Source organism: Sus scrofa, chromosome 9, assembly GCF_054392235.1.
Source record: "Sus scrofa isolate SSC_HxYL_T2T_F1_AM1 chromosome 9, Sscrofa_HxYL_maternal_Yorkshire_Landrace_v2.0, whole genome shotgun sequence".
Taxonomy (NCBI): Eukaryota; Metazoa; Chordata; class Mammalia; order Artiodactyla; family Suidae; genus Sus; species Sus scrofa.
In genome coordinates, this window is record NC_139391.1 from 138,877,583 (window position 1) to 138,949,671 (window position 72,089).

Sequence of the window (72,089 nt, forward strand, 5' to 3'; positions counted from 1 at the left end):
GGGGTCCTCCTAGCTGCGCAGTCTCCCCCTCAGAGATGCCATAGCTCAGGGCAGTGAATACTTGACAAGGCACAGCATCCGGACGTCTGTCTAGGAAACCCACTCAAGTTCCCTTGGCTGGAACAAATGCATCTCTTAGCATGGCCCATCATTTTGATATTTTTTTGACAATTTCTAAATGTGTATAGAAACAACCTGCCTCCCTTTATATTCATGTATTCCAGCACACAACGTCTGATTTTCTGCATGGCGGGAGCCAACCATGTGCCCACTCTCCATTCCCCAGTTCACCGCTTAATGCATTTCATGATTTTGTTGCTTTGGTGTGCATTTCAAAATGACACATTTGATCAGTTCTTTAGGTAATATTGATGTTTTGCCCTTTTAAATGTGTCATTTGATTTTCTGATGTTAGCCTCCATCTGCTTGGGTAACACTTTCATTTAGTCACGGCTTTTTATTGGGTCCCCAAAGGTTTATAAAAGGGAACCTGGCTTGAGGGTATTTCATTTTCTTTTGAAAGGGTTTTTCTCCCTTCTTTGCCCCTGTATGTCCCCAACCTCGCCTTTTCAACCGACTTCCTCTCCTCCCTTCCCTCCCCCCACCCCCTGCCCCGGCTCCCGCCACACCTCCTTATCCACCTTTCAAAACATCATGAATAAAGTCTCCTCTACCCGAGCCTCAGATGCTGGGCTTTCCTCAATCATATTTAAGGTTTTCATTAAGGCCCACTGCCTTGCCTCCGCTGTACCCTGCGGGTTCAATCAAAGAACAATTTTTAAAAGCAGATATGAGGAGAGGGTTGATGCTTTATGTTTCTGACATATTTTTATTGCCCTGTTGAAGACATTTCCAAATCATAATTCCAAATGTTTGGAGGCACCAACAGAACCCCAGTAAGGTCTGTTTTTTCGCATTGTTTGATTTTTTTTTTTTCTTTTACCAGTCCTGCCTGTGTTTTCCTTACATTCTTGGCAGGTTAATTTCCACATTTCTGATCTCTTAACCTCTTCTTCAAAATGCAGATGTTAGAGACACGCCACAGGGTTGGGAGACTGATTGAAAGTAAGCACGTGCCAATTTCTTCCTTGTGAAATATCCGAAGAGACCTGAAGAATGGGGTCACATAAATAATAAAAAATACTTTTGTTTTATTTTGCAATTGTCATCACAGTTTGTCTTATGGCTTAGATTCTGTACAGAGGGGTCATGCAACCTGTGAGTTCCCCTTCTTGAGTTAAAAAAATCCCCAACCAAAATGCATGAGCTCAAGAATTTTTCTCTGAAGAAAAGACATGGTATTATAAATAAGAACCATGAAGTAAGCTGTTATGAATAAGAACCACGATGTAAACTGATCTCATGAATCGTGTTTCCTTTACCGGGATGAGTTATAGATCTTTTAATTAGTTGGAGCAAGCGTAATGTCACAGGATTATGGAAATCATTGGCTCTTCCATGGCGGCAACATGGAAGGGAGGTGGGCGATTTCCTACAGGTCTCATCTTTGGAATAAAAGCGAATCGATCAAGTTTGTCTTTGGGCTCATTCCTTCCTTTCTGCATAATCAGGGTGTCTGAGGCGCCGCTAAGTTCCTGGTAAAGGAGTATAGTGTGATGGAGAGAGCATATATTTTGACATAAATATGACCAGTATTTTGATATGGGTTCTTGCACCATCAGATGGCATATCTAAATTCATGATTTTTTTCCATGTCTAGGAAAAATTAGATGAATGTTAACCTATTTCTTAGGTGGAGGTTGATGTCATATCCTGATATGATGGGACACGCCAAAAATGGAATCCAAGGAAGTGCTGCATGAGTAGTAGGAGTGTGCCTGGGAGCAGCAGCAGTTCTGTCCACAAGGAAGAGCATCGTGGGGAAGATGGGTTATAAGCTGAGGCAGGGCAGCCACAAGGACAGACCCCCCAGAGGGGAAGGAAGCAACTTGCAGGTCCTAATGGATAAAATTGTCTCTCACTTAAGGACGATGACCAGGTATAAAGACAGGAGAAGGAGAGACAGGAGCTGGATGGCTCACAAATTTCTCCAGGATGCACCTGGTTGGCTGCTCTTGCCTTTATATTTGGCCACTGCCTTTAAGTATAAACTCCTTTGGATCCATCTAGACTTCCAAGCTCCCCTTTCTTTTCCTTAAAGAAAATAAGATAGGAAATAAGACAGGATTGCTCACTGAATGTGCCCCCAACGATAAAGATCCCACTCTCAGCTTTACCATGCTCTCTAGCACTTATCCCCATCCGTCTCCCCTCTGGGAAGAGAAACGCCACAGATGCCCTGAAGCCTGGTCTCCTTTTTCACCGCCGCATCCCCAGCACTTAGAATAGAGGCTGATTCATGGTTCTCATTTGGGAAATATGTGCTGAATGAACAGATAATTTATTAGAGGTCGCTGAGGAATGTATCAGTAGCTTAAAGGAACAGGACTTGAGAACCTTCAGTGACAGCTTCTAGATATCAGTCTCTTGCGTGTCCTGTATATTAGATAAATATTTACAGCCACACCTGCAGCATATGAAATTTCCTGGCCAGGAGTCAAATTGGAGCGACAGCTGCAGGTCTACACCACGACCATGGCAACACCAGATCCAAGCTGCATCTGCCACCTATGCCACAGCTTACAGGATCCTTAACCCACTGAGCGAGGACAGGAATCAAACCTGCGTCCTCACAGAGGCAATATCCGGTCCTTAAACTGCTGAGCCACAATAGGAACTCTGTGTCCTATATTTTTTGAGCCTTCTTTTGTTCCAAGCACTGTTATATGTTGGAAACACATCAGCGATTAGGGCCAGGTTTTTGCTCTCAAGGGACATACACTCCAGCAGGGATACAGGTAAGTAGAATCCTGTTCTGCACTGCAGTAAAGACCAGCGCAAAAGCAAGCAAAAATCATCTCCTTCAGAACGTGCTTGAAAACGTCTTCCCATGGAGTTGCCATCATGGCTCAGTGCAAATGTATCTGGTATCCATGAGGACTCGGGTTCGATCCCTGGCCTTGATCAGTGGGTTAAGGATCCGGCTTTGCCGTGAGCTGTGGTGTAGGTCACAGACACGGCTCGGATCCTGCTTTGCTGTAGCTGTGGTGTAGGCCGGCAGCTGCATCTCCTATTCAACCCTTAGCCGGAGAACCTCCATACGTACCCATAGCCCTAAAAAGACAAAAAAAAAAAAAAAAATTTCCCATGATTCTTTAGCCTAGATTTATAGTGGACTCTGAAAACACATGATAATAATTGGTTCCTGGGAAAAAATAACCTGAGATATCAATTCTCTTCTGTGGTCCCAAAGAAGGGAGAAACATAAGCCCATTGTTGTCCGATGAATTTTTTTTTTTAAATGCATATCAGAAAGGCCCCTTCATGCAGCCTAGAGCAAACAGAGTCATCCAGGAAAAAAAAAAAAAAAAAAAAAAAGTATAAGTCAATTCAGTACAGAAATCTTTAACTCTGGAGTAATTTTTCTTAAAAAATATCCAATGGGAGTTCCCGTCGTGGTGCAGTGTTTAACGAATCCGACGAGGAACCATGAGGTTGTGGATTCGATCCCTGGCCTTGCTCATTGGGTTAAGGATCCGGCGTTGCTGTGAGCTGTGATGTAGTTTGCAGACGAGGCTCGGATCCCGCATTGCTGTGGCTCTGGTGTAGGCCGGTGACTACAGCTCCGATTCGAACCCTAGCCTGGAAACCTCCATCTGCTGAGGGAGCGGCTCTAGGAAAGGCAAAAAAAGACAAAAAAAAAAAAAAAAAATCCAATGATCATTGCATCTCTGTAGTGCGTCTACTAAATAGTTGAATGAATGGCATTCTTTCTCTAGTTGTGAGAGGCTTTTTCTTGTTAGGACTTACATTTCTTTAAGAATAAAGTGAAATATTTTTCTATATTATTTTATATTTGTATTTTTTTCCTGTTCAACCTTTTGCCATTCTCTCTTAGGTTATTTATATTTCGTAAACAGATAACTGTTCTCTTTGATGTGAACATTTTTCCTGATGAAAAAACCAGGGAAATGCCAGCTAGACATTTCATAATTGGGCCACTTGACTACTTTGCTATTTTAAGCACCAAAGATTTTGCTTTGAGCGAAGACTGTGTATAGCTCCACAAATGCCTTCTCACAAACTTGGGAATTAGAGGGGCACAGATTATGAGTATTTCCATTTTTTTAATGATGAAATTATCATCAGTTGATGGTTTTTTTTTTTTTTTGTCTTTTGTCTTTTGTCTTTTTTGGGCCACACCCTGGGCATGTGAAAATTCCCAGCCTGGGGCGGGCTGTAGCTGCCGGCCTGCGCCACACCCACAGGAACTCAGGATCTGAGTGGCGTCTTCAACCTACACCCCAACTCACAGCAAAGCCGGATGCTTAACCGACTGAGCAAGGCCAAGGATTGATCCCACATCCTCATGGATACTAGTCAGATTCCTTAATCACTGAGCCAGGACGGGAACTCCCCAGTAGAGGTTTTTTGTCTCAAGTGACAGAGCTGTTAGATTTACCATCCATTGTAGTAGCCCCAATGGAATATTAACCTAAGGATATTTTGTTTTTTATAACACAAGAAGAAGGCAAAAAATAAGCGTGCAGTTGTATTTGCAAACATAGACAAGCCCTTCTTTTGTGAGAAATCAGGTGCTTTTTTTCCTGCAGGTGCATTGGCGTTATTCTTTGATTAATCAATGCTGGACAGGCCTTTGGGCTAATCTCATTATCTAATAGTGCTTCTGGGTAATTAGCTTGATGTGTGCAATTATCCTCAGATTTTAGGGCTTTTTTCCCACTTTGATAGCATTGGTACATATTTAATGCTTTGTAATACCATGGCCCTTTGAGAGATCAAGGAAAATTCCTACGTCTTTTCATATCAAGGGAGCATAACAACCTACCTGGCAAGGGAAAATGCTCATCTATTGAGAATTTTCTTACTGCCAGCAATTTCTCAAGCATGCACTCATGGACACACACACACATCACTGGATTGTCTATGTGGTGTGTGTGGACAATATACAACATAGACAATCCAGCTGATGAAGTCTGGAAGTACTTCCAGAACTTTGCATTTTGGCTGAGGTCATGAATGTCCAGGTTTCATAATAAAAATCCGAACTAGAATTTAGCTAAATACCCCAAACTAGAATGAAAGTTCCACATAGCAGACAACTCAGACCTTCAGTTTAAGGTCCTTTAAAGTCTGTTCTCTTTCTGCAAATCACCGAGTTCTGGGTTGTCATCTCCATTCTGCCACCGTCTAGCCTTGACTTTGGGCAAGACAGCTAACATACTGAATTCACATATTTCTTTTTTTTAATAATGATTTTTATTTTTTCCATTATAGCCTGGTTTACAGGGTTCTGTCAATTTTCTACTGTACAGCAGGGTAACCCAGGCACACACATACATTCTTTTTTCTCACATTATCGTGCTCCATCACAAGGGACCAGACACAGTTCCCAGGGCTTTCCAGCAAGCTCCCATGGCTTATCCATTCCAAAGGCAATAGTTTGCTTCTATTAACCCCAAATTCCCCGTCCATCCCACCCACATATTTCCACAATAAGAAAGACCATTCAATCAGCCCGTGTGTTTTAAGCGCCTACAGTGAACTGGGCCTGTGTTAACAAAGAAACATCATGCATATGTACAAAAACTCAGCCCTTCAAGCTTGTGATGTAACCAGGTTGGATTAAATGATTTTCTATCATCCTTTCAAAAATACAACCTTATGATTCTACCAGGAATGACTCTACCATTTTCATTTTTCCCTTCTCAAATCCCCTGGGAAAAGTGAACATCTCAGGAAGCCGGGTGCACCAAAATGTTTGAATCGAGATAAAGTTTGATATTAACGCCTCCAGACGAAGAGGCATGTCATAACCATTTGTTTTGTCTTATTTTTTAACCTTCCCCAATGTCATCCTTAATCCCACTGTGAGCGTGGAAAAAAGAGATTAGGGAAGCCTGAGTTTATGCATTTTAAACCTTCAGTCTCTCCTAGTTCTAGGAGCCAGCCAGCTCTTTCACGCCTCCAGTGACAGTAGAGCACCTACCTGCCTTTAGACCTGGAACATACATCCCTGGCTGCAGAGTAATCACTCTTGGCTGCTTTGTCAAAGCCATTTTATATCAGGGCATTTTAGCAACTTTGCCTAAACCAGTGTTGTCCCCTAAATACCCGCTGTGGACACTAACTTTGAAATGAATTGTCCTATTATGAAACATCATTTTTTGTTATTGCCTAAATAATCGGGAGTTTGGTTTTCTCTTTCCTGGATATGGCTGCACACATACCAAAGAACACCTTAGTTACGTTCGCTCTCTTGCCTTGATGCCTTTCAAGGAGGGAACCATCAACCACGACTCAGAGGAAGTTTGCTGCCGAAATGCTCTGTTGTCCAGCCACTGATGGCCTATCCCTCAGGGGCCAGAGGTCTGGAACAGTGGTGTTGACTCTCTCATTGGAGCCAGAGCTGGTTTATATTGATGATCAATGCAACAGCAAATGCATTGGATTTTATTCTCCCTTTCAACCTATCTCAGTAATAATCTTAACGGGAAAAGAAACTCTCGTGGTATTTCTCAGAGGCCCTATGTCCCTGCCCCTTTCAAATAGTCTTTTTTTTTTTTCCCTCTGAGAGCTTGAGGAAAACAGAAACAGAAAACTCAGTGATTTTCTTTCTCTTATGTATTTAGGAGAAAGGAAGTATGAGAATGCCTGCGAAGTATGGAAGCGACGTAAGTCAACTCGTGTTTTTTCATTCCTCAGGTCTAGTCTAGAGAGCGATTCTTTTTTTCCCTAAACTTAGTAAATGAGCTACGTTGGATGGTTCTCTAAATAGCGAAGCTTTGGAGCATTTATACTGTTATTATTATTTTTATGCACGCTATTTTCCCTTAGCAGTAGAAAAGAAAATAAATAGTCTTTTCATTGCCAGTTCTATTTTTGTGGAGGGCTTAACTAGAAGATATATCTAATCATAATGAGCAGAGCATAAAGAATATTAAGATTAAAAGAACTTATATTTTCCTTTATCCTCTCAACAATCTCCAGATGGATTTCCTAGGGGTTGCCTTCTAAATCTTCTTACACGGTAAGCTGTAAATCCCGGACCCAGCAAGCTTCTGGTTTGGCTGAACATAGCCTTTCATGTACACTATGTACAGCCTGAATAATGGCAGAAAATTATTCAGAGGATAATTACAGCAATTGATCTTGAGATGTTCTGTAGCGTCCTTCATAGATCACTCTTCAAAGCCTTTTGGAGAAATGGTGTCTATGGAGTCTGCCAGAGGCAGAAAGCTTCTTGGGTCTAATGGAAAATAAATAGTCTACCAGAGTCACAGTCCGCCTGAAAAGGAAGTGCGGTAACCTGAGGGAAGCTCAGGCCAAAGGCTGGCTGGCGAGTCAGAGACTCATTGGAGGTTGATGCTTCCTGCCCGGAGGTGGCCTTGACCACCTCCTCCTACCACGGCCTCCAGCTCACAAATTCTAACACGCTTCAGCCTTTCATTGCCCTTGGCTCTGTAACTTCCGTGGCGCCTCTGAAGACACCTCTGCGATGTAGGACGGGTGCTGAGTCATTTGCTGACTTTAACAGAGGAGGGCATCATGAGGAGAGGTCAGCTAAGCTCTTGGGCACGTGGTGGCACGGCAGGAGGGCGGGCTCTCCTGACCCAAGGCCAGTGAATTTTGCTCCCTTAACAACCCTCAGAAAGGAAGCCAAGCTCACACTTGGCTTTCTTTGGAAGCCCCACATGCTGTACTTTGGATGAACAGCTCTCACCAGAAGAGAAGCATTCGAATCCCTATTCCTCCTTTTAACACTACTTATTTTTAAATGGGTATGTATTTATTTTATTTTATTTTTAAAATTTTTTGTTCTTTTTGTGGCCCCACCTGGGGCATGTGGAAGTTCCCAGGCCAGGGGTTCAAGTGGAGCTGCTGCTGAAGCCACAGCCACAGCCACAGCAACACCAGCTCCAAGCCGCATCTTAGACCTACACCGCAGTTTGTGGCCACGTGGGATACTTAACTCTCTGAGACACAACAGAAACTCCTCAACACGACTTCTGTCTACACATACCCCCGTGTACACACCTCCACACATACAGACATGTGCACACACTCACACACACACACACACACACACACACTTCTTTATTTTTCTTCGTGATCTTGCCTTAGGCAGAAAACAGATGGGCAGCTGAGCCAGCATACACATATGAGACGTAGAAATCAATAGAGACAGTTATTTCATAAACGGCTCCACTAGGCACAGAAATTCATGGCTTAGAGAGAGTGGACGGTTGGAGCAGGAGGGGTCTTGGAGGAGACAAGTGCTTCCTTTCTCTGTGACAGCTTATTCTCAGGGATACCTAAAACCTTCGCAATCAGCCATAGCTAAACAGTCCCAGCTCAGGCACTTAGACTGTGACATTTCAATTGTTATATCCCTGACATGATATTACGATGCCTAGCATTAGAACATATTGTATATAATTATGTAAACATTATAGCATATGTTATAATGTATATTTCTGAATTTTAGAAATGCTTTCTACTATGATTTAATTTTTATTTTTCAAAAACTATTAATTAAGCTGATCCAGGTATGATTTCTGAAGAAATTGAATGAGGCCTGGGTGACTAGTAATTATGACCTGAGAAAAAAAGACTTGTGGTTGAAACAAAGAGAAAGTACGAAAATCAAATAATGACTGTCTTCTGGGCAATTAATGGAAAACAGAGATGGACAGATTTTTTAATTATTAGCTGGTAATTAACCTTCCCCGCCTCCACTTTTTACCACAGCCCTTTTATTCTAGAGACTATGAAAAATAACACAATCATCATCTTGTTTTGTGATGTGTGTATCATCAACCTTAAATTATCACAGTTAAAATAATTATTTTTGTGTCATTCAACTGAGGTTTCTTTAAGTGAGGTTGGGCAAGATGTGTGTTTGTGTGGGCATACATATATATTTTTTTTATAGCCACACCTGTGGTATATGGAAATTCCTATGCCAGGGGTCGAATCAGAGCTGTAGCTGTGGCCTATGCCATAACCATGGCAACACTGGATCCAAGCTGTGTCTGGGATCTACATCACAGCTTGTGGTGACACCAGATCCTTCACTCACTGAGTGAGGCCAGGGATCAAACCAGCATCCTCAGAGAGACAACGCCACGTCCTTAACCCACTGAGCCACAACAGGAACTCCTGTGTGTGTACATTTTTAAGCTTTTAAGCGGTTATTTCTAAGAGCGATAATCAAAGCTTGTGCTCTCATGCAACTTCATCTAAAACTTAAAATCTAAAATTACTGTAGTTTCCTTCTCTATCAAAGTGAAAACAATGTTTCTTACTGGGAAGAGAAGGTTTGTGTGCCTGTGTGTGTGTGTGTGTGTGTGTGTGTGTGTGAGAGTGAGTGTTACAAATACAGTGATACAGGAAAAAAGGAATTTCTATATTCTAACAAATCCTTAAGCAAGGATCACAGTATTCCATTATCCATCAGTATCCCAAGGGAGTTGCTATGAAAACACAGTGTTATCATCCATGATTCCAGCCTCAAAGGAAAGACATCTGCTTTGCTCATAGCCTGATGTGGTTTTATCAGTAACGAATGTGCTGAAGTTCTCCTTCAACCCATTTCCAAGTTAGGGCCACGTACAGTCATATTTTAGGAACTTATTCTAACGGGCATTATCTGTTACAGTATAGTTTCTTTGAAAAGTTACACAACTTCCTATGATGCTGCTAATTCACAGTGTAGCTGGGAGAATGCTGGCTGCAGAGCCAGGCAATCAGGCTTCTAGGTGTGAGTCCACTGCTGCTTACACAGTGTGTCCTTTATCAAATCACTCCCCTGTCCTACTTTCGGTTTTCTCGTGTATAATGATGGCGACTGATGATCTCTCAAACCCCTGCTATCTCTAAAATGATATGATTCTAGAGCTTCTATGGCTCAAGCCTTTGTGGACTTATAGAAATTACCTTATGTCCCTTAAGACATCTTATTTTGAATTTCCTCAGTAGTTAAAAAAATTTTTTTTTTTCCATTGAAAACAAATTTGATTTGAAACAGCTAAAGATCGTTAAGAGCTGAGCCTAGGGATTCAAGTGCTTGATCAAGCTGGTTATGAGCCTTTTAGGTCAAAAATGAGCTGTGACCATAAACTAATAAGATTGGTTTTCCCCATGTGTCATGTAAATTGACTTTGAGAGCCTAGCCTAGAGATAAGTTCCAGAAACAATTCATGCACTGATGGCTTAAAAGGACTTCTTTGAAGGGAAAATAACTTTCATTTGGCCAAATATGTTGTCATATGTTGGGCCAGACTCAAAATAGTGTCATCACTTTTTAGGACTTTTTTAAAGCTGCTATAAGGGTATCTAGCCAGAAACACTTCTTATACTAAAGTTAAAAAGCATTTGCTGGAGTTCCCATTCTGGCTCAGCAGTGAAAAACCCTACAAGTATTCATGAGGAGGCAGGTTCCATCCCCAGTCCCACTCCGTGGGTTAAGGATCTGGTGTTACCATGAAGTGCGGTATAGGTCACAGACTCGGCTTGGATCTGGCATTGCTGTGGCTGTGAGTTAGGCCGGCAGCCGAAGTTCCAATTTGACCCCTAGCCTGGGAACCTCCATGTGCAGCAGTTGTGGCCCTAAAAAGATTAAAAAAAAAAAAAAGGGCATTTGCTGTGTTAAGCAGTACCATGCCATGTCTCATTACTATAATAGGTGCAGTAGATTTTGGAGAGGATGGGTCTTATCCATGTTCAATTTATTATTATTATTGATAATTATAGTGCTTAATAGATATGACTGCCCTATCTCGGGAAAGTACACTCCACACTTATCTCACATATTTTCCCAACTCCAGTAGATAAGAAGTAGATGAGGAAGCTGAAGTCTCAGGGACATGAAACAAAGTGTCCAGGCTCACAAAACTAGTCATTGTCTCAACAGTGCTGAAAAGTCTCTCTGACCACAAAGTATTGCATGGTATACTGTTCTTAGGAATTGAGAACTTCAATTAGTGGTGAAAAGCGACGGTTTCTCCTTAATCCCACTTTGCCCTTATCTTAGCCTGAGTTTCTCCAAGATGAAGAACCTGAGATGATAACTTGGGTGTAGGCTGTTTATTTAGGGGATAAGACGGAAGGGAATGGATGTGGGGAGAGGGGAGCATGAGGCAGGGAAGGAGGCTTATCTAGGTTGCTGCAGTTCCTGGCAACGAGGCTCAGTTCGGCGGTTCACCCCAGAAGCCCACAGAATGCCTCCTGCAAACGACCGCCCCACAGCGGGAAGCCTGAACCTCCGTTTTCCCATTGGCTGAGGGTTGCCCCTGGTGGTGGCACCTCTCTGAACGTCTGATATCCCTTTTCTCCCTGAGTTCCCCAATCCACAGGCTGATTGGGGTGCTCATGGGAAAAAATCCCGGAGCAGGATGTGAAGGTGAGTAAGCTCCTCCTGGGCACGGAAAGCACAGTGAAAGACAAGCCTTTGCTCTTACAGAACTGTTCAAGTCGGCTGCTCCTGGGGCCTCTGCTCCAGTGCCCATAGCGCTCATGGTATGGGGATGCCCTTCCTTCCACCTCGAATGTCCTCCCTCTCTTCTCTATTAAATTCCACTCATCCTTTAAGACGTTAACCAGGTATCAGGTCCTCTGACCCTGCCTCTTCCTCTCTGACTTCCCGCTACAGTTTGGGCACAAGGCCATTAGATGTCCCAGGAATACTTGCTTAAAGAATTGTCTCACGCACGAAATCAGAATTGCCTGAGTGCAGGATGGCACCTGTTCATTTCTATAACCCTAGCAGAGAGTCAACACTTTGGTAGATCTTTTACACATGTTTATTCATGAAACAAAGGAGTGAATGGATATCTGCTTTACATAGATTTATAGATTTTAATCCAGGCCTCTTTCCTGCCTCGGCCTTCCCGGCCTGAGAGACCAGAGTCCTCGCTAACACTTGCTGTCGTTTTGGTGTCCTTCCCTGGACCTTCTCCAGACTCTTTGATCTTGACAGGAGGCATCCAGAACTGCTGAGAGTGTCCAGGTGATGCTGCACCACAGCTGTACACATCAATGTGGGCCCGGCATCCATTCCTCTGCCTTTCACCCCAGCAGCAGCCACTTCCCCTTCATCACTGGTGATGGTTTTGATGCCCTGCATTACAGTGATTCATGGAGAGTCCTCTCTTCCCTGATGGACTGCAGACTCCCAAGGGGAAGGCAACGGTCAACTTTAGCTTCCTGTTCCCGCAAGGGAGAGACGGTGACATGCCGAATGGTCAAGGTCAGCCACTGTCCTATATGATGGTAACAATGATAAGGACAACTCAGAGGGACTATATCCCTGTGTCTCTGCTCACTCTCAATGACCATAAATGAGCTCATCTCACTTTCTCACTGCAACCTTGGAAATGGTCTTATCATTCTCCTCATTTCACAGGCAGGGCAGCTAAGGCTTAGCCAGATTAAGTCACTTACCTATGATTATGCATCTCGCAGGTGACAACTGACCTGAGCTAAAATCTGTGCAAGTATAAAACACTGTCTGGTCTGCTGAGGGTTCCCTCAAAAGATGAAAGAGAGCACAGACGTCAAGGACCACCCGGGAAGAAGCTTTTGTTCATTTGGTTTTTATTTGTTTAGATCAGTGGTTCTCAACCAAGGGTGATTTTGCCCTTGGGGAATATTTGGCAATGTCTAGAGATATTTTTGGCTGTCACAATTAAAAGAGAGTAGAGAGGTGCTGTTAGCACCGAGTGGGTAGAGGTCAGGGAGACTGCTAAACCTTCTATATTGTACAACCACTAATTATATGGTCCAAATTTTCCTTAGTGCCAGGTTGAGACATCGTGGTTTAAAGGAGGAAAGCGAGACAGAAGAAGGAGGAGGAATTAAGTCTGACACAGTAGCAGGGTTGGTTGAGCATTTAGGCCTTTGAATCCCGTTGCATTCCCTGCCTTTTTAATCCCGTTATATTTCCTGCCCTACCATGCTCATCAAGCATGCTGGCGTCTGCTGATGCTGGGAAGCCGCTGGGTGTGAAAATGCTTTGTAAACCACAAAGATTAGGTTCTTATCATCAGCTCCGTCTCCCTGCTGACCCCACCCAACTGACGTCTCGGAACCTTCCTCCCCTTGACCGCGTCTATTTGCCGTTTCAGGTTTCCCTTCCCCACGGAGCTCCGAGTCCCCTCTCTCCTCAGCCACCCCGACCCACAGCCCCCTGAGGTGATCACAGACAGTGTGTTTATTTCATCGTTTCTAACTTCCTTAGTAATTTTTTCACACGCAGTGGCCTTTTCTTGTTTTGGGGGGCCGCACCTGTAGGCATATGGAAGTTCCCCGGCTAGGGGCTGAATTGGATCTGCCAACTGCTGGCCGACACCACAGCCACAGCCACGCCAGATCCAAGGGGCATCTGGGACCTGCGCTGCAGCTCGTGGCAACACCAGACCCTTAACCCACTGAGGGAGGCCAGGGCGGGTACCCACATCCTCATGCACACTAACTATGTTGGGTCTTTAACTGGCGGAGCCACTTCCGGAACTCCTGGAGTGGCCTTTTCGGTCAGTGCGATACTCCAGGCTAAAGCCTACGGAAGGTTCTTGTCCCTCCGGCCCAGCACCTGGTTCAGTTCATTTGAAAGAAGTAGAATTGGTCTACTTAAGCCTTATTCACGATCTACTCAGAGAAAGCATTTATTTATGAATATCTTCTTTTTGGCTTCTTTCAAGTGATCCTGGGGTCTGAGAAGACCTCCCATCTCTGGAACTCCCCCAGGTCCTCCTCCGAGTACCTACTCAGACTGGGTACTTAGTGCTGGCATCTCCCATGGTTCTGACCCCTACTGACCTTTGCATCTTAACTTGAGTCTCATCACAAACACTGCTGTGTTCATTATTTCATTGCAGTAAAGGATACTCTCGGGGGACTCTCTTCTCCTTTAGACCCAATTTCCTTCCCAAGCCTCCTGCCCAACAAGGTAAGGAGATTGGATCTATCTCTGACCGTGAGGCTGTGGAAGGCCCTAACTGTCCAGTTTGCAATCAGCTTTCGAGGACCTTGCTCAAATATCCTGCCTTGCCTTGGTAATCTATCAGAGATGTTTCATCCATGAATTTCTCTGTACCTTTTTGAATTTCTAACTTTGTTCAGCCTGTAATGGATTACAATCAATCAAGTCAGAAAGCAAGGAATCAATAATCTAAACAAGTAAATAAATAAGACTTCTGCAGTTTACCACGGACCATGTCAAACAGCCGTGCCAAAATAAATGTCCTGAAGTTCCAACAAATGGGACTATCTCCAACTATGGCTTGGTTCTCAACGACAGATACAGAGGGAGCAAAAGGGTCTGTGTGCTACTCGGCAGATGGACGTCGGAGAGGCGGTGGTGTGATGAGGAGACAAAGGGCAGACTGTATACATTTCACTCGCTTCTCCCCCAGGTCTCCCGACAGAACATAGTGAAGTGCATGGGATAGAGTGTTCTGGCCTAAAAAAAAAAACCAGGCTGGCCTGGGGGAAGCCCAAGTTTGTAGCCTTCCATGCTGATACCATCACGCAAATCCACAGCATTGATGTCAGTACCAAGAACCGCTGCTCCAAGATCCCAAGCAGACTACAAACCACACAAAATTGTTAGTCCGGGTTTTCCAGTTCGCTGAATTCTTAGCCTGTCTTTTGTTTATCTCTGTCCAACATCACAGGAGGAAACACATTTCGAGCACCCGTGATGGCCTGACATTTGCAGATGGCCACCACGCCTATCAGAAAGGACCCGAGTTCTCAGCGGCAGAGACGCGGGTGTCCTCTTTCGAAGGCATCCGGGAAAGATCTGTCTGCGGCTTCTTGGCAAATGCTCACTGGAGTTCAGTTTGGAACTAGGACCAAAGATAAACCAGAGTCAACAGAAGCCTGACTTTATATTGAACTGCATTCCAAGTTTGATGCCAAATTCACCGTCTTCATATTCTTGTCACTAGATACTGCCAAAAAACTCAAGCCCCACTGGTCATTTACTCTTCTGTTCCAGGCTTCTCATTATGAAATCCGCATTCTTTTTCTTACCCACGCACGTGTCTTGCCTCTGCTGCCTTTTCTTCCAAGTGCCATCTGGAACCCCAGTTTCAAAGTTAACAAACTCTCCTACAGTTACGATGCCCCCACAGCCCATTTTCTCTCTCTGTGGCTTTGAGTGGACCTTGGCAATCAGTCAGGAACACTGCCGTCTAGTGCGGGTGCTAAGAGCTCTGGTTGTGTGTTCAAATCCCAGCCCTGTCACTCATCGAGGGTATTACGCTGGGCAAGGTGACGGCATTTTTTTAGCTCCAGTTTCTACATCAGTAAGTGAGAGAGAGAGAAAAAAAAGCCTCCCTTAGGATTACGGTAAAGATAAAATCAGTATATTATGAAGCATTTAGAGCAGTACCTAGCCTACATTCCATGCATTTCAGTATGTATTTTGCTGGAGATTTTCAAATCCTTTCAATGACGCGTCTCCTTCCTGAGGACGTGACCCCTCTGCACTTACGGAAGAAGTACCTCTTGCTGTAAAACTCATCCTTGAAAGATGCATCACTCTTTACCCTTCTCAACCACACCATAGCTGCACACTCCTCCAGAAATCCTGCATCTCCTCACATTACTTGAGTTTCAAGTCCCATCTTCACACCATGTGACATCTGTGACGAGACGACTTGTTCATTCACCGGAAAAACCACGTCTGTGTATTTCTTCATCTCCTCAGCATCAGCACCTCAACGTATCAGCTTCTGAACACTGCTGGAGGTAAGGACACACCTTGCTGCTACTCATTTGCTGTGAATCAGGATGAAATACCCCATTTTACAGCTGAGGAGACAAGTCTCAGGCAAAGAGGCTCAGACTTTTGCTAAAGAGCACACGACCCAGGTATCCTGACTTTATTCCAGATATTTTGTACAGCAGCAGAGCTGCCTTGCAAGAATTTCTAAAGCTTATGCACATTTGTTTGGCATTTTAGTACAGGGACAGGCATTTAATGTCATCTTCCTCTCTCCTGGAGATTATTTTTGTATACAGAGTTGTCTTTCAGCTATGGGGACTATATCTCTCTGAGTATATTTGGGGAATATATTTCTCTGAGCAAAAGGGTATATTTTATCATGGTAGCGTGAAGGGGAAAAGGAAATCTTCTAAGCCCTCAGCCCAACAGGTTCTCACCCTCTGGGGCTTAATAGCAGCTGATTGTCATTCAAGGTACATTAATTTGCTAAGGGAAACCATGAGATAGGGAATGAAAGACTCTCTGGGAAGGAGGTTGTGGCTGAGGGCTTGTTGCCGGTTGATGTAGCTTTTATTTATTTTCTTTTCGAATAGCTAATAAGGATGGCAGACAGATGGGCCAGCAGTCTTCCTGGACAGGAAGTAACCTGGAGTGTTTTCAGGAGAAAATCGAATATCCCCTCAGGCACAGCAAGTGAGAAGATGGTCTGGTGCCTGGCACAGAAGCTGGAACTTTATGAATAAATGTTCTTTGAAAGTGACGGTGACTGTATTTCAGTTTCACATCCTCTCCTGCAGAAAACCAGGCTAGAAGACAGACGACTTATTTTGAGAAGACATGAGGCTTTGGAAGTGAGGCTTCAAGGCAACTACTTTTGTACCCCAATTGAATAAATTTCTTTAATTACATTAATCATTAACTGAAGACGCACCATGTCCACGCACTTGAAAATGGTAAACTTAACAAAAATTCCTTTAAGGAGTTCACTATTTAATTTTTTTAATTTTTTTTTTGTAATTTCCCCAATACAATTTTTTTTTATACTGTACACCATGGTGACCCAGTTACACATACATGTACACATTCTATTTTCACACATGATCATGCTCCATCATAAGTGACTAGACATGGTTCTCAGTGCTACACAGCAGGATCTCATGGCTTATCCATTCCAAAGGCAATAGTTTGCATCTATTAACCCAAAGCTCCCCAACCATCCCACTCCCTCCCCGTCCCCCGTGCCAACCACAAGTCTATTCTCCAAGTCCATGATTTTCTTTTCTGTGGAAAGATTTGTGCCTTATATTAGATTCCAGATATAAGTGATATAACTTGGTATTTGTCTTTCTCTTTCTGACCTACTTCACTCAGTATGAGAGCATCTAGTTCCATCCATATTGCTGCAAATAGCACAATTTTGTTCTTTTTTACAGCTGAGTAGTATTCCATTGTGTGTATATACCACATCTTCCTAATGCAATCATCTGTTGATGGACATTTGGATTGTTTCCATGTCTTGGCTATTGTGAATAGAGCTGAAATGAACAGATCCTACATCATAACCAGATGGGATTCATCCCAGGTGCACAAGGATGGTTCAACATACACAAGTCAATCAACGTCATACACCACATTAACAAAAGAAAAGTCAAAAACCACATGATCATCGCAATAGATGCAGAGAAAGCATTTGACAATGTCCAACATCCATTCATGATCAAAACTCTTACCAACGTGGGTATAGAGGGAAGCCACCTTAACATAATCAAAGCCATTTATGACAAACCCATAGCAAATATAATACTCAATGGAGAAAAGCTGAAAGCCTTCCCATTAAAATCTGAATCAAGACAAGGATGTCCACTCTCACCACTGTTATTCAACATAGTACTAGAAGTCCTAGCCACAGCAATCAGACAAACAAAAGAAATAAAAGGCCTCCAAGTAGGAAGAGAACAGCTAAAACTGTCACTATATGCAGATGACATGATGCTATATACAGAAAACCCTAAGGACTCAACCCAAAAACTACTTGAACTGATCAACAAATTCAGCAAAGTAGCAGGATATAAGATTAACATTCAGAAATCAGATGCATTTCTGTATACTAACAACTAAATATTAGAAAAGGAATACAAAAATACAATACCTTTCAAAATTGCACCCCAAAAAATCAAATACCTGGGAATACACCTGACCAAGGAGGTAAGGGACTTATATGCTAAGAACTATAAAACATTAATCAAGGAAATTAAAGAAGATGTAAAGAAATGGAAAGATACTCCATGCTCTTGGGTTGGAAAAATTGATATTGTAAAAATGGCCATACTGCCCAAAGCAATCTACAGATTCAATGCAATCCCTATCAAATTACTCATGACATTTTTCACAGGACTAGAATAAACAATCCAAATATTTATATGGAACCACAAAAGATGCAGAATTGCCAAAGCAATTCAGATGAACAAAACCCAAGCAGGAGACACTATTTACTTTTAGTCAGAGAGAAAACAAAGCAGCAGACAACAAACATGTTTTCACTTAACCTTTGAATTAGTCCAGGGAATGTCTATATGTGATAAAATTTAAACCACCTTCCTATGGACCGTTTAATCTTAAGAATTTTTAGTTTAGAGATGAGAGTCCTTTGAGGGTATACGTTTGAATTTTCCCCTTTCTGTAAAATGATCAGTTCTGTTCTAGTTGACCTTTCAAGGCATACATCAGACTCATTTTAAATACTCTTATCATAACAAAAGAAAAGATAGAAGAATTAGTAGAAAAAATGTATGGTGAATATTTTTAAAAAATTATTTCTATGGATCACATAGGAGAACCCAGTAAGCACATGGGACATGGAGGAAGTTTCCATATGGGGGTTCATATCGTCAGACCAATAGGGGTCAATTGCAGAGAGGCAGTTTTATTCAAGAGTAAGAAGTTTTTTGTGGGTTCAATGTTGGCATCAGCTGGCTTTGGAGATGGTGAGTGGCTCATCTCTACCTGTACTCAAGAAGGAGCTGGAAAACGCCCTCAAGGATAATGACAATGAGACCTTTTTGGGGATAGGTTGATTATTTGCCTGTAAGTTACTTTCTACATCTTATAATCTCTGATTGCAGTGGAGGGTCCCAGAAGAGCAGTTCTTACTTAGCTTCCTAGCAGGTGATGTCCACCCATTTCTGCCTCTCCAATCACAGCTCTCAAACGCTTTGAGAGGTTTCCATCAGGAGCAGATGCAGAAGAGAGAGGAAAGGAACATTATTTTGCAGAAACCGGTGCTCCGTCAAAACAGAGGCCTTGTGAAATGACGGCAGACATCAGTAATTGCCAAAGCACTGGCCTTATTTATAGGTTTGAGTGAAAGATAAATACTGTGCATGCACATTCTGATTAAGGCTGAGACTTCCCAGCATGCATAGCTCTGCCTCCCACTCCCCTGACATTGCTGCACGGCTCTCACCGTTTCTGTGGTGTTCTTCCAGTTATGAGTAATGCTGTGCTGACTGAAATGAATGGAGTCCCAAGTTGGCTGCAGGGCACAAGGATTTGTTCTGCCACATGGCTGGAGCCTGGACTCGGAAACTCCATAGCTGCAATTTGCCCTTGTCTTCAGCGGCTGACTGGAGCATTAAGACCAGGAATGGTGATGTGGGATTTAGGATTATCTGTGAGGGGCTCCGGCTCCACCGTGGTGCAGTAGTGGATGGTCAAGAGTGAAGCTTTCCGTAGAAACGCTCGCTTCTCAATTCCTCTCCTGCCAATTAAGCATCTGTTGGGTTAGGAGGAGAGATATTGTCTGTTTCCATCAGGCACATTTCTAAGATAGATTTCTGAATGGCATAAAGCTACTGCCTTTTTAATAGTCTCCCCTACCTATTACATAATGAAAAACATTGAGCACGTGCCATGAACATATGACTAATGGCCCTTCGAGAAAGTCCAATCCTAGCTTTGGTCTTTGGAAGATGAGACATCATAATCTAATGTAGCTAATCATGTCAAAGGCACAATCAATAAGCGTACACTGATCTCACAGTGTAATTAAGTCTCCATAAGTTCATTTTTAGACCAAATCAATCAAAAGTGGTCAAACTGACCAGGCATTTATTCAGAAGTATCATTAATTTAAAAAAATCAAGATTTAGTTTCCAAAATATTAATATCTTATTATTAAGTTTGTCTATTCTTCGTTCCTTAGACTATCTTTACATAAATACACTGCAATAAGATTTGGGGTCTTTTCTCGGCAATATTACTTTTCGTCATTGCAGAAAAAACAATAAAAGTACTTTGTCCTCCTTATATCTTTCTGGAAGCCTCATCATTTTACTCTGGAGCTATATTTAGGTCATCCCTAGAACGTATACACACAGGAGGCAAAGAGTAGGCATCAATCTCAATTTTCGTTTGTAGCTTCCTTTGGCCAGGTTAAGAAACAAGAAAGAAAATAGAAGCAAAGACGGGAAAACACAGGGCGAAACTAGGCATGGACTATGATTTTCTTCGGAGGATCTTTTATTTGCGTCCCAGTGAAAATTTGTTTAAATTATTAGCTGATTTTTCTTCTGAATCTTTTGCTAATGTACCAACCAGGACCAAATGTATGCGTGTGTGTGTGTGTGTGTGTGTGTATGTGTGTGTGTGTTTGCATGTACATACAAGCTGTCTATCTTACTAAGGCAACTATTAATTTAGGAGTACATTTGTTCTCAATGGGTATAGCTAATCCGACAGGGCAAATCTCAACCTAACAGAGTGTGTTAGAATTTGTTGTGCACCATTTTTCACTCTCTAAGATACATTTTGGTAATTACAGAAGCTTGGCGCTGCATCTTGGGTAGAATCAGCATGGGGTGGGGTGGAGGGAGGAAATTAACGTTCATATTACTGCCATATAACTGACTATATTACTGACAAAGATAGAGACATTCCATACCTTTGGTATCTTGTTTTTTCGTAATGTGAATAATAATACCTATTTCTCAGCACAGCAATTTTTATTCATACTTTATAGATAAGGTAACTGATGCTCAAGAAACCAAGTAATTTATTCAATATTTCATGGTTAATAAGTGGTTATCAGAGAAGGGTTTGAACCTCTGGAAACCAGGAATGGGTGTCTGAGTTTATCAGAGAGAATTCATGGATAATTAATGCTGTAGATGCAAGAGCCCATGACCCACTCTTTAGCACAGGGTCTCATTAGCAGGTGGCCAAAAATACTGTTGAGTGAATGACTTGTGAGTCCAGAACAATCAGCCTAGTTATGACAGAGTGAGGGAACAGTGTGGTATCAGAGCTAAGTCTAGGAGAAGGAGTTCAACCCAAGTGGGGAGCAGAAGTCAGATAATAATAGTTTGGTTATAGAGACCAGATTGAAGTTATAAGAAATCAGTTAATGAAATATGAAAACAATTGAGCTCTGGATAAGTAAGATCCAGTTCAGCATACACTGACATTTATTGAGTAGCTGCTCTATGCTAGGTTCTTCTTCTTCTGTGGGGTTTTCAGATTATCTTGTTTCATTTTACAATAATCTTTTCTCATAGATGAGACTGAATTTCCTGAGGTGTGACTTTCCCAAATGAATATGTGGTGAAGTCTGTGTTTGAACCCAGGTCTCCTGACTCCCTTTGATGTCATTAACATGAGGAGCATAGTCCATCTTGAGTAGGTATCTTATTTGACCTGTCAACCACATCTAGCAGCACTTGGCTTCCAGGACAGCTCTTGCTCCTCTTTTCCTTTCATTGACACTAACAGCTCCATCTCGGTTTCCTCTGTCAGTTCCTTCCCATTCCACTGAGCTCTGAACAGCTGAGTGTTCATAGTTCAGTCTTTGTACCCTTTTCTCTCCTGTTTACATTCATTTTCTTGATCGGCTTTTCTAGCATCATGGCTTTCAGTGCTTTCGTGATACTCTAAAATTTACATATCTAGTCCAGAGCTCTCTTGTCTTAGGATGGGCTTTCTACAGCTCTCCACTGTCCAAAAGACAATCTCAAATGTCAACTTTTCAATACCGCACTCCTGATAGTCCCCCAAACTAGGTCGCCCTTGCTGTGTCTTCCATCTTAGTTAATGGCAACTCTACTCGTCCAGTTGCTCAGACCCTAAACCACAGGATCATTTTTAATGCGTTCTCTCTCACATAGTCCAGTTGGTCAGCAAATCCTATAGGCTATGTCTTCAGAAAATGACTGACTGCACCCCGTCACTTCTGCAGCTATCTTCTTAGCCCAATTCACTGTCAACAATTTTGGATCGTTGCAAGAGTTTTTTCTAGTCTGAATGTGTGCACCTTGAGTCTGGGCGCCACATGACAGGCAAAGTAACCTCATTAACGGTAAATCAAGTCATGTCACTCTTTAGTTCACAACCAATTTTCTTAGAGTAAAAGGCAGAGTCTTGTAATGGTCTACAAGGCTCTACATGATCTGGCCTCATTAAGTATATGGACTTCCACCTTCAAGGTAGACTTTCCCTGTGTCATTCCCTCTGCCTAGAACATAGCTCCCCAGGCATCTGACCATTTGCTCCTTCCTCTTTTTCAGTCATCTTTAGCTATTATCTAAAGTACACACTGTCTTCACACATGCAACTCCCTGTACCCCTCCTCTAGTTGTCTCCACAACACTTATCACTGTCTGGCATATTCTATGTTTAACTTACATGCCTTTTAAATTGTCTCCTCTATCATTAAGTATGAGCATCAAGATTAAAGAAGGAAAGGATTTTGTTATTTTGTTTGCCACTGCATCCCCAGCAAAGGGGATGGCACAAAGGAGAAGTGGAGAAATGCCTGGCACATAGGTAATGACATTACATATATATTCCACTCCTGATATATTCACTGAACAAGTGGGAAGGAGGGAGACATAAGAATTTAGCACATCTGGAAGGGCATGGGACATGACATAACCCCTGATAGATCAGAGGCATCCTAAGCAATTTCTGTGGTGTTGAGGAGAATGTGCACCACTCTGTAACCTAACATACTTAGGGTTTTTTTTTGTTTTTTGTTTTTTTTTTCTCAGAAAAAATCCCTCCTCTGCCCCACCATGATACTCCTATGCCTCAGGAGAAAATACATTAGCTCTCAGAAACCTGATAGATCTTGAACCAAGACAGGACTTGTTAAAAGCTATGTAAATAGAGAACAGGAGTCCTGATTCTATTTCTTTTGTGATGGTGCACAATTGCAAGCCAAAAATAGAAAGACTAAAAAAAAAAAAAAAAATAGCATTGAGTATCTTTTCATGGAACGCTCCATTACTGCCCTGTTATTGTGCCTTGCCTCCATCCAAACGACCTGCCCCATACAGGCGCTCTTTATTTTTATGCAGCACAAGGCAGTAAGTACAAAGAGCACGGGCACCAGAATCAGAGACTTGGCTTCACACTAACTCCATTCTACTAATGTGACAGAAGCGCGCACCTGTATCAGGAGCACGTCTCGGACTGCGTGCTGATCACAGAAACACGATCAGTGTTCTTGATCCTTTTGAGCCTCGATGCTTATTTGTAGGATTGGCAAGATAAAATGCATTTTATGAGGTAACGATGAGGATCAAATTACATATAATATTATGTACAAGTTATATATAATTTATATAATATAAAATGATACACAGTATGATTGATACTTAATGTTGTATATATCCTATATATCATATCAAATATACACATTTGATTGGCACTTCATGCATGCTCCAAAAAATTTGATTGGCATTAAGTGCTGTGAGAGAATGGAAAACATATATGTATTAGTCTCTGCCCACAGTTTCTGGCACAGAATTCCTAAAAACCTTATAATTCCCTAAGTGCTGTCTTATAACACCAGACATGCCTTTTGGTCTAACAGTCGGGCTTTGACCCCAGTTTCTGACACAGAATTCCAAAATCCTTTGGAGTTACCTGGGTGATAGCAGTGTCTTTGGGCTAATGAGAGAACTCTTGGGTTCTTGCATGGGGGCTGGGCATTAGAAAAATCATACCACAATTAGAAACTTGGAATTTTAACTCCACTCCACATTCCCCAGAGAGAGTAGACGGGCTGAAAAAGTAGGAAAAGATCAGTCGTGCCTACCTGATGATGTCTCTAAAAAATCTCCAAAGCAGGGGGTTTGGAGAGCTTCCGGGTTAGGGAGCAGGTGGAGGTGATGGGAGAGCAGCGCTGTGCAAGGGCGCATGGAAGCTCTGTACCCCCCACACACCTGGCCCTGGGCATCTCTTCCATCCACATATCCACCTTTATCCGTCATCGTATCCTGTGATAATGCACTGGCAAACAGTAAACGAACTCTTTTCCTAAATTCTGGGAGCTGCTCTGGCAAATCGATTGAACCTGAGGAGAGGAGTCATGGGCACCTCTGATGTATAGCTAGTAGGTTAGAAGCACAGATGACAACCCAGACTTGTGATTGGTATCTGAAGTGGGGGACAGTTATGTGGGATTGAGCCCCGAATCGGTGGGATGCTACCTCCAAGTAGACAGTATTGAGACTAGGTTAAATCGTAGGACACTCTTCATGTTTCAGAATTGCTTGGTGCAGAGAAAAAAAAAAAACCCACATGATTGCTCTCAGAAGCATTGTAAGTGTGGTAACTGCATGAGAGTAAAGGAGAAACACAGGAAGAAGAGACTGTAGGTTTTCTACACAAGTACCAATTATATACATGTATATATATGGAGAGAGACATGCTAGGCATTATATACATGATATAATATATAACATATAGAATACATGTTATATATTTTTTATTAACACTTAATACATGCGCTTTAAAAAGTTCAAGCTCTCTGTGTAAGAAGAGCAAATATTGATGGGAAGGCAGAGACTGACAGCTTAGTTTTGCAGCAGAAAGTAAGAGCTACAGCTTTGGACGCATCTCTTCCCCTATGTATTTAACTAACTGGGGTCCATGTCCCGAGGAAGCACATATACACAAGCAGGAACTGACTTAGAGTATGCTGGAAGGTCTAATACTTTGCCTTAAAAATTCCATATATTTCCTAATTGTCCGTCAGTTTTTGTTTCGTATCCTATGGAATCCAGTCAATTTCAATGATGGCTAAAAGAAGTTGGAATCAAGAACCTCTCCAGGTTTATTGACCTTGGCATGTGGTTCTGATACAAGCCCTAGTATATTCTTGGGCTGTTTGTCCAATCAGCCCTTGCAACCCTGTGCACAGAGGTCCTTTCTGGAGGAAATGAGTAGGAAAGAGTTCTCCTCAGCTGCTCCTGACCTCAACGTTATTACCGTCTCTGGGATCCCATCTGAGAACTCAGAGCCCTTCAGTAAAAGAACAAACAGAAGTTGGCCAACAGAATCTTAAGAAATTTAACTCAACTCACGATGTTCATGGTATCATAGGGGTAACAATGTGACCTGAAATCCAACTCAAAGGCGTAAAATTTGAAACCTGTTTATAAAAATAATGACTTTTTCATATCTCACCTTCTTTTCCTTATTATTTATTTACTTAATTTGATTGTTTAGGGCCACATCTGTAGCACATAGAAGTTCTTGGGCAAGAGGGGTCGAACTGGAGCTGCAGCTGCTAGCCTATGCCACAGCCACCAGCCTACGCCACAGCCACACCAACCGGAGAATTGAGCTACATCTGCAACCTATGCCACAGCTTGTGGCAATGCCAGATCCTTAACCTACTGAGTGAGGCCAGGGATCAAACCCGCATCTCTACAGAGACAGCGTCAGGTCCTTAACCTACTGAATCACAATGGGAACTCCTTTCATCTTCTTTTAAAATTTCTTCTCAATTTATATCTCTCCCAATACCCGAGAAGCCAGCATCTCTTAGTAGGCAGGGGATAAAAGTTGTGTTCTTAACTCACATGCATAATCTGCTCTATTTTTTTCCCAGTTCAGACTCTGTCCATTGTTCAACAACAAAATAGGTGGTGTGGCTTTATTAAGAAAGGAGGTGTAATGACCCTCTAGGGCGATAACCTTAACCCAATTTGAGGAAGTTTGTGCCCTGACATGTATGTGGTGTTTGGGTTCTCACCCAGCCGTCTGATGGGCCTGTCTTTCCAAATTTGACGGCACAGTGGAATCAGCTTAGAAGCGTCCCATGTGCCTGTGTTTTGCCCACCAGAGGATCAGGCGATTGATCTAAGATACAGTTTGGACTTCAAACTTCTTAAAAGATGATCAGGCGATGCTAATATGCAGACAAGTTTGTGAATCACTTCCATGGGCTCATGACATGAAAGTCCATCTGAAGGAAAGTGTTTCTAATTTCATGGATCCAGAGCTACTCCTCAGGCCATAAATATCTTTGCCAATGTCTAGGGGTGTTAAGGCCAAAATACCTAATTTTGAAAGGTGAAGATTTCTCTGTCTATCTAGCAGTACTCCAATGACAAATATATCTAAGTTATAAAAGGAAAAGCAATTTATTCTTTTTTTCTTTTTATTTATTTATTTATTTATTTATTTATTTTTTTGCTTTTTTAGGGCAGAATTTGTGGCATATGGAGGTTTCCAGGCTAGGGGTTGAACTGGAGCTGTAGCCACCAGCCTACGCTGCAGCCATAGCAACTCGGGATCTGAGCCATGTCTGTGACCTACAATACAGCTCACAGCAATGCCGGATCCCTGATCCACTGAGCGAGGGCAGGGATCGAACCTGCATCCTCATGCATGCTAGTCATAGTTGTTTCAGCTGAGCCACAATGGGAACTCCAAGGAAAAACAATTGAATTGTTTTAGTTACAAAGGTAAAAGGAAAATCTAAATAACACCATTAGAAGAGTGCTATCTAAAGGGAAATAAGAGGAGACAGAGAGCAGGCTTCAGCTGAGGGTAGAGAGATCTACGCAGGCTCAAGCTGAGGGCCTACAGAACCTATGTTTGAACGTATCTTTTTTTAGAAAAAGCTTATCCCAACCATCAGGAGTGGAGAAATTAGGAAATTCTAGACTTAAGTATGAGTCTAAACTTTCTGGAATTGGCCTAAACTCTTTCTAGTTTGGGATCTCCTCCCTGAGAATTTGAAGTGGGGAATCAAAAGCAATGCATTTCAAACTGTGACAGGGAGAGGACCGCCCTGCCTGGCACTAGGCTCTGGGGCAGGGCATCATTCCCTGGGTTTTAAGCACACAGGTACCAACAACGCATGGGAAAAGTAAAGCCTGACCAGAATTAAGTTTGATACTCAAGGGAGAGTTTGAGAGGCTAGGCATTCATATTACTTCCTTGTGAGCCCATAGTCAAGAAAAAAGGATGCATGGGACTATCCAAGGGACATATAATGTGATCCTCTTATGTGCTTTAAAATTGTCTAGTAGCCACAGTGAAAAAAGAAATAGGTGAAGTGAATGCTAGTGTGTCTTATGTTACCCAACACATATTATTATCTCAACATGTAATCAATATAAAAATAGAAAAAGCAATCTAATAAAATAGTTTATATTCTTTTTTTTTTTTTCCTTTGGGGGCCACACTTGCATCATATACAAGTCCCTGGGCCAGGGATCAAATCTGCATCACAGCTGTGACCTATGACACAGCTGTGGCCATGCTTGATCCTTAACCCACTGTGCCACAGTGGGAACTCCATAAAATATTTTATATTCTGTATTCTTACCAGGCCTTTGAAATCTGGTCTATCTTCTACACACGGATGGCACATCTCAGTTTGGACTAGCTGTCGTCAAGCACTGAATATCCACATGTGCCCACTGTCCGCTCTTCTGGACGCTGCAAGAGTAGAAGATCGCGAGGTCTGAGTGAAAAGACGTGTGTTCTAATCAGTCTTAAAAGGATGGATTGTACGGGGTGGTCTCCAGAGTCATATTTCACCCAAACATTCTCTGAATCAACAGCAAGTCAAGGATGTGGGTGCATCGAAAAACTGGCTGAGAATGGCCAAGCCTTTGCCGCTGGGACAATCCCCCAGGCGAGCCTGCCATTCCTACCTCAATTTAGAGAGATTAAAAAAGCATCTTCATCGCTCACCCAAACAGCAGGTTCTGAGCAGAGGCTAGGGTCATTGTCTCCTACAGCAAAGGGCTGCTCCGGGAGGTGACTCCAGGAAAATCTCTCGGAAGAGATTGCTTAATCGGGAATTAACTTTGCTGCTGATCCCAGGGGTCAGGCGATGAGCAACATGGCATAAATCAAACCCTTGACCTCCACACGAAAGCAGAGCCCTTACGATTACTTCTTTGCACAGCTTTATTAAAAAGAACACTGCACCCTCCCAAGACGTGTTTCCTTCCCAGGACCAGTGTAAGTCATACGTCCCCACCCCTGTCGCCGTTGGCTTTCAGAGCAGCAATATGCTCAGGCACAGCCGAGCTCTGTCTTGCCTCCTAGCCTGGGGTGGCCCCGGAGCTATGAAGAGTCTCTATTCATTGCCCCACTTTCAGATGAATTTGCTCAAATGGGGTCTATTTAGACCTCAGTCACGAAACTTCTGTTTTCACTGGTGCACTGCGGAAGGGGCTGTGCTGAAATGCTTGGACTCGAATGAGAGAAGCGCACGCTCAGCCCATCTGTTCTCCTAAGGCGCTGTGTGACCTTAGTCAGATGCCTTCCCGGGTCTCAACTTCAGTTCCTTCCCGGGGAAAAAGACTGCAGCTCTTTCCACTTTGAGGGGTGAGGATCCTGTTCAGGGAACCCGGGCACTTTTCACGAGATGCTTTAAGATCCATGCAAGATACCATGATGCATCCTGTCAACGGACCTCGGGGAAGACGTGGGCTGGTCAATAACCGTCAAATCTTGGTAAACAGTTCAGATGGACGAGGAGCACTGACACCTGGATGGGCAGGTCAAGGACAAGTGGGGGAGGGCTGGGAGGGGGAGGAGGGTGTGGAGGGTCTGGGGAATGCCCCCTGCTGGGCCACCCAGGCTGGGGATGGCAGAGTCGGAGAACCCTGCCTTTGTTCTGGGAGGATTTGACGAGTAAAAACTGATTAGCTGTAGAATATCATTTAAATCTCCTCTTAAAGCAAATCCAGGTCTTTAATCATTATCTCCCCAAACACCAAACAGCTCCAGACACACACCAGCCTCACTGAGAGACTTGTCAAGACTGAAACAGTAATTCACCAATTCACTAAAATTCCCTGCTCCACCGAGCAGTATGACAGCTCCAGCGACCGCGGTAACATTTCTATTCAAACTGGCTTTGGAGCCCAAGCTATAAATATCCTTGCAATATTTCCTGCTTCAGAACATAAAGACAGCTTTACAGCACTGATAAAATAGAAATTACTTTCTCTCTGAGGTCTTGCTGGAATTTTAATGTCTGTTTTGCAATAAAGCAGCTCCTACACAATTTGATTTGAGGGAAAGAAAACAAACGGTCTAATTTAGTTACAATAATGACTCTTCTTGTATTGTTTGCCCTACTTGCTTCTCTGGCTGCTGGGCTGTTAAAGTTTGTAGCAGCGAGCAGAGGGGATGATTTTATGAGAATATTAAAATGGTTTCTTTATTATTTAAAGATACATTGTCTTCAGCCCTCCTCACCACAGTGCAACCAAAAACAATTTTTTAAGGAGAAATAGAGAGAAGAAAATAAAGTTTACGGCCCTTAATAGCGCTTTGTGAAAATTGCTTGTTAGAACTGTAAAGCTGTTGACCAAAGATGACACGAATTTAAAAGGCTTTTGAAACGTAAAAGATCACAGCAGCTTTAATTATTCTGTACATGTAACCCTGTTCTAGTTAGTGCCTTCAAAGCTGAGCAAAATTGCTGCCTTTTCTAAAAATCCATATACACCCCTTGCCTTTGTAGATTACATGATATTGAAAGAGAAAGAAAAAAAGACAGAAATTTGTGTTTGCACATGGACTGTGTGCCGACGGCACAGGGAATTGGAATTGAGAACAGAGGCTAAGGACAGAGCAGGCTGTCTGGGGACAAGAGTTAAATGATTGAAGGGAGGTAGGGTTTGATCAGGTGCTCACTAGAAGTCTGATTAATCCAATCTCAGACTGCTCGCTGAAGGGTTAAAGTTCAAATTAGCCTTTGTTAGGTTTGGGGTTCCCAACTAATTTGTCTTTGTACCGAAAAATAATTTCTTCCTCTATGAAAAGCACCACGACCCCATAACAGCCTCTGACTGACTTATCTCTTCCAGTCACATGACCCCGGGGAAAACCAGGAAGCAGAAATGCTCCTCCACCTTCTGCCTCCTTTCTTCTCTTTGTCATCTTCGCTTCCTCAGTTGCTTCTGCTTGCTCCCTTATGTTTATAATAGATGGCATTGCCCTTTTCTCTTTTCTTTCTCAAAAGTTTCCATTTCTTTCCATCCAACTATTCCATCTAGCGGTTTCTACATCCCCAGTCCTGTTATGCCAATAATTCAACCCTTATTCTAAATCAGTGCTTTTGTGGGGTGTACTTGGCATCGTAGACTCATGAAGTATTTGGTCCAGAGGGGAACTGGGCTTGTGTCTCTCCTTTGGTTTGTGTAAACTGTGTTCCTAGGACCCTTCAGATTTCAAAGCTCAGCAACTTCCTGATAGGGAGGGGGCTGGATGCTACACTGCTAAGTCAATCATGGCACCTGCACTTTTATATATAAGGAGGGCTGATTTTTAGGTGCTCTGCTGCTTTAAAAGCGTTTGAAAGTCATTGTTCTTGTCCAAGCTTTCATTTTGCAGAAGAGAAAACTGAGGTCCAGAGAGGAAAAATGACCACCCGTCTTCTGGTAGCTGAATAATGGCAGAGTGGGAAGAACTCAAGTGGGCTTTACTGCTACAAGCGATAGGCAGCAATCTCTAACAAATTAAGGCACACCACAGCGAGAGCATGGCTGTGATTTATCCATGTGAGAGAGAATTAACTAAAATAAAAGTGTTAATAAGTGATTTTAATGTGTTTGCCAAGAAGGCATTTTAAGAACAGTGTAGGTCAGCAGTCCTTGAAATATGGTCTGAGGAGTCAGTGGAGAAAGAACTATCTTTCAGTGAATGATACCGGAAAACTGAATGTCCACGTGTAAAAAATAAAGTTGGATCCCTATATCCTCTCCAGAAATTAACTCAAAATGGATCAAGACCTAAACCTCTAAACCGTAAATACCTCAAAAGAAAACACAGGACAGGTGACTCACCACATCGGATTTGGCACTGATTTCTTGGGTAGGACACCAGAGGCACAGGTAACAACAACAGAAACATAGACAATCTGAACTTCATGAAAAAGTTTAAAAACTGCGCATCAAAGAAAATATAAACAGAATAAAGAGGCAAACCACAGAACAGAAGAAATATTTGCAAATTATACATATGATAAAGGCTTAATATTCAGAATTATAACACTATAGAGAGAACTCTGCAAACTCAACCGCAGAAAACAACCGGATTCAACAACGAGCAAAGACTCGAACAGTCTTTTCTCCAAAGTAGATAAACCCATGGCCAGTAAGCCTGTGAAAAGATGCCCTACAGCCCCACTCGTTGGAGAAGTGTACATCAAACAACAATCAGGGTTAGTAGATGCAAACTGTTTCATTTGGAAGGGATGGGCAATGGGAGCCTGCTGTACAGCACAGGGCACTCTCTGTGGTCACTTGTGATGGAACATGACAGAGGATAATGTGAAAAAGAGGATGTTTGTGGATGGATGACTGGGTCCCTTTGCTGTTCAGCAGAATTGACAGAACATTATATATCAACTACAATAAATTTTTTAAAATAGTAAAATAAAATAAAATAGAACTGCAATGAGATACCACCTCACACCCATTAAGATGGCCACTATCAAAAAAGAGAAAATAGCAAGTGTTGCAAAGGATGTGGAGAAACTGGAATCCTTTAGCACTGTTTGTAGGAATAAAAAATAGTACAGCTGTTGTGGAAAAAACAATATGACACTTAAAAATTAAAAATAGAATTAAAAATAAAAATTAAAAGTGGAATTACCATATGACCCAGCAATTTCACTTCTGGGTATATACCCCCCCAAAATTGAAAGCAGAGTCTTAAAGAGATATTTGCATAACTATGTTTATAACAGCAGTATTCATGGTATATAAAATGTAGAAGCAACCCAAGGATCAATCCATGGATGAATGGCTTAGATAAGTAAAATATGGTATATACATGTAGTGGAATATCATTAGTCTTAAAAAAGAAAAAAATGTGATATGTGCTACAATATAGATAAAACTTGAGGATATTATCTGACTTTAAGCCAGTTGCAAAAAGACAAATATTGTATGAACACACTTCTATTAGGTACTGAGAGTGTGGTGATTGCCAGGGGCCGAGCATAGGGAGGAAAGGAGTTTCAGTTTTGCAAGATGAATGGTAAACAGCTGTATGAATATATTCCACCATTGAACTGTACACTGAAACATAAGACGGTACATTGGTACATTTTATGTCATATGCATTTTATCATAATTTACCAAAAAAAAAAAAAAAAGGTCTGAGAAGACTCTGGCATCTCCGAGACCCTTTTAGAGGGTCCATAAGATCGAAACTATTTTCATAATGATAATAAAGCATTATTTTCACTGTCTTGTGATTTCCAATGATGGTGCAGAAACAGTGGTGGGCCCGATATTGGTGCCTTAGTATAAATCAAGGCAATGCCACCAGCCTGGACTCTCAATCATTGCCTTCCTCCCTCACCTCCCACCTCCAGGAGAAAGAGAGAAGGGAATGGAGGGAAGGCAGGGGAGAGAGAGGAAGGAAGAAACAAAGGAAGGAAAAGCAGAAGTGGGAAGGGAGGAAGGGAGGAGAAAAGCGAAGCAGTTTAACTTAAGAATGAAACAGTGAAAGTACGCATTAGTTAAAATTACTGAAAATACGAAAGCTCAACCCTGGACTACGCATTTTTAATGATAACTGTGATGAAATGGGAAGTACATATAAAGCATGTAAATACATCTTAAAGTATGGCAGTCGTCTCAAGGCAAAATGACTATGCAACTGTTTGAGCCATAAACGGATTTAGTTGTTCCTTTCATGTAGCATCGTTGGTGTTAGAGTGAACTACTGACCAGCAAGCAATGGTCTTTGAGACTTGGATATTGGAAAGACATGTCCTTGAAAATGGAAGAAGTAAGCCTGTTACCTCCGAGAACAAAACTGACAGTAATTGTTCCCAATGATATTTGTGGTTTCAAACAAAAATTAGAATTCTGGAAAACGTGTGTCTGCCACTGTATACTTGACAGCTTCCCAATACTTAAAGACTTTTTTGATGTGATTGGTAGTGATATTAATGAATGAGTTATTTTTGATACTGGATAATGAAATATGTCAACATTTGGAAGATCTGCATTATTCAGGGAACCAATATTTTCTAAATGACTGATACGTATTGTTACAAAATCATGTGTGGGTAAAAAAAAAAAAATCCATTGAAGGCGCAAAGCAGACCACTGTATTTTGATGGAGCAATACATGAAAAGTTCGTTGATGTGGTTTCAGACTCCACAGTGCAACAAATCTGTAAGAATCTACTTGTTGAGTTTCAGTGTCATTGGAAGATGAATGTCCACAATCACGTGAAAAGAGCAGTAAAACACTCCTCCCTTTTCCAAATACGTATCTGAACAAGGCCAATTTTTTTTTTTTTCACGTATTTCCCCCAGTCCCTTTACAAACCAAAGCTTAGCCATAGAGGAAAACTTGAACACTATTAAGCAGAGGCCTCTTAACTCTGGTAGCTTCTGAATCCAGGACCCATGCAACCTTCCTTTTCCTGCTCTGGTCAGTAGGATCCACTTGTCTTCCTGAATAAAATTCCTCAGTGTTCTGGGTGTGTTTGCGAGCCTACTCATTATTCTTCGTACAAGCCTACTCATACAAGCCTACTCATTATTCTTCGTATTGATGCATCCACCTAGATGTGGTTCTAAGGGGAAATTTTAAAGAATACAGAGGGATAGTCTTTCTTGGAAACTCTGTTTCTAAAAGAAATAAAACACAACCCAGAGGATTCAGCATAAGAAAGAAAATGCTTTGAATTAAAAAAGTATATATTTTTCATTGATGATTTCCTAAGGTGTTCTAGGTAGGGATGGTAAGAGAGGGCAGAGACAGGAGACAACGGCTCCCCTCCTGGATGTGAATTCAGGGCCACATCCCAAAGCATCTTGATTAAATCATCTCAGGAAATATGTTGTATGTTACTGTGAATAAGGCACAAGGCTGGATATTAAGAGATATTGATTTGAGTTCTTCTTTTATCACCTAAAACTTTGGGACTATTAATATATCATTTGCATAAGGTGGTAGATTTCTTGTGTAAGCACTGAGTGGTACATACAAAGACCACTGGACTAGGAGTATCAGGGAATACATATCAAGTGTTTGGTAATGTCCCTAACACACAGGAAACGTTCCATTTGCAGGATGTTAGTATTTATCTTTGCATTAATATTTGTATGGGGTGTGTGTTATTAGGAAAATTATTCATTGCTTTGAGGCCTCATTTCTTTATTTTTTAAAGAGGGAATTGCATATATATACACCATATCCTCTTAATCCAATCATCTGTCAATGGACATTTAGGTTGTTTACATGTCTTGGCTATTGTGAATAGTGCTGCCATGAATATGCGGCTGCATGTGTCTTTTTCAAGGAAAGTTTTGTCCAGATATATGCCCAAGAGTGGGATTGCTGGGTCATATGGTAGTTCTATGTATTAAGAAGATGTGGTATATATACACAATGGAATCCTACTCAGCCATAAAAAAGAACAAAATAGTGCCATTGGCAGCAACATGGATGGAACTAGAGATTCTCATACTAAATGAAGCAAGTCAGAAAGAGGCAGATAAATGCCATATGATATCACTTCTATCTGGAATCTAATATACAGCACAAACGAACCTTTCCACGGAAAAGAAAATCATGGACTTGGAGAATAGACTTGTGGTTGCCAGGGGGGAGGAGGAGGGAGTGGGATGGACTGGGAATTCAGGGTTAATAGATGCAAACGATTGCCTTTGGAATGGATTAGCAATGAGATCCTGCTGTGTAGCACTGGGAACTCTGTCTAGTTGCTTATGATGGAGCCTGATCATGTGAGAAAAAAGAACCTATACATGTATGTGTGACTGAGTCACCTTGTTGTACAGTAGAAAACTGACAGAACGCTGTAAACCAGCTATAATGGAAAAAATAAAAATCATTATGAAAGTAAAAAAAACAAAGAGGGAATTGCTGTGCTCCGAATGCACCCCCCAAAGTTGTGAGGTGCAGTGAAAAATGGGATAGGATTATAGGATCGTGGATTCATGGTGCCTGTGTTTCAGTCCCAGCAAATGTTGCTCTCAACACGTGACCTTGGGGGAGTCATTTCTCTGCTCAGTCCCTTAGTTTCCTCAACTGGATACCAAAGGAATTTGGTCAAATAATCTCTCAGGTTCTACCCAGCATTGACAGTCTTTGCCTACAGTCTCCTGTGATCACACAAGGGTTAAAACTCTTTCCTAGATTACTTATTATATTCAGAGTAACAGGAGGCCCAGCACCTTTAAGTACATACAAGGATTATTCTGTTTCAGGAGGTGTTCCAAGAGAACCCAAACACCTGAAAAACTCAATCCCAATGACTCATGGAACCAACATCAATCCCAAACATTGAAAATATAAGGTCTCTGTATACGTTTTGTTAAAGTCTTTTTTAGTTAAATGAGGAAGGGAGATACCATCTCCTGAGGACTAGCTGTCTGGCAAGATTTCAAATACTTCCTAGTTCCAATGGGTTGGAAATGCCACAACATTCGTCCTGATGTCATTTTCTTAGTTCCAGTCCCAGCAGCAATCAAGAAGTGCAGGGGAGTGTGGCAACAATGAAAACAAGAAATTAATCAATTTCTCTCCAACTGTACTGAATGGGGGAACTGAATAGAGACCAAAGCTAGGGCAAGATTATACGGAGAAACAAATAGAATATCTGCTCTAGGTTTATATCCATTTTATTAAAACAGTAATGGAAATTGAATTATCTAAAGAAATAAAAACATACATTTCCTTGGAGCTTAGATAGCTTTTAGTTTTCATCCAAATCACTTGAAACAAAATCCATGTCTACATTCATCTTCCATATGAACAATGAATCAATCATTTTTTATTGAAGGTTCTTTCCCCCTCTGCCATGGTAATGGCCAGTTTCTGCAGAGTTGATCAGATCAACCTGACTATTGATTTGATTTGCTCATTGAAATGGTCCCTGGATTAGGTGATTTCGGGTTTTTTCATCTTATAAATGAAAATCATACTCACTTAGTGTTTCTAAAAATATGGGCTATATTTTTTCTGCAACAAAATCATCAGCAGTGCTTATTGCATATGTAGATCCTAAGGCTGCCTCCCTAGTCCTTCTAAATCAGAAACCCTGAGGTGGGGTTCAAGAATCTCCCCCAGCATAAACAAGTTCTTCTAAAGGTCGCCAATGTCCTACCTGCCAGACCAGCACCATCCTTGCCGTCCTAATCCTACTGAAACTTACGGCAACATTGACCCCTGTGGACTACGTCTTCCTTCTTGAGATTTTCTCTTTCTGATTTTGAGGACACTGAAATACCCTCTTTCCAACTTCTCACGTGCCTTTCTTGATCACTCCTTCCCTTCCTCTGGTTCTCAAAATGTAGGATTCCTTGGAGGATAGTCCAAATGTGATTGTCCCTGAAAGGAAAAGGGTGGCTCCTTTCCTAGAAACAAGGTGTTGTGGAGAAAGAAAGGAGAATAAGTCCCGGGCTGGTAAAAAAAATAAAAGCTATATCCACTATGGTACATGCTGATGCTTTTTGAGATCCTTGCAATCAAAAACCATTTGTCATTGATACTTGAATCCTCAACCCTTACCCATGGTGCCCCCCACTTAGGAGGGTTTCATTCAATCCCTAGTGAATTAATGAATAAATCAAGTGCATAGATAAATATCACAATTCTAAGTTGGGGGTTCATGGGCATTAACTTTGCTATTGAAATAATTTCTTAGTCCTTGCTCTGTCTAATCTATCATCAGAAGCATCTTTGAAACACTAGATATTAATCAATTTAATCTTCCGTTTTATAAATATTGAATGGCTCCAGATATACATTCATGCCATTGGAATTCAACTACTTCCTTGCTATGCCCCCAGTCTATCTCTTTAGCCTCAGCTCCTAGCTCTTGCACACAACCCCTTCTACTACAGCCAAACCATGTCATTCTTCCTTCCATAAACGCTTTACACTGGAAAGAACGTTTCTATACGTTTGCTTAAGGAATCCCTTGAATATAAGCGATTTCTCCCAAGGTTGTCTTTGACAGAAAAACAATTCTACTCATCTTTCAAACTGTATTTTGGATGCTACATCTGTAATCGACAGCAATTTAGTAAGTTCCTTCTAAGGGGAGATCAGTGGGCCTGGTATTGCAGACAGAGACAAAGACTTGTCTTTCTCCGTGGCCTTAGCATTTAGTGATTGCTTTCTTAGGCAAACCACCCACTCCAGATTTTCAGCTCACCATGCTTTTCCTTTATGGTTAAGCTCAAGGCACCACAACCTGTATTTCCACCCAAACAAACAATTAGAACACATCTTTTTAATGATCCAGATCTCGTGCCCCATAGCCTTCAGGCTCTCAGAATGTTCATAGGAGTTTCTCAATAGATACTTGCGGCAAGACATTATCCCTTTATGAAGATTAGACATGAAGAGAGTGAAGTCCAGAGTGAGTAAAGGAACTACTCAAGGTCAAATAGCTAGTTTGCAGCAGAGCCAGAACTAAGATGCTGATTTCCTTCAGGCTCTTATTCAAGTTCCAAACTTAATACGGGAGAGGGGACCTACTTTTGAATTTCAATATTTGTCCCTTTCCCATTGCATGTTTATATGTTATAGTCTCATCACCTTCGTGTTTATAGACAAACTGTTATTTTAGTTTTTCCTCATGCTAATTCCTTTTCTTTCCCCTGATTTTTTTTTTGGAAATGTATATGATATATACCTGGACTTCCTTCAGCTCTGTCACACATATGTCTTGCTGAGTGCATTAAGGTTGCAAAGAGTATTCCAGTGGCAGCCAGATCACGATTTTGTACACAAAATAATGATATTGTCTGTGCATTCCCAGCATCCTTCCAGATTATGCCCAGGTAATTGTTGGTCTTTTGGCAGCAGCAGTAGCACACTGAACAGATATTTAAGGCAATAGATGCAAGGGTTCCAACAATCCTATTCTGGATTGTAGCTGGTCGTGAAGCCATCATCATACAAATATCATCTTTTTTTTTTCTAAATTCATTCCCTGCATAAGCCCATATTGAAACTCTAAGGCTGGATCTGCTCGGTCTCACAGCCTGTAATTTACTCACATTGGCTTGGTGTATTACGACATGGAAAGGTTTAGTTCCACCTGCCAACTTTATTGTGCACCATTTTCAAAATAATCCTTTTAAAAATAATGTACGGTACATTCCCGTTCCAGTATCCTGGAGGATTTTCTGCTGTTGCTGTAACATATAGAAAAAGCATCTCTTTTACTTCAGATTGGCTTCTTGTGTTTTGCCAGAACTTTGAACAAGATTCACAGGAACGTTTCCCTTGTTTTTTCCATGCTTAATAAGCTCTAAAAAATCCTTTAGAAAATTGACAAAAGATATCAGGAGTTTTTATAAAAATACGTCCACTGGCTTTCCTTGTTCACAATATTTACTAAGCTGTTCAAATAGCGCCAGTAAATACATGAGATATGGTTCCCTTTCCAGAACCACAGTAGGTAATATTTACTTCTATACTCAGTGAGCCTTCTTCCCTCTTAATACAGGGCCTTCCTGTTACCAAAGGTGAATGTTACAAAAGGCTCTAGAGTGCCCTAAAAAGTGCCTCCCACAGTGCCTCGGACATGGTGGTGCTAAGAGAGGTTAGTGGTCTTTTTTGTCCCCTCGGAGACGCAGGCTGTGATGAGTGACTTTGGTGCCTGAAAGGACAGGAAGACCCAAGGACTTGGGCCCTACTTGCAGTTCTCCACTTGTACGAAGAGGTCATTTCTTCTTTTGTCTCCATTTGCTCATCTGTAAAATCAGGTGTTTGCCTGACTCAAAGTTTGCTTCTTTTAGCGTCTTTTTTTCAGAGATTCTAAAACCTATATTGGCCCCACAGTTTCACATTTGCTCTTCATCTTTCAAAAACATTGCTAGTCTGAGATCTTTCTCTTGTCTGATTCATCAGTTAATGCTGCAATGTCTGGTACGTTTATTATAATTTCATTTGGTGTCTCTACTTCTCCACAGAAAAAAGGAAAATTGATGCATGACTTTTTTTTTTTTTTTGACTGTGCCTGCAGCCTGCAGAAGTTCCCAGGCCAGAGACTGAGCTCGTGTCACGGCTGCAAAGAGAGACCAGAGCAGTGGCAGCACCAGATCCCCAACACTCTGAGCCATGGGGAGATCCTCAAGGCTACTGTTTTTTTCTTTTTTTTTTTTTTTCTTTTTAGGGCCGCACCTGTGGCATATGGAAGTTCCCAGGCCAGGAATCAAATCACAACCACAGCAATGTGGGATGTGAGCCTCGTCTGCAACCTACACCACCGCTCACAGCAACGCCAGATCCTTAACCCACTGAGTGAGCCAGGGATCGAACCAGCGTCCTCATGGATCCTAGTCAGATTCTTTTCCGCTTTGCTACAAAGGGAACACCATGGATTTTTTGTTTGTTTGTTTGGTTTTTGGGTTTTTTTTTTTTTTTGCTTTTTAGGGCCACACTCGTGACATATGAAGATTCCCAGGCTAGGGGTCAAATCGGAGCTGTAGACACCAGCCTACGCCAGAGCCACAGCAATGCAGGATCTGAGCCGCATCTGCGACCTACACCACAGCTCACGGCCACGCCGGATCCTTAACCCACTGAGTGAAGCCAGAGAATGAACCCACAACCTCATCATTCCCAGTCGGATTCATTTCCGCTGTGCCACAACAGGAACTCCTATTTTTTTTTTTTTTTGAGCAAAAACTTTGGTGAACAAATACCTCTTCTCTGAATTCCTATATACATTTTTATGCTTTTTTTTTCTATTTTTTTTTCTTTTGTGCTTCTGTTCTCTCTCTCTTTCTCTCTCTCTGTCTAGGACCCCTGCATGGTGTCAAATAGCCTTTTCATGGCTTTCTTCTTTTTAGTTCTAGCCTCACAGATTTTTCAGAATTAGAAAGACATTTTATAAATGAATGTTATAGTAGAAAGAATATCGCTTTTTTTGAAATCCTGTATCTCAGATAGGGAGACTTTAGGAATAACCCTACCTTCTATGAGTCTCCATCTTTTAAAGGAAGGACATAATAAAAATATTAACTATTTTTCTAAAGACTACAGAAAAGCAATAGTAAAAAGCACACCGTGCATGTTCCTACCCAAATGTCGGTTGCCTTTAGTCTTATACTATAATCCTCTAATTTTCTCATTGGCTTGGCGGGCCTTTGGAAATCGGTGCTTGGATTCATTTCTGAATTCTAGTTTGCACCAGACGTTGCATTTTGAAAGCAATGGCCGGAGCGAGCTTTCCTATTTCTGCATGGGCTTTTCTTCATCTTTGAGGTACAATGCCTGTGCTTTGACAGAGGCCTCTTTCCTTATGATGGCCATTTGCTGGGGGTTTTGTCTGAGTGCCTGTTCAAGCAGAACGTGTGATTTACTGTTGGTTGTGAAGGTGAAAGAGATTTTGACAAGTGGAGAAATGGAGAAAGTCTGAGCTTTTAACATGCAATCTTCTTTGTATGTGTGTAGGGGGGTGGGAGACAAAGTAGGGAGGGTGCGACATGTGAGTCCTAAACTGGAAGCCTAATTTGGTTATGGAAACAGATCTGTGTCTGGCAGACACACATGGCACCCCCAGTCCTTGGCCATCAGCGTTTGGGAAGCCTGCTCCATTTAATTGGCAAATCATCTGTCTTGCATTGTCTTTCACCAGCCCTGTCTGTGAGGCAGCTGCCCACCTTGGCTAATTTAAATATGATTTAGCAGGAGAGCCTCCTGTCCCTCCTGCCAGGACATTCGTAATACCAAATTAACGCTGATTGGCATTCCCCACCCAGCCCGGAGTGATTCGCAGATAAGATTCTGTAACTGGTGGATGCCGGAGGAGTCTAGATGGGGATGTCTTTATTGCCTCCTTTTCAATGGAGAGGATCTGGCCCATTCCCCATTTGCTAATGTTCTTTATTTGTCTGCAAGATCCATTGTGTGACCAGCTGTCCTGGATGCAGGTGGGGGCTCCTCAAAGCCTTCGGGGCAAATTCTCACGCTTCCAGATGACTCTCCTAGTTTCTCTTTCTCCTAAAGGGCAGCTAACCCTCGCAGGGTCTGAGGAAATTATCTTTTCCCCTTTGTGAAGTCTGAGGGAAAGGTCACTGATTTGATTCAGTCAACGTGCTTCTTGGGACCACTTTTTCTGTGTGTGCCGTTGAGCCGGGTGCCCTGGGGGACAGACGTATGGGGATACACTTGACAAGCCAGGGTCTAGAAGTGCCCACCGGCAACCAGCTACCCTTGGAGATAACCAAGAGCTCGAGCAAGATTGTAGTGCCGTTTGTACTTGAACCCTCACCAACGTTTGTATCTTAGACCCTAAACCTGGATCCATTTGTCTTTTTTTCCTCTTTTTTTTTTTTTTTTTTTTTTGGTAATTCTCCTTAGAGGTTATTTTCATTTGTCTTCTCTCATTAGCTTTTTAAGTTATTCCTTCTAAAATTTAGAAAACTGCAGAAGATATTGTGCTTACCAGTCATGTGCTTACCACTGAAAGAAAATATTTTTTTCCCATTTGCTTAAGAAATTCATTTAAACACTGTTACCGATAAAGAGCCTTCCGGTCCTGACGGCCGCATTTTCTCTACCGAAGTTAACGTTATCATGAATGCAGGATGTAGGTATCATGTCCGTATTTTTTGACATGTACATTTACCTATACAATATAATATCATACCTATTTTTTATTTTGTAACAATTATATTGTAAAGTCCTTCTGCAGCTTGTTCTTCTCCGTCAGTGATATGATTGCCAGATCTGTATCATTACAGATCTGTATCATTACATTCTACTCTTTTAATTACTGTGTAACATGTCACATGCAGCTTTATTTCTCTTTTCTTCACCTAACGGACTTTATTTTTCTTACTTTTGTGTTTGGTGTTGTTTTTGTAATATACAGCCAACAACGCTTTACTGAATATCTTGGAAGATAATTGCACACGAGGGAGAATTTCTCTAGGGCATATATTTAGGAGTGGAATTGCCAGGGCATAGGTTACATACAAACACAATTTGACCAGATAATGCCCCACTGCTCTTCCAAATAGTTGTGCCAGTTTATGTTCCCACCAGCCATGTCCGCAAGAGTCCTCCCGACTCCTCCTCCTGTGAAAGGTTGGCGCCGTCTGACCTCAGGATCCTGGATGGGCTTAAAGAGTATCTCGTTGTTGTTATTTGCATTCTTCCAAAATGAAAACTGAGGTAGAACATTTTTCATATTGGTGGTCATTTTGAGTTTCATCTTCTGTGAATTGTCTTTTTGCATCTTTCATTCATTTTTCTATGTCTTTTCTAAATTGATTTTTAAGAATTCCTTTATAGTTTGGATATTAAAGTTTTGCCTGTTACCCTCGCTGTCAATCTCTTTCCCCTGTTTGCGGAATATGTTAGATTTGTTTATGGTGCCCTTTGTTCTACAGAAAGTTTACGTATTAAAGATGTCTGCTCTTGTTATAGTTTAAAAAACCGCTTTCCTACTTCTAGATTTTACTATTTTTGTCTACATTGTATTCGAACAGGATCTTTTTTTTTTTTTTTTTTCACATTTACGTCTTTAACCATTTGGACTTTGTTTTTGACTTTGGTGGGTGTGGGAACATAATTTTGTTTGCTTTTCCCCATGAAAAGATTGTCGTTTCAATGACATTTTGATCCCAACTGATTTTGGATCCCTCTCCAATCATATATCAAGGTCACCGGTATATGTACATCTCTTTCTGGTGTCCTAATTCTATTGCACTGTTTTTCCACCGCTATGCCTATACCATATAATCTTAATTTCTATATATTTATCAATTTTTGGATATCTTTTAGTATGTCTATAATTATAATTTTGGCTTATGGATGTCCTACTTTTTGTTTCAGTTTAACTTAAAAACGATGATAATGTTTGATTCTGTTTTATATCTCTGCTTTAGAATCTATGTCCTCAATGAGTCACTTAACTCAGACTCTTCCTTATCTCAATTGAATCCACTGCATTTTTGCTCACTTCCTTTTTATCCTTCAAAACAGCCTATACTGTCAAACTTTTTTTATCAGAACCTGAATCTGAATTTTAGCATCTTGGATTTTGATCATTGCAATTTCCTGGAAATGCAGTGGAGATCTCTGCAGGAAAAGGCTGCTGGATGGCCAAGATCAGGGCGGGAACTCATAACTGACCAACAGGAAGAGAGGCACTCGACTGGGATGAGGAAACTGTGGGTGAGAGAGTCTCAGTGTTGTGGGGGGAAGGAGGTATATTAAGAATTCCTAAAAAATACTCCATAGGAGAATCAGTAGGTATACATTTGCCAAGCCCGAAAAGCACCAATCCCATCTTTCTATAGTCCCAGTCTAGTAAAATTTTTCCTATTTCCCATTCTTCCCATTACCAGCCCTGCTCCTGGAGAGGTCATAAACCTTAGTGTCTTAGAAAGGAGAGACAGAAATACAAGGCAGAGAAAACAAAGATGAATATAAGTGGGTCAAATCTCTTTTGTCTTGAAGATGTCTCACTTGCAGTAGGTTCAAAACGCATATAGGATTCTTCCCGAGAGGAGTCTGAAATTAAAATTTTTCCCTCTCTAGTTTGTTTCCAGTGATGGTCTCATCCTGAGCAATGATTTTCGCTTTGTGATAGAACAGGGCCTTACCCACCTTTGCTGCCCTTTGGCTGGCCCTCCTTTTAATCTTATTACATCTGATCTGAGAGCTTGAGTCTTTAGACCTCACAACTTCCTCCCTGTCCTTTAGCCCTTTTTTGTATTTTCTTTTTTTTTTTTTTTTTCCGTTTTACAGCTGCACCTGCAGCATATGGAAGTTTCCAGGCCAGGGTTCGCATTGGAGCTGCGGCTGCCAGGCTACACCATAACCACGGCAACACTGGATCCAAGCCACCTCTGTGAACTATGCTGCAGCTTCTGGCAATGCTGAATCCTTAACCCACTGAGAGAGGCCAGGGATCAAACCCTCATCCTCACCAAGACAGCATCAGGCTCCTAACCCACTGATCCGCAAGAGAAACTCCCCCTTTTTGTATTTTCTTACTTTCTTACCTAGTTTAGATTCCATTGTTCGTTCTTCATTCAGTCCTCTTTTTTTAGAATATTATTTAGCATATATGTTATTCTCCATCATGGTCTATCCCAGGAGATTGGCTATAGCTCCCTGGGCTATACAGCAGAATTTATTGTCTGCCCATTCTGAACGTAGTAGCTTGCATCTAAAAACCCCGAACTCTCTCCCACTCTCTTCCCTCTCTCCCTTGGCAACCACCTCTGTCCTCTGTGTCTGCGAGTTTATTTTTTATTTGTAGATAGGTTCATTTGTGCTGTATTTTAGATTCCACATATAAGTGGAAGGACCACAATATTTGTCCTTCTCTTTCTGACTTCCTTGACTTAGTATGATAATCTCCAGCTGCATCCATATTGCTGAAAATGATATTATTTCATTCTTTTTTATGGCTGAGTAGTACTCCTTTGTGTGTATATACCACATCTTCTTAATCCCTTTATAACAAATGCTGGAGCAGTTGTGGAGAAAAGGGATCACGTTACACTGCTGGTGAGACTGTAAACTGGCACGACCACAATGGAAAACAGTGTGGAGATACCTCAGAAAACTAAATACAGAACTCCCACATGATCTAGCAACCCCACCCCTGGGTGTATATTCATTCAGTCTTTGGACAGGTCACTTCAGTGCCCACCAGCCACATATCACATGTGTGCTTTGGAGGATCGTGGGAAAATCATATCGTCATACAGATGTTGTCACTATAAGCTTACATCCTTCAGGGAGTCCCTTTTGTGTCTTAGCAGGTTACAGACCTGACTCATATCCATGAGGAAGAAGACCTCACTCAGGGGGTTAAGGATCTGGCGTTGCTGTGAGCTGTAGTGTAGCTTGCAGATGTGGCTTGAATCCACATTGCTGTGGCTTGGTGTAGGCTGGCACCTGCAGATGGGATTGGACCCCTAGTCTGGGAATTTCCATATGCCACAGGTGTAGCCTTAAAAGGCCAAAAAAAAAAGAGAGAAAAATTTTTTATACTCTTTATCACCCATGGGTCTGTCAGTGCTGCCCACCAGACCTCCTGTTTCCTTCGTCAGGATTTTTCTCTACAGTGCTCGAGTCTTTGACGGCTACGTCTCCTTTCGTTTAATCCTCAGCTACTCTTTTCCCAGCTACTCTCTCGTGCAGTACCAAAAGCTATCAGCGTTTAGGCCACGAAATGCACCACTTGCATCAGGATTGTTGCAATAACCTCCTGACTACTTCCAGTGTTACCACATTCTACTCCATTTCCCACCCTGCAGCTAATCTGACCATTTCACGTCCTTGTCTGAAATCCTTCAAACTCCTAGAACGAAGCACAAACCGCCAAACAGGATGGGTGCTCCCTTGCAAGACCGGCTTCTACTTCTATCATCCTCTTTTTCTCCCACTCCCATATTCAAAATTGATACGTCCACCATGCTCAGCTTTGGTTCCTGAGCTGCCTTCAGCGTAGCCCTCGCTGGCTGCCTGGCTTTCCTCCCATTTTCACATCTCCCTGGAACAGTTTCTCTCTCCTTCTTTACCTGCCAACTGTCACTTGTCCTTGGAGTCAGCCTCGGTACCATGTCCCCTCAAAACCTTTTCTGATCACCCGAACCTGTGTCTGGCACCCTTCTAACGCTCCTTTGCACTTTGCACGTCCCTATCGTAAGTAACACAGTGTGTGACCACTATCTTGCCTGTCCTTCCCGCTCTGAGGTCAGAAACCATGTCTCTTATTTGTACATTTATCCCTAGATCCAAGCAGAGTCCCTAGCACAGAGAAGTCATCCCATAAATGCTTCCTGCGTGCATAAAGGTGACTACTCACTCCAAAAATTCTTTTGTCATTTTGGAGGAAAACAAAAGCATAACGGCCAACTTTACGAAATGGCTACATTTAGGGAAACGTGGCTATGGATTCCTCCCGAGAAACCAAGTTACTTAGAAACATACCAGCAGGAGTTCCCGTCGTGGCTCAGTGGTTCACAAATCCAACTAGGAACCATGGGGTTGTGGGTTCGATCCCTGGCCTTGCTCAGTGGGTTAAGGATCCAGCATTGCCGTGAGCTGTGGTGTAGGTTGCAGACGCAGCTCGGATGCTGCGTTGCTGTGGCTCTGGTGTAGGCTGGCGGCTGCAGCTCCAATTAGACCCCTAGCCTGGGAACCTCCATATGCCGTGGGTGCGGCCCAAGAAATGACAACAAAACAAAACAAAACAAAGAAACATACCAGCATAATTTGAACACTCTACGGGCATTTATACATGTAATGAAAGTTGTGCACTGAGACTAAAACTGCTGAGCGGATAAGCATGCACCAAATCAGCAGATCATTTTGCACCTTACACCATAAAGAGACCTACCACCGCAGGTGGCTGACATTCATAATTAATATCTTGTAATAACCCAAATGCCTTTATTTCCATCTGAATCTCTATGATAAAACTGCTAATAAGCCCTTTTCTCAACATGAATAACAATTACATCTCCTCTGGTAAAAGACATGCGAGTGTATTTCCCTTCATAAATGAGAGTTAGAGTCAATGAAAGCAACAACTCTTTTTATCTCCGCGACTCTGTTGCAGTAAAATGGTCATATAGAATTCCAGCAGAATGCTACACATTATTTCCTTCTTAAAAATTAGCATCTTTAGTGCCCCAATGAATACTAATTTATAGACTTCTTAAATATCCTCTTATAATATTTTTTTAACATAAGATAGCTAACACATCTGAGTTAAAACATATTAAAGTAACATTACCCAAAGCAGCCACTGTAGAACCGTAGCTTCCTGGCTGAAAGATGCCTTTTCCTGCTGGGCTGAGAGTGAGTGCCACATTAGGAAAGCCTTGCTTTTGACTTTTATTAAGTGGCAACTACCACCAAACAGGGCTAATTGAGTGGGGGAACTGTCCGATCAATCATTTTAATCCCGAGCATCTTCATGTACTGTGAAGACAGCTCGTTGGTTGGTTTAGGGTTTTCCTTTAAATGAATTCCAGATTACGTTCGTTTGTGATATTAGCTTTAATAGCCAAAGAGGAAAATAGTTCTCCCGAGAGTGAGTTACGCTTCAGAGGGCTGGGGATGGGAACCCTACGGGTTCTGCCATATCCCTGGGGCCAGAAAACTCCTGCAGCGTTGACGAGTGAGCTGAAGGCTGCCGGATCCAAACAAGGAAACAGAAGGAGGAGAGTCCTCTTAGATACCAGGCTCTCATCTCCTCGTGATGCCTGGTGCCGGAAGAGACAAAGAAAAACCGGAATCCGTTACCCAACTCTGAGCAGGTTATACACCAGTGAGGTCCCAGCTGTCTGTTCAATAAAACCACACCAACAACAGCACCTCAAGGAAACGCTTGCAAATAGCCCGAAACTGTTTTCTAAGCACTGCCTGGGGCATTCTTTAATCTGGGCTCTGTAATATTATCCGTAATATCATTTCTTCCCACTTCATATTTTACAAGAAAGCAAGCCAGGCCCTATTTTTGCTTCTTTACAGATGGGAAACTGAGGCTAACCCGAGCGTAATGGCTTGCCCAAGGCGACATAATTAGTTAATGGTGAAGTTAATACTGGAATTCAAATATTTGACTCCTGGTTCAATTCCGACTGTAAACACTGCATCAGCTGTAATATACTCCGTGTGAATGTATTACAACGTCTCGCAATTTTGATTGTACCTTCTCCCTATTGTTGAACGATAATACTTTGATCTGAAGAAGTTGAAACCTGCATCAATCTTCTCCTATTCTCATGGGGGGAAAAAAAATGAGAACTGATACCCATCATACAGGAAAGCTTCGTTTATTTCTCTCTAGAATAAATGACCATATTTAGCAAATGTTTCCTGGTAAAGGACAGGCTAAAATGATAGCAAAGCAGAGGATACGATTAATAATGGGGACGCTGAAAGAGAACGGGACATTGTGAATCAAAATCTGAGAGGGCAAAAAGCACAGAGAGGAGCTTTGGTGACACCAGGTCTGTTTTCAGTCATGAAAGGAACAATAAGAAGCCCATTAAATGCATTTATCCTGACAAGTGTTTGGAGATACAAGGGCCCCTCAGGGTAGGAACCTGTTTCCCAATAAGAGCTGAATATCTTCCTAGCTAGAACGTTCTGCAGGCTGTCTTCATCTCAGTCTTCCTTGAATGTGGCTTTAGGTGGAAGGGGACCTAGGCTTGCTAGGGCACGGATGGAAAGCTGTTGCAAGCAGGAAACAGGGATAGGAAAGGTTGGTCTTCCACTTCTACCCAAAGGTTCTCTTTCCTAAATTCACTGGGTGCTACGACTCGGCTGCACGCACGGAAATGGAATTGAAGTCTACCGTGAGGGAGGTGGGTAGAAGGAGAGAATGAAAATGATAGTGTGTAGGGCTCAGCAAATAGATGCTGGCATCACCAGCGCAAAGGGGGCCAGACGAAAAGGAAAAACAGGATCAGTGACTGAAAACTTCAAGGCCTGTGGAATGACAAAACCAAGGAAGGGCGGCCGGCAGTGAAGACTGATGACCTGAAATTCAGCGGAGGAAGAAAGATGCATTTTTGGGACGTACTGGAGAACAAAGAACATGCCTGTCCCTGCTCCATACACGGAGTGCGAGGGAAGAGATAGCCCTTGAGAGGGAGAGTGGATGTTTGTTTACGTGGCAAGGTGAAGAAACCCATGAAGAGGTTAAGAATATAGAACATACAACCCATGAGAGGCCATGGGTTTCACAAGGCCATTGGCAATGTTGGCAGGGCGGGAAGAGATAGGAGATGGATCACATTACAGGATGGACAGAGTGGTATGGCTTGTGGTTTGGGATGATGAGAGATGGATTAACCCAGGAGGCTTCGGTGATGTGTAATTTGGTGGATGCCTCATAGCAGCAATAGGCATTGCTGGCTATACCTATGAAACCCCTGTGGAGTTTTCCAAAATCACCAGTGTATGGGATCTATCCTGACCACTTACTTTTAAATTTGGGGGGTGCAGTGAACAGCAGTATTTCTTAAAAGCCTTTTAGATAATACCCAGGAAACTTGAGAATGAATATTGGAGAGGAAGACAGGTGAGCATCTGGCAGTGTGGACACTGGTCAGGATACGCATTTAAGCTTGGTCTCTTGGAAGTTCCCTTTGTGGTTCAGCAGTTAACTAATCCTACAAGGATCCATGAGGACGTGGGTTCAATCCTTGGCCTCACTCAGTGGGTTAAGGATCCAGTGTTGCCATGAGCTGTGGTGTAGGTCCCTGACGCCACTTGGATGCTGCATTGCTGTGGCTGTGGCATGGGCCAGGGCTGCAGCTCCGACACAACTCCTAGCCTGGGAACTTTCATATGCTGCAAGTGTAGCCCTAAAAAAAGCAAAATACATAAACAAAGTTTTTTTAAAAAGCCACTGGATTAACTAATGTAATCCATTCCCACTTTAGGAGTCCCCGTCGTGGTACAGTAGAAACGAATCGGACTAGGAACCATGAGGTTTTGGGTTCGATCCCTCGCCTCACTCAGTAGGTTAAAGATCCAGTGTTGCTGTGAGCTGTGGTGTAGGTCGCAGACACGGCTCAGATCTGGTGTTGCTGTGGCTGTGGTGTAGATCGGCAGCTGTAGCTCCAATTTGACCCCTAGCCTGGGAAAAACTTTGGTCTGTTGGAGTAGCCTGGACATGAGTTTGAAAAACCATTAAAAATCCTTGACATCTGTTTATCCAGTGGTCTGCAGGAGGGTGGGAAGGAAAGGAGACAGAGAGTGAGAAGCTCCCAATGAGAAGGGGCCCAGGCACTCGAGTAAGCGGGTGAATGTTCTGTTCACTGTTTGCTGTAAAGAAGAGACTAACAGAGACACTCTTCAAGGAATTCATCAAGGGTGGCATTGCTTATTCTTATTTTAGTTTTTTTAACTTCTAATTTTGAAATAATTTTATTCTTTACAAATGTTTCGAATACAAGGAATTTTTGTCCATTCTTTACCCAGATTTTACTGCAGGTGCTTTATCATCCCGTGGGTGATATTAATTTTACTGTTAATATTTTACTACAATTGCGTCACCACCCTGTGCATGTGAGTTTCCTATGTATGTATGTGTATTTCTGTGTACATGTATCTATTACTAGCTTTTTCTGCTGAGAGGGCCTCAAAGTGCCAAGGAACACATCTAGCACCCAAACCTTGACGTCTAAATACTCTTCTCCAGGGAAAGGAAATAGGGCTACTTGGAGGAAAGGGTGGATTCCGGGGAAGAGGCAGGGAAAATATAAACCCAGAACTCTTTCTCGTGTCCAAAAGCAAGTAGTGCTCAAAGACTACGTGGTGGCTAATTCTATCTGTCACCTTAGCTAGGCCACCGCTCAGATACTTGGTCAAATGTGATCCTCGATATTTTGGGGAAGATAATTTTTTTTCAGGTGAGTGTCACCCTCAAACTATCAGACTTTGAGTAAAAGGGAAATTACCCTCCGTAATGTGGAGAGACAGGCCTCAGCCAGCCAGGTGAGGTCTTAACAGAAATAGACTGACCCCTCTGAAAGAAGGAATTCTGCCAGGGGATGGCTTTTGGGCTTGAACTGCAGCATCAGCTCCTCTGAGCCTCCAGCCTGCCAGCCTCCCATGCAGATGTTGGACTTACCAGAATCCATAATGGTATAAGCCATTTTAAGGAATTCCTTAAAATAAATCCCGGCTGTCACTGGTGTGTGCACTTGTACATTTGCTCCGTACACACACACATACATACAAATACATACATGCATATATACATTAATACATAGTATGCAGCACACACACACATATAAATACACACACACACATACACACATGCTATTGGTCTATTTCTCAGGAGAACCCTGACTAGTACAGAATGATGATGGGGACATGTCAAAAGAAGCAGGCAGCTTGAAGGGACTCTCACTGGCCAACAAAATAAAAAAAGATGGTGATGGATTATATTTCATAGGATAAAATGTGAATCTAAGAGTTCATACAACAAATGGAAGGAAAGAGGAAAGCCAATCCCCTCCTCACAGTAAAGTCCAACTAATGAATATAGGAGAAACTATAAAAGAACAAAAATGATAAAGATGATTTGTCAGCTGCCACAATAAAATATGTTTTAGGCAAGAGTCTTAATAGACGCTAAAATTCAAAGGCAAAAGTATGACACTGTAGGAAATTTACATAGTCTCAGTATATCTCTCCACATGATACTTGTTAACTACAAGCAGGAAAATAATGAAAGTAGAGAAATCTGGTTGTCGTCGCCTTACCTTAACCAGGTAACTAGAGTTAGCATTACAAGTAATACGGGCTGTTTTTTGTTTTTGTTTTTGTTTTTTTTAGGGCCGCACCTGCAACATATGAAAGTTCCCAGGCTAGGGGCTGAATTGGAGGTCCAGCTGCCAGTCTACACCACAGCCACGGCCACGCGGGAACCAAGCCACATCTCCTACCTCCAGCACAGCTCACAGCAGTCCCACTGGGTGAGGCCTGGGATCAGACCCATTGGCTTTGTTTCCGCTGCACCACAACAGGCACTCCCAGTAATAATGTGGTTTTTTCACACTGAGATATAATTCACCTATAATAAATTTCACTTCATTCAGTGCGTCTTCACTTTCGTAATTTCTAGTATTCTTCACTTCTTTGTGTAGATCGGAGTTTCTTTCGGATGTTACATTCTTTCTGTCTGAAACAATTCATCTAACATTTCCTACAATACAGGTCTACTGGTAATTTCTTTTCTTTTTTTTTTTTTTTTTTGCCTAAAAAAACCTTTCTCTTTCAGTTTTGAAAGATATTGTTATTGACTGCAGAGTCCTGTGTTGACTGTGCCCTCCTACCGCCAGCATTTCAAAGATGTCACTTAAATACTTCCTAATGAGAAGTCTGCTGTAATTCTTATCCTCGTTTCTTTGTATGTAATATTTCTCCCTCTACCTCACTCTAAAGGATCTATGGCTTGATGTCTGCCATTATTTTTGGAAAATTCTCAGTCTTTTATCTGTTGAAATTTCTTCTCTCTTATGTTATCCTCTGCCTCTCTCTCTTCCTTCTGCAAGCCAAATTATATGAAAATTAGATGGCTGGATACTACTTCACAGCTCTTGGGTGCTTCTCTCTGTCTTTCCCTCTTTATGTTTCAGTTTGGGTAATTTTTATTGAACTACCTTCAGGCTGATATTCCTCCCCACCTGTGCCAAGAGTGTTAATAAGCCTGCAGGAGTTGTTCTTCATCTATCCCCATGTTTTTACTATTACTATTTTCAGCATTTTTACTTGATTTTTCCTATGGTTTTCATATATCTGCTGACATTCTCCCATCTTTTATATATATATTGTCCCCATTTCCACTAGATCCATTCACATATCAATCAGAATTATTTTGGAGTTCCCATCATGGCACAGTGGAAACGAATCCGACTGGGAACCATGAGGTTGTGGGTTCAATCTCTGCCCTTGCTCAGTGGGTTAAGGATCCGATGTTGCCATGAGCTGTGGTGTAGGTGGCAGATGCAGCTCGGATCTGGCATTGCTGTGGCTGTGGCATAGCTATAGCTCTGATTAGACTCCTAGCCTGGGAACCTCCATATGCCGTGGGTGCAGCCCTAAAAAGATAAAAGACAAAAAAAAAAAGAATTATTTTGTCTTTTTTTCTGATATTTCATTCATCTAGGGCATATTTGAATGTGGTTTTGTTGATTGTTGTGCTTCTTGATATATTGGCTTTGTGTGTGTGTGTGCCTTTTGTGTTTCTTGTAATTTGAAGTTAAAAGCCAGATATTGAGTGCAAGATATTTGAGATTTGAGTAAATGGTATTTATGCCTAAAAATGGGCATACTCTTCTAAATTTTAGAGTGGGTAGAGTCAAGATAGTCAAGTGTTGAGCTAGTCTAGTCAAGCTTTGGTTTTGCTGTAAAACTTACCCTCATTAGAACACTGGGTTCAAGTTCATCTTATGTTACCTTTTGCTTAAGGTAGGGTCTTGGTTTCTGATGGATTTTTTTTTCAATTTTTCTTTATAATTTTCAGCTGTGTGTTTTCCCTGTGAATCTGTACGTCAGAATTTTTTTTCCTTTATAGTCTTGGCCCCAAGCAGTAAACAGCAGTTTCTAGGTAGGGGCCAGAGTGACTTTCTCTATAGTTCTGGTTCAGCTTCAGTTTTGTGCAAATCCAGAGTTCCTGGGTCTCATAGGTGGGCTTCCTAAGTTATCATCTCCCCCTATTGTGGTGTTAGAAGATCTATAATGGTCTGGATCTAGAATCTTTCCTGGCTTTACATAGAGGGAGAGAGCTTTTTCTATCCTCTTCCCTTAGGTAAAATGAGTATTCACCTACGCTCTAGAGAAGAAAGGGTTTGCCACCTTTTCTTGATATCGAGGATTTTCTTCTGTAGGAGAGAAGGACCTGGACAGGGCTCTGAGCCTCAGCTGCAGCAATAGATACTCCTCTCTCCCAAGGGTGCAGCACAAGGGTTCTCTTCAGAGTTCTTTTCTGATAACTGCTCTCTTCAATCTTTCTAAAATAGTTAATGAATAAGAAGCTCGAAATGGCTTCAAACCCCCCCTTGTGACTGTGGCTCTATACTCTCACTTTTTTTTTCAGCAGTTTGCTAAAAATTTTAGCTGAAATTTCTTTGCTTGAGTGGTAGTACCAATTTACTTCCATGCTCCATCCAAGTTAGCCAATGCTTATGTCTTTTATCTGCTGAAAGATATCTTTTCTTTCCTTATACTTCAGATTAGTTGGTTGTCCCGCAACCTCAACTATTATTTGCGTGTAAGAAAAGTTGTGATTTTTGTACATTATATGTATTTTTCTTGTTGATAAGTTGGGAGCAACATTCTCTCCCGCTTTCTACATCCTAAGTGGAAGCACGTTATTCTGATATATTGTATTTAACAAAGCTGCACCCATATCTCAAACTTCTAAAACCACTGAGGATGCATATCACAAAGGGCATAAAAATAGGATGGTATATGTTCATTGAATTTTGGCATACTATTAGTAGATATGACTTTACTTGAGTAGTTTGGTTATGGGGACTGAAAAGAGAAGCAATAAATGCTAGAAATTTTGATAATTGTCCTTTAGAATTTATGAGCACATTTTTAACAGTAGCACATGATCAACTTTGGTAAATGTCGCATGGACACTTGGAAAGACGTGTTAGTTTTTAGGGTCTGGTTTATCGTCATTAAAGTCCCTATTTTTAAAAAAAATAATTGTATTATTAAAAATTGTATCTATTCTCAAAGTTTTAAATTGCCAAAATTTTTGTCACTTTTATCCTTACTGTCTTCCAAAATTATCACTCATCTTAATGAGTTATTGACCAAGAAAACATTCATCTTAATATTAAAAAAAAAGAATTCAGTATGATTTTGTTTCCTTCAGTTTTACTAACACAAATGCCTAACATAAAGTTATAAAACCAGGTGTTATTTTTTTTTATACTCTACTCTCTCTAGATAGTTTTTACTTTGGCACTTGCGTTTATCACAGTCATTAAATAAATATTTCAGCCAACTTCATTGCGTTTGCAGGTCTTTTATCCTCTAACTTCCTTCTTAGGTCTCCACACTTGATTCACCTATTTGTCAGCTGGATTATGTCTTAGAATAACTTTTTCAGGGAGGATACATGGGTGGAATATTTCTTGAGTCTTCTATACACGAGAACATATTTTGGCTCCCACAACCCAAAAATTCCTCTTTCACCTCCAGCCCTTTTGCACTGCTAGAAGTTGGAGAATTCCAAATAATTTCAGAAATACAATAAGTACTGTTGAGAGAGAGGGTTTCGATGGAGGCAGTATCATTATGCATTTCAGAAGTCAGTTCTCCTATAGCAGGAGAGAGACTCTCAGACTATTTGGTTGCAGCTTGGACTCCATATCTTGAATGTAGGGGTTAAATGCATGAATAGCTCGAAACCTATTCTCATTTGCTTTAGATGGGTTGCTTTTGTCATGTATCTGGATGGTTTTTCTATAGTGCCCAGATATGCCAGAGTCAGGAATATTTCCTCCAAGAAATTCACATTAGTCTGAATAGTATCATTGAATTGTTCTGGTATTCTGCTTGTTTTCTGACTTTTCAAATGTATTTCAGTAGAAGGTTGGAAGGGACTAAATCAGGTATGGGCATCTGATCTCTTTTATAACCATTGGCATTATTTATTCACTAAGCAAACATGTATGGTGTAAGTTACTAAAGTTTAAATTATATTTCAAAAAGTTTATCTCACCATATTTGGATATTTTTATCAACACCTTGTCAATAGTAAATAGTTACCTATTAAGAAACAATGTGTTAGGTAGATTCTTACATGTGAAATTTCTAGGCCAAAGGGTTTGGTCGTGTTGATGCCTCTTAATATATAATGCTCAATTACTTTCCTAAAAGAAAATCCCACTGATAGGTAGTTATGGATGACTCTCTTCTTGCTGGAGTATCAAAGATCATTCCATCAATCATGGATCTGCCTACCAGGGAGGAGCTGATATCAAAGAACTGATTAAGCAAAGCCCCCTGTTCTGTGGACAATGTGACAGAACCAGGGAGAGGCTGGAATACAGCCCCTGGTCAGAAGCATCAAAAGGAAACTCAAAGACAATCAGATGAAATGGCAATGAACCAGAGAAGCAAAGGATGAGTTAAACTTCTAGGAAGAGAAGATGGGCTAAAGGGGGAAGGGGCGTGGAGAGTGCAAATCAGACAATGAAATCATAGGGACAAAGTATAGATAAAGCCAGCACAAGGTTCAAATGTGCAAAAAATATGAAAATAGGTCAGCGTGGCCAGAGGCACAGATGCCTTCAGGAAACTTTGGAGAAATTCATTATCCTACTCTTAAAAATGCCTGATTATGGAATTTCTGTCGTGGCACAGCAGAAACGAATCCAACAAGGAACCATGAGGTTGAGTTAAGGATAGGGTGTTGCTGTGAGCTGGGGTGTAGTTTGCTGATGTGGCTCGGATCTGGCGTTGCTGTGGCTGTGGTGTAGGCCGGCAGCTATAGCTCCAGTTAGACCCCTAGCCTGGGACAAATTAGACCCTTCCATATGCCATGGGTGCAGCCCTAAAAAAAACACAAAAGAAAAAAAATCCCAATTACATCTTATAACAAAAACCACAGCCCCTTCTTGGGTATCCTCTCTAACTCAACACAGTGCGGGGATGAAAGCAAGTATTCACTAAACACTTCCTATATGCTCATGTAATCCAGTCCCTCTGTTTGAGAATTCAGTTATTCCACACTCAATGCAGAGGGGGAGAGTCTTATTAAAACTGATGCCAGCTAAGGCCACCGCTTTTCACCTGCTGAGCTGTAAGGGCCAAAGGAAAAGGAAGGGAGTTCAAAATTAACTATGGACAAAGGCCAGATGGCTGGGTGTCCAAGCCCTTGAAGAAAGAAAAGCTCAGAATATAAAGGAGAGTTCTGGGGCTGGGTTAGAAGCTGAGCTTTTATTTTAAAATATGATTAGATGCCGAGGAGACGGATGGTCTTTAAAATATTCTTGACTTCAGCATCTGGAGTAGCTCTGTTATTTGCTGGCTTAATTTGCCGCAGGCAAGTTGAACAGTGAGTATTTTTCGATAGCAGTGGCTGAACTAACATTTGCCAAAAAAAAATTTTTTTTAAGCCCGCAGAAGAGTAACTGAAGAGCTCATTATTTCATTTGAAAAGGCTAGACTCTGCAGGTTGTCCCTACCTTTGCTAGTCCCTCTGTGGTGCCAGCCTCACACAGTTCAGTCCTAAATGCTTGGGTTGCTTTGGAAGTCAAAAATCTCTGAATTTCTCCATCTCTTCTTGTAAAGCACTCAAAACTGCTCCGAACTCTGTCAGGAATTTCCAGGGAAGTCTGATAATGCTATAGTAACAGTATCTTAATATTGCATTCCACTATCCTATTCTCCAAAAATATCACATGTACAATCTATTTTAAAATGTAAAATTAACATTGTTCTGTAAAGAAGACAGTCCCATTTTACAGATGAAACCATGAGCTGTAGGGAGGTGGGTGATCTGCTCAAAATAACAAACTAGCTTGGAGAAAAACTGGGAATAGGAAAGCAGAACTGACTAAGAATTTCCTCTGTGATTTCACCTCTTTGATTCGCTGAGGATGGGAAGAAATTTAATTAAAAGAAGATGCAAGCCATGGAAGGGAGGTGGAAACTCCAAAGCCTTATACCAAATGTAAGAAACGCAACATTCAGGAGTTCCCGTTGTGGTGCAGTGGTTAACGAATCCGACTAGGAACCATGAGGTTGCGGGTTCGGTCCCTGCTCTTGCTCAGTGGGTTAACGATCCGGCGTTGCCGTGAGCTGTGGTGTATGTCGCAGACGCGGCTCGGATCCCGCGTTGCTGTGGCTCTGGCGTAGGCTGGTGGCTACAGCTCCGATTCGACCCCTGGCCTGGGAACCTCCAGATGCCGTGGGAGCAGCCCAAGAAACAGCAACAACAACAACAACAAAAAAGACAAAAAGACAAAAAAAAAAGAAAAAAAGAAAGAAATGCAACATTCATATCTCTTCCTGGGCAGACATATCAGAGTTCCTCAAACTTTCAGCAGCAATTTTTTAATCAAGCAGTCTCTCCATCAGGCATTTTGCTATGAAAGTGAATTACTCAGAGATGCAACAACATGGGTGTCCTCTGTCCCCTGTCTGTTCGGGTGTGCCTGCAAATTACCCCCAGACGATTCTAACATGAGCCTGCTCAGGAGAATATTTTGTTAAGAAGGCTACCTCTGGTGGCAAGATCAGAATCCCTAAATAAACTGTATAGCGCATGATGGCACTCCTTGAACTGTCTTGCATTAGATATTGAACCTGGGTAGTAACTGGCATGCACTCCATTTGAGCAAAGTTGGGGCCGTGTGGGAGAAACATATCTTACGGGAGAAGGGACTCTCAGAGCTGGGGAAGAATTCAGAGAGCGGAATCAGCAACATCCTTGTTTGACACATGCGCAAACGAGGCCTTGAGTTAGTGGTGGAGTCCTGAGTAGAAACCAAATTTCCTAACTCCCAATTTAATCGTCCCCTTTCCCACTTAGCCAGCCACGTCATTCTGCTTGATCCAAATAGGCAAAGATACTGGGTCGGTCTGATCCCTTGGCCACCGCCTGTGCAGCTGACATTCGGAGGCTCCATAAGCTTTCCTTGCAGGGATTGCTTCTATGACGACTGCCTCTCCACACTGGCGGGGCCAACTTCTGTGCTCAGGAACTGGAATGCCACAGTGCTGGTGCCACGAGGGGCCTTTCATTTTCTAATGGTGACTACAGCACCATTAGAATGAAAAACAATAAGGGAAGACAGGCTTATTGAACTAATATGCTGAATGGGAAGTTGGGGCTTTTAGGAAGCTTTGAAGGGGGGAGAAAAGCTGATCTCTCCGTTGCATTCTGTTCGTCATCCTCATTTCTAAGTTTGGATTACATTTCAAATCACGACAAGTCCATCTCTCCATCCCTTGACAGAGGCCAGAGTAACATTAACCAGATTGATTTCTACTCTCTTCTCTCCGTGTGGCCATTAGACATGTGTTCCACTGGAGGCAGCCCAGAGAGGCCTTGATTAATGCCCACCAGTTAATGGGTACTGCTTTCCTTCCTATGGGTACTTCGTTCTTGAAAGGCTGATCATGGGCAGAGAGAGAACACACAGATGCATGCCAATGAATCCTGACGTTGTGGAGTAAGTCAACCTAGAAGCATAGAGCCATCGCTGCCTCTTATTTGTCCATAGAGACATGGTTCATTTTTTCCCTCCTGTGAAAGCAAGGGCCTTTGTTCAAAGGCCACTATCTGTGGTTAAAAAAATCATAATGCATTGAGCAATCTTACCCAATGCCCCAAACCTTCACTATCTTTGACGGATCTAGTGATTTGTGTCTGTCAAATTTCTTGTTTCTCATAAAAGAGATCCACAGAAACGACATAAATAGAAATGAGGGGCAAATTATGGATAAATAAAAAGTAATTTAGGAGAAAGGACCTCAGTTCAGAACTCAAGTTCTAATAAGTGACTTGAATATTAAAAGCAGGAAAAATATTGTTAAATAACATGATAAATACATATGCTACCTTGCTTATGAATTCCTATTGCAATTCTGTCGTTTTCAAGGATGATTTTACAACACTTCTGTAAGAACAACTAGTAGATGCTCGTGGCAGATCATAATTATCGAAAATGCCCACAGCAATATTTCTACACAATAGGCTTCTCCAGACCTTTCCACTCCCCATCAAGAGGAAAAGGCTATTTCCCTTTCTTTTACCCCGGGCAGGTTTGTGATGGAATGAGCTAGAAAGGACATTGTGTGACTTCTAAACCTATCTTAGAACAGGTGACAGAGCTTCTGTCGTGCTCACTTTCTCTCTTTCTCCCCCGACTCACCCTCCTCATAGGCTCATCCTTGGAGCCAAGCCATCATGCCGTGAGGAATCCCAAGCCGCATTGAGAGGTGCCTCTATGTGTCCTGGTTAACATTTCCAGCTAAGATTCCAGCCGAGCATCAACATCAACTTCAATCACAGGAGCGAACAAGGCTTCAGACGACTCTGGTTCTCACTGTTCAAGTTGCTAAAGCAGCTGTGAGGTGGCCATGAGTTATCCTGCTGAGCCTTGCTCCGACTGCAGATTTAGGAGTAAAATAAACGCTGTCATTATTTAAGCAACTAAGATTTAGAGTAGGTGGTTGTGCAATCATAATAACTAGAATGGACTTGGTATCTGAATTGGAGACCTATCATAATAAAGACCTAACGTGGCTTTGGGACTAAGAGAGGGTAGAAGGTGGACCATCCTAAGGAATCCACAAATCACTCTTAGAACTTAATTATCAGAATGAAAGACAGTCTACAAAAATCAGTTGCATTTCTATGCACTAGCATTGAATCATCTGAAAATGAAATCTGAATAAAACTTAACTACATTAAAATCAAGATGAATAAGATATTTAGAATAAATTTAACAAAAAGTTATTCAGAACTCATATTCTGAAAACTACAAATCATCATTGAAAGTAGTTAAAGCTATAAATAAATAGAAATACATCATATGTTTTCATAAATCTTACCTATTGTTAGGAGAGTGATATGCACTAATTGATCTACAGACTCAACACAATTCCTATCAAAATCCTAGATGCCATATTTGAAAGAAACTAACACTCTTATTATTCAAATGAAAATCCAAGGGCTCAAGCACAGCTAAAATCATCTTACAAAAGAAGAACAAAGTCAGAGAACTCACATTTGGCACCTTCAAGCTCACTGCAAAGCTGGGGTATATAAGCCAGTGTCATACGGATGCAGGATAGACATTTACATCAATGAAATATAATTGAGTCCACAAATGAACTGGTACATTTATGATCAATTGATTTGCAACATGGGTGTCAAGATAATTAAATGAGAAAAGGATAGTCTTTTTTAACAAATGGTATTAGAACAACTGGATATTAATATGCACGAATACACCAGACACAAAAATTATCTCAAAGTGTAAAACTCTTAGAAGAAAATAGGAGTAAATCTTTAGGACCTTTGTTTAGGCAGTGGTTCCCTGGACAAAACACCAAAAGCAAGAGTGATGGAGTGAATGACAATTCGGTTTCAACAAATTAAAAACTTTTTTATTATAAATAATACCATCAAGAAAAGTGAAAAGACAGCCCAGAGAATGAAAGAAAATATTTGCAAGTCATATATACGTAAGGGACTTGTATCCAGAATATATAAAGAATTTTACATGAATGGTAGATGCATTAGGGCTACATTAATCCTTGTTGTACAGTTTAGATTAGTATGTAGCGTTCACTAACTCATCTCTTTTGTTCCCAATTCTTCACAAGGAGAAGAACTCTATCAAGCCACTGTAATTAAGGAACACACTCAAGGAGCCTTCTCTACCCCTGAATCTACTCAGATGATAGGATCCTGAACTTGGAATATGAACATGATGCTGAAATGGAATAAGATTTTGAAGAGTCTCAGGAGAAGAATGAGTGTTTTGCAAATGGGGGAGGCACAGAGATGCATCAGGCTGGATGATAGCCTATGGCAGAATTATTTTTCAAAAATTCCCACAATAATATTTTTCAGTCCTATGTACACATCTAGAGCACTGCCCTTCCCCATCAAGAGCTGAAGTTTGTTTCCCCATCTCTGGGCAGGTTTGTGATTGCTCTGACAGATAGACGAGAGTGATGCAATGTGACTTTCCAGGCTAGGTTACAAAGGTGATACAGCTTCTGCGTGGCTTTCCTTCTCTTGGATGTTCACTCTGGGGACCCAGGCATCATGTTGTAAGAAAGCCCAGGCCACATGGAGAGGACATAGGGATAAGTCCTCGAAACAGCCTGGCACTACCAGACATCGGCGTGAGTGAGCAGGTGACAGGGTGCTGAGGCTGAGTGGAGCAGAGATGAGCTGTCTCTGTCAAGTCCTGCCCAAACTAGAAATAATGCCATTGTTTTCAGCCCTTAAATTTTTGATCATTTGTTTTACTGAGATATACTGGGATACAATACTGTTATAATGGGAACAATTCCAAAGGGAGGTATTTCTCTGTACCTAGCATATGGCACTTCCCACTTTATTTTTTAATTGAAAAGTAACTTACATGCAAAAATGCACAGCTATCAAATTTTCAAGGAGTATTATGAGTTTTGACAATGTTATATATCCTTGTAACCACATCTTAGAAGAAGAAATAAACTATTTCTGTCTGACACCCATGCAGAAGTGTGCTGAAGCAGCTCTCAATGCCTTGTGAGAGTCAATTTCATGTATTCATTCCCAACTTCTTGTTCAGTCACATCATGTTGGTAACTAGAAATCTTGAAATTGAGAGTATTTACAGCATGAAAATCAGTGATGCTACAAATCAAGACTTTTACCCCACCCCATCTGAGCTATTTGTCAAACACTTAACAGATGCTGCTGTTCATGCCCCTTTCTAGTCAATTCCTCCACCCTCCCCGGGCAAATACTTCTTCTTTTTTTTTTTTTTTTTATTTCTCTCAGAGTTTTGTCTGCTCTTGGATTTTTGTAATGGGCTCATACCATTTGTAGTCTTCTGAATCTGCTTTCTTTCACTTAAAATGATGTTTAGAAATTCATCCATGCTGTTGCATCTATCAATAGTTGACTCCTTTTAAACTGCTGGATTGTATTCACTGTATGAACATATAACAATTTCATTATCTTTTCTCTTGTTGATGAGCATTTGGGCTGTGTCCAACACTGGGCTGCTATGAATTAGGCATGGTGTTTTTGTGCATGTCTTCTTGTAGACATATGTTTTAATTCTTTTGAATAAATATCTAAAGTGCGTTATGGTCATAGCACAGATGTACGTTCAGCATTATTAGAAAAAGAGACCCCGTTAACCAAATTGCCTGTAGCCTTTCACTGGGCCTCATCCATGTAGGAGAATTGCAGTTGTGCAGGTGTCAAGATTTTGTTTTATTGGCATTTTTGACTTTTGACAGACTGGTAGGCACATGGTGTCATTTCATTTTGGTTTCTATTTGTGTATTTCTGATAATTAATGATATCAAGCCCCTTTTGCCTAGTTTTTAATTGGGTGGCTTGTCTTCTTGTTCATTTGTAGGAGTTCTTCATGTATCCTCTATGTGAATTTTTGGCTTATTTATCTGACTCTCTCTATCATCTATCTACCTATTAACAGTCTTCCCCATCTATGGCTTGCCTATTCTCTTCTGGTTAATACTTTTCATGTCCTGTAAAAAAATAAAAACAAACAAACAAACAAAACCAAAAACTCTTTACCCTTAGGCTTCAGATAGTCTCATGTTTTCTAGCCGTTTAGGATTCTCAGTAGTGTTAGGATTTCTGGTCCAACTTAAATTAATGCTAATGTGTGTTGTAAATAATTTAGGGGTTGAGGATATTTTTTGATCCATATTTTTATCCAGGTGTCCCAGGACCATTTGAAATTGACATTGTCTGCTTCTTATAAACCCTTTGTCTTTCCCTATTGGAGTGGCATGGGGATTTGGTTGAAAATCAATTGACATATTTATGTGGGTCACTTTTGGACCATCTAAACTGTTCTATTGATCTATCCTTATGGCACCACCACCCTTCTTATCTACTGGAATTTTAGAGTAGGTCTTGAAATCAAGTAGTCTTAGTCCTACAGCTTAAGTCTTATTTTTCATTATCTCCTTGGCTCCTCTACCTAACTTTAAATTTTCATACAAATTGTAGAAACAGGTCATCAGTTTCTTAAAAAAACACATATTTTATTCAGATTATGTTGAATCTATATTTATATTCCTCAAATATATCTCTGTATTTATGTCTTACTTTTTTTCTGAGCTATTTCTTACTTTTCGGGTTAGAGGATGTGCATTCCTTTTGTTAGAGTTTTTCCTAAGTCTGATTTTTTTGAGGTTAATATAAATGCTATGTTCCTGTGTTCTTTCTGTTTGACAGGAAAGATGCTTAATATTTTACCATTAAGGATGATATTATTTATAGGTATTTTGTAGATATGATTTAACTGATTGAGACAGTTCCTTTCTAAACCCTAGTTTGCTTTTAGTTGTCAGTATAAATGGATATTGAATTCTGCTGTTGTTCCTCCATGTACTGAAATATCATGTGGTTTTTCTTCTCTATTCTATTAATAGCATGAATTACATTGATTTTTCTAATGTTACATCCGCTTTGCCTTCCTAGTATAAATTCCACTTGTTCAGGATTTATTATCTTTTTTATTTACTTCTGGATAACATTTACTAATGTTTCATAAAGGATGTTTGTATCTATGTGAATGGGAACTATTACTCTGCACATTTCTTTCCTGAAATGTATTTGTCAGGTTTGCTATCAGGTTTTTGTTAGTCTCATAAGGAATTAAGAAGCATTTCTTCCTTCTCTGTTTTCAGAAAGAATTTGTAGTAAGATTTTTGATAGAATTTACTAGGCCTGAAATTTTCATATGGAAATACATTTTTTTTATAAGTTCAACTATTTTTCTTTCTTTTGGCCAAGCCCATGGCATGCAGAAGTTCCTGGGCCAGGCATCCTACTCAAGCCACAGAAGTAACCCAAGCCACAGTAGTGACAATGCCAAGTCCTTAACTGATAGGCCGCCAGGGAACTCCACAAATTCAACTATTTTAATAGATATGGAACTATTTAAATTCTCCATTTCATTTCATGTCATTTTTATGTATTTCAAGGAATTTGCACATTTCATCTAAGTTTTTTCATTTGTTGGCATAAAATTGTACATATTCTCATTACTCTATTAATTTTCAAGTAACACCCTTCTGATATTGGTAACCTGTGGGTTTGTTTGTTTTTTTTTTTTTTTTCCTTTTCTTTATATGACCACACCTACGACATATGGAAGTTCGAGGGACAGGGTTGGTTGAATCCAAGTGCAACTGCCGGCCTACACCACAGTTACAGCAGCACTAGATCTGAGCTGCATCTGCGACCTATACTGCAGCTTGTGGCAACACGGGATCAAACCTGACTCCTCATGGACACTATGTCAGGTTCTTAACTCACTGAGCCACAAGAACTCCCTGTGGTTTTTGGTTTTATTTTTTTTTATGATGTTTTTCAAGTTGATCACTTTATTAACATGTTGAAAGAATGAAGCTGGATCTTTAATTTTCTCTATTCATCCTTTATAGTTCCATATAAAAGGGATCTATATGTAATCTTTGTGTCTGTTTCTTTCAAGAGCATAAAGGATTTTAAAAGTCATTCTTATCATTGCAAGTATGAATAGTTTGTTACTTTTTATTGATCAGTACTATTCCATCGTATGTATATGCCATAGTTGAAGGGCATTGGAGCTGTTTCCAGATTGGGTTTCTTACAAATATAAGCCTTGAGTATAAGCTTTTGTGCTGACACATGTTTTTGGTTCTCTTGGGTAAATTTCTAAAACAGGAATCGTTAAGCTTTTTGGTATATGTATGAGTAAAATTTCCAGAAACCAACAAATTATGTTCCTAGGTAGTTACATTATTTTACATTTACCCCACGAGAGTTTTAGTTGCTCCACAAGCTTATCAACAGTTGGATTTGTCATTCTTTTTACATTTTAACCATTCTGATAGTCATGCAGAAGCAGGTCATTGCGGGTTTTTTGTTTGTTTTTTAGGGCCACACCTGCGGCATGTGGAAGTTCCCAGGCTAGGGGTCAGAGCTGCAGCTTCCGGCCCACACCACAGCCACAGCGACAGCAACAACGGACCCGAGCAGCATCTGCAGCCTACAGCAATGCCAGATCCTAACCCACTGAGTGAGGCCAGGGATCAAACCCGCATCCTCACTGATGCTAGTCATGTTCATTGCTGCTGCGCCAGAATGGGAACACTTGTCATTGTGGTTTTAACATACGTTTTTCAGGTGACAAATGATATTGAGCATGTTTTCGTGTACATACTGACCATTCTTCTAGCTTCTTTTGTGAGACATTTCAAATATTTTGCCATTGTCCTAATTGCTTGTTTGTTTTCTTATTACTGATTTGTAAGAATCCCACATATTTTCTAAATATAAGTCTTTTGTCTGATATGAGGATTCTTCCAGGTTATGGCTTGCTTTTTTTTTTTTTCCTTTTTTCTTTTTTGCCTTTTTAGGGCTGCAGGTGCAGCAGGTGGAATTCCCAGGCTAGGAGTTGAATCAGAGCTGCAGCTACTGGCCTGCGCCATAGCCACAGCAATACCAGATCTGATCCACGTCAGTGACCTACACCACAGCTCACAGCAATGCCAGATCTGTAACCCACTGAGCGAGGTCGGGGATTGAACCCACATCCTTAACGGATACTAGTGGGATTCGTTACAGCTGAGCCACCACGGGAACTCCCATGGCTTGCTTTTTAGTAGTGTCCTTGGAAGAGCAGAAGTTAATCATTTTGATAAAGTATAATTTATCCAACTTTTATGTTTTATTCTTTTTTGTTTCCTAAGACATCTTGCTTATCCATATGTCACAAAAAATTTCTTAAGAGTTTTCCTCTGAAGTTTTAGAGTTTTGCTTTTACTTTTAGGACAATGATTCATTTTGCATTAGTTTCTAGTTACCATGAAAGCTTAGGGATAAGGTTACTGTTTTTCCTTAGGAATAATCAGTTGTTCAAGCATATCAAAAATCAATTAACCACAAAAGTTAGGGTTTATTCTAGGCTGTTTTTTTTTTTAATAATCTACATTTATTTTGGTCTTCTAAAATTTCTATCAGCAACTTCTCATAGTCTTCAACATATATATTTTGCATATGCTTTGTAAAATTTCTCCTCATAGTTTCATATTTAGATGCTATAACAAATGGTATTGTATTCACTACGTAACTTTCCATTCTGCAACATTATGTTTCAAAAAATCACCTTTTCTTCATTACATTTTTTTAGCAGCTTTGTTGAAAATCAGCTGACTACGTATATGTGGGTCTATTATTCAACTTTCTGTTTTGTTTTGTAGGTGCATACGTCCATGTTTTTGTCAAACCATGTAGGATCAATTACAATAGCTTTGTAATAGTTAACAAACTATGTTTTTACCATTTTTTTTATAGCTGTTTTTGTTCTTTTATGAAGTTGCTTTGCTCTTCTAGGTCTGTTCATTTCCATATAACTTTCAGAATCTGTTTAATTTCTAGCAAAGAGGGGAAAATAAAAAAACCCCTGTTACTGATTGGGACCACATTGAATCTACAGATTAATTTGAGGGACTTTACATTTTAAACATATTGAATCTTCTGATCCATGAACATAATATAGCAATTTATTCAATATTTCATTTATTTTATCATGTTTTATAATTTTTGGTATAATACGTCTTGCACATCTTTTGTCATATTTACCTTAAGTATTTTTCAGTTATCTTCATGTCCTGCAATCTTGCTAATGTCCCTCGCTTGTTCTAGTAGCTTTCTTGTACATTCCATAAAATTTTCTAGATAGATGAATGTTGGCTGAAAATAATAATGGTTTCCTATTTTTTGATATAGCTGCCTTTTATTTCTTGGTCTTGTTGCCCTGATTGGAATTCTAGTACAATGCTGAAAAATATTGATGAGAATGGAATCTCTTTCTATTGTTCTTGATTTTAAAAGGAAACATTTAGTCTCATACAATTACGTTTGAAATTTGTTATAGGCTTTTTTTTTTTTTCTTTTCACAGTTGTCTTTTATAAGGTTATGAAACTTTTTTCTATAATTTTCTGAGAGTTTTTGTCAAGAATGAATGATGAATCTGTCAAATGCTCTTTATTCAACTATGGAGATGATCCTTTTTTTCTTTTTTCTTTTAATATGGTGAATTACATTAATTGGTTTTAAAATATTTAATTAATCTTATATTTATAAGGTAAATCCTACTTGGCAATGGTTTATTATCCTTTTAAATATTGTTAGGTTCCATTTGGGAAAAAGTTGTTAATAATTTTTGCATCTGTGTTCATGATGGATATTGGTATTTAGTTATTTTAATTTGGGGGGCTGATATCAAGGTAATACTAGGTTCATACACTATATGCTGTGATGTTCCACTTTTCTTCAATTTGGGGGATGTATTTTTACAGAAGTAGTGTTATAATTCCCTTATATTCACTAGTGAAACTATCTGAGCCTGGCATCTTCTTGGTAGGAAGGTCTTCAATGACAGATTCAATGGCTTTAATGTAGGGCCATTTAGATCACCTATTTTATCTTTAATGAGCTTTGAGAGTTTGTTGTTGTTTTCCTAATAATTTGCCCATTTTTATATAAGTTGACAAATTTATTGGCATAAAGATCTCCAAAATATCTCCTTATCGTCTTCTTATTGTTTGTAGGATCTGTAGAAATGTCCCTTTCTTCCAGATATGGGTAATTCCTATCTTGTCTCTTTTTCCTAATCAGCCTCATTAGAGATATATCAATTTTATTGATCTTCTTAAAGTAACATTTTTTTTTCTTTTTTTCTGGTTTTTTTTTTGGTCTTTTTTTTTTTTTTTTCTGTTTTTAAGACCACACCCGTGGCATATGGAGGTTTCCCAGGCTAGAGGTCTAATTGGAGCTGTTGCTTCTGGCCTGCGCCAGAGCCACAGAAACTTGGGATCTGAGCCGCGTCTGGGACCTACATCACAGCTCACAGCAACGCCAGATCCTTAACCCACTGAGCGAGGCCAGGGTTCGAACCTGCAACCTCATCGTTCCTAGTCGGATTCGTTAACCACTGTGCCACAAGAGGAACAACATAATGTAACATTTTTTTGTTTTACTTGGTTTTCTGTTTTTAACTTCAAGGATTTCTGCTCTTACATTTAGTATTTCCTTTCCTTTGTTGCTTTGAGATTAATATTCTCTGGGTTTTTTTTCTAATTTCTTGAAGTTGGAGCTTAGATTATAGATTTGGAAATTTTAGTCCTTTTTAAATGAAAGCACTTACTGGTATAAATTTTCCCCTCAGCACTACTTTCACAGCATCCTAAATATTGTTGTATAATTATGTATAACTGGTATTACTTTTGCTTAAATGCTGGTCTTCCTGGTTGTAACTTCTTTTGGGATTTTGTATAGCTAGGTTTTTTGCTGTTTTTTTTTTTTTTTTTTGTCTTTGCATTTGCAAAGTATTTGTTTCTGGGGAGAAATTTCTGTTGACAAATTTTTCTTCAATGCTTTTTTGCTCCCTGTCTTCAGATCTTCATTGCTACTGTCAAGATGAGTTATTGTAATATTATTTCCATTCTTCTCTGCATATGTGCCTTTTCTTCCTCTGCCTTTAAGGTTTTTCTCTTTACCACTCATTTTAAGCATTTCGATTCTTTTGTGCCTTGGTGCAGTTTTCTTCATGATTATCTGCCTTGGGCTTCATTCAGCTCCTTAGATATATGAATTTATGTGAGTTTCCAACATATTCGGAAAAATCTTGGTTGTTATTTCTTCGTATATTCTTCTGCACAGCCTGATACTCCTTAGGTGATTCCAATGAAATATAGCTTAGACCACTCAAGATTTTTTTCTCCCAGTTTTTCTTATGTTTCCTGCCCCTCCACCTTTTATTTCAGGCTCTTTCTTTGTATTTAATTTTGTATATTTTCTATTGATATGTCATCAAATTTACACAGTTCTTTTTCTATATTGTATAATTTGCTATTAATCCCATCTAATGTATTTTGAATTGCAGATATTCTATTTATTTCTTGAAATTCAGTTTGCTTATTTAAAAATATATTATCTCCTCTTAATAAGTGTATGTATTCTTTCTTCTTAATATATACTGTAATTATGAATAACTATTTTAATGTCTTTGGCTATTAATTCTATCATCTATCATTTCTGTTTTCTACTGAGTATCTTTTTGCATTATGAATACATTTACCTATTTCCTTTCAAAGTAGGACTGATACTTTTTAAGTTGGAATTTTAATTGTGCATTTTACCTTTTTGAATACAATGTCGAATTTTTTTTAATATTCTTGAGGGTTTTTTTTTCATGGTATGCATTTAAATTACTTGGAAATTCATTGATTATTTCAAGGCTTTTTTATAAGTTTTCTTAGTTGGGACCACAGCAACCTTTAGTTTAAGGTTAATTTTTCCCTCTACTGGCGTTACGTATTTATTAGGTTTGTTTTTTTTTCTCTCTCTCTCTGTGGTGAAAACACAAACTATCCTACGTCTGTGAAATCTCAAAGGATTGGTGCCTCTGTTTCTTTAGGTGATTCCAGCTTCAAGTAATTTCTTCACACACCATGTTGAATTTTACTCAGCTGAACACTAGAAAGGAGACTTCTGCAGATCCATTTGGTACTTCTCAGAGTTTCCATCTTAATGGTGAAATTTTTCATCTATTTCAACATGTCCAACATTTATTCTAGATTCATTTACACATGTGTTATGGATTTTAAAGTCTCTTTCTAATAATTCCAATATCTGTGTCATCTCTATATCTACTTATATTGACTATTTCTTTCTAAGGGGTTCATTTTCATGACTTTGTGCATTTTTTTATTGTAAGTCTTAATTGTATATTAATGAATAGTAGAGACTTAAATAATATTATATCTAAAATTGGACATATCTATTCTTTCGGACTTTAGTTTGTGGGGAATTAAGTCAGCTGAACCTTTCATTGAGCTGGGACTGGCCTTTGTTATAATTTAGATTCAGTTCACCACTGACTTAAAGTGTTTGGAGGGCTAGATCAGGACTTTACTTAACGCAAGTGTTAAAGCATGAGAAATCAGTGTCCTCTTTCAGGTAAATGGCCAGCATATTTGTAGCATATTTGTTTGTTTATTTGTTCGTTTTTGTCTTTTGTCACCAGGGATTCTCTGTGCCCTCCAGTCCCACCCTAAGATCATTGAACCTCAGAAGATCTATTTCCACACAGCAGCCTGACACTAGCCTTTGGCGGGCAACTGTCTTACGTATAGGGTCAGAGTGTATCCTTTCCTAGCCACAACTTTCTGACAGTTGCTAATTCCTGATGATGGCCTTGCATGCCCAATGGAGGATTCCTCTCATTTTCTAATATTCTCTAATCTGTTGGCATACAGGCTTTTGTATGTAGTAAAGGCCCAAGAGAAAATAAAAGTAAAAGTTTCTCCTTTACTACCATTTCCTATGGATTCTCCCTTCTCCTATGGTGGTGGGAGAAACTTAAGCAGTTGTGGATTTCTACTTTCTTAGGAAGTGAGTTCCAGTTTCTAAAATTTCGGTTTTTTTGTCTTCTCATTTCTGTGATGGACTTGAGTTTAAAAAAAAATTGTATGTTTTATCTGTTTTCTTCTCTTTATTCAGATAGGAGTAAAAATCTTTTGACTACCATTCCACCAGGAATGAGAGTTGTTATGAGACTCTTCTCTTTTTGGAATGGGTAATCACTTCCTAGAATTTAGCTTTCTTTGAATTCTTAACTCTACAGTGTGGTTAAATACACATACATAAAACTGTATTTTTGTAGGGTATTTGGCTTGTTCTCCTTATAAAATCAGAGTGATAGTCTCTTGTGACTTTTGACATGCTAACTAGAAGCAATACCATTTGCATTTTAAATACACAATGTAATTTGTAAATTAGGATTTGGGGATTTGTACTATTATATACAAAATAAATAAACAACAAGGACCTACTCTATAGTATAGGTAACTATATTCAATATTTGTAATAGCATGTCCCGGAAAAAATATAAAAATATATACATATATTATAAATATTTACTATGCTTTGAGTTTTAAGAATGGTTAAAAATAAATAAATAGTAAGTGAAAATTAATGAATAAATAAATAAATATCCAATGTATATTTTCCTACCTAAAATAATCTATAAACTCCTTGAAGGTAAGCAATAGGATTTTTAATTTAAAAAAAAATCCTCATAAAGGTATGGTGACTAGAAGAAAATTGATTTCTGTGACAGGACTGGGCTAGGGTAAGGCAAGTGAGGCCCATTATGCACTTGCCTCAAGCACAATTAAAGTGTTGTTTAAAAGCTCAATAGGAAACATGAAAGATCCAGAATAGCCAAAGAAATCTTGAGAAAGTAAAACAGAGCTGGAGGAATCAGGGGCCCTATGTTCGGACTATACTCCAAAACTACAGTCATCAAAACAGTATGCTTCTGGCATAAAAATAGAAATATAGATCAACGAAACAGGATAGAAAACTTTAGAAATGAACCCAAGCAACTATGGTTAATTAATCTCTGACAAAGGAGGTAAGAATATACAATGGAGAAAAGACAGTCTCTTCAATAATTGGTGCTATGAAAACTGGGCAACCACATCCAAAGGAATGAAATTAGAACATTTTATAACACCATACACAAAAATAAAGTCAAAATGGATTAAAGACAAAGATGTAAGACTGAATACGATAAAACTCTCAGAGGAAAACATAGGCCAAACAACCTCTGACATAAACCACAGCAATATCTTCTCAGATTCTCCTCCTAGAGTAATGATAATAAATACAAAAATAAACAAATGGGACCTAATTAAACTTAGTTTTTGTAC